Raw genomic sequence first — 72,089 nt, forward strand, 5'->3', positions numbered from 1 at the left:
AAACTTGGAGAACAAGAGCAACTTCATTTTGGAAATGAGGTTAGACCTCTATGAAAATAGTGAGTAAATTCTCATTATGAATACACGTAAGAAACACTGATGCTCCTTTATGGAGGCAGATACCTAATATAACAGCAGCCTGTGCTCAAAACATATGCACATGCTGCTGATCAGGACATAAAAATATATATAGTACAAGAAAGTGGAAAATTTTCCCCAGATCTAATTCAGGCATCTGGGCTATGTGTGGGTCTGATTTTATGAGAAAAGTAGAAGAAAGACATGAACAGACTGCTAAGTTTGGCTTAAAAAAAAAAAAAGAAAGAAAAAACGCATTGAAATACCGGCTTTCTGTTAAACCTTAGCTAGAAAATGGCAAGGAATTGGAGCAACAACAAGATATTCTGGCTTTGGAGTCTTCCTGTATTTAGGGCAACAGCAGTCTGTGTGCCCTCTTACATCAACAGCATCACCTCAAAAAGCATGTTCAGATCTCAGCTTGAACTGAAGCTAAAACAGCTGATACAACCTGGTAGATAACTCAAATAAAAAAGGACTACTTGTTTTATAGATGTTAATGACCTTTTAGATAAGCAACAGATTGCACACCCAAATATTAATGATTAAACAGCAGAACTGTCTCTAAAACAGATGATATAGAGAGACGCAAGGTAGTTTGATTAAAGATCTCTCATTCAGTCTAGGTAATAAAAAACAACCATCATTGCTTATGATGCCAGCAAGAATCGGGTACCTTTGAAGATACATGAAAGGTGAAAACCCTTTAATTGAGCATCATGTAATCTCCACTGTGGCATGACTTACCTGAGTCCTGCACCTGCCAGCTCCTCTTGGCACGTAGACTTTCTCCCCAGACTATCGTGACTGTAGCAATCACACAGCAATGCCTTGGCAACAGGCTCCTGGCAGAGTGCTTTAGCCTGGACATCAGTTGCCCTCTGCTTCTCTGGAGTGAGAGTTTTATTTTCTTTCCCTTCAGTATGGTTTGCAACTCTTACCTGCAGTGGCAGCTCATAAAACAAGGTAGCTAATGCAAGTTGTTTTGCAGAGAAAACAAAGCAATTAGAGAGAATGTATTTGATTTTCTGGTAGCTCTTACCTTATTCTTACTGTCCTCTTTCTACAGCAAGACTGTGATATACAGTGGAAGCTAGTGTCTTCCATTCCTGTCTATCACTTGCTGGTGTTTCTAATGGACACAGTTGAGAATGATCACTGTTCTTCCTGTGATGTGGGTCTTTTTAAGATCTCTTATGAGTGTCTTCTTCACACACATTGGTCTCTAGCTGATCCTTTTACAAGGCATTCTTGGAGACTGCCATTCAGAGACTGGACACCAAATACATCCTGTGTTCCCTGCTGACTGGTGAAAGACAGTAGGCTGTTCAACTCCATAAGCTGATAATAGAGCCCAATATTTAGACTTTCTCCTAGGCACTTTTTGTCTCAAGGCATCTATTTTTCTAACACCTATGATGTCTTTACCTTTCAAGGTCCATTTTAGCATTGGAATTATAAGTAGGTAGTATTTTTAAAAGTCTTGGTTCTGTTCTGGGACTCAGTATCTTTGACTTCCACATGTTGAAATGAGATGAACAGTGGAAGACTTTCCTAGCTTTGCTGTCAATTCCTTCCTTATTATTCATGAGTAGGACATGGACAAGGCAGGCAAGCTGTTCTACTTTCCTGGGTTTGTGTTTTCTAACATGACTTTGATGCTCAGTACTAAGCTTTCAGGAATGTTTGCTTTGATAAGTGATTTTTAATCCTGCCTGGCTTACTATCTTTTTGCTAGGTTATGCATCTTCACAGTTTTTTTCAGGTCTGTGGCTCGGTAACAAAATGTTACTAACACCATTTATGCTTCGAATATATGTGCAATCCACCCATGGTCTGCTGCTACTTCTGCTGCCTACATGTTAGCTATGTATCATAAATGGAAAACAACAACAGAAAGCAAGTGCAGCCCTCAAAGTGAAACTGTCTATTACCTAGCTGAACTCCCAGACAAACCATCCATCCCACCCTACAAGGCCGTGAGGATGGAAAACGAGCTGAGTGTTCTAGTTCCACAAGGTGTTCTCAAAGCCGCTGTTAGGTAACCTCAGAAAATCAATGAAACTGGTGATGAGCAAAGCCTCTCCTTGCATGTATTCTTTCAGGATGCTCTTTTGTGTGATTATTCAGTTTTCTGGGCCCGAGTCCAGAGACTGTTCTCTAGTTTTGCTTCTATTATCTGTGTCATCTTGTATGGCATTTCACTATGATTGACCTCTGCTGTAGCATAGGAAAGAGTTTCCCAGTCTATTTTTTAAAAAAATATTCTAACTCCATGTTCTCCCACATAAAAAGTTGTTTTTCCTCCAGATTTTATTCAACATCTTTTTAAAAATTTATTTTGACAGTGACACTTTTAACGTTTCTGCTTTTAACACTTCTGCTTTAACATTTCACTTTTAGCATTTCTGCTACAAACACGTCATCTGTCATTGCATTGTTGCTGCTACCTATTGGACTATGACTTGCTGTTCTGATACTACTCCTGAGCCAGTGCCAATCTCCTGTTGTTTGAAGTCACGTTTCAGCAGAATCTTGTGTCAAGGTTGGAATGAGTCCTGTCAAAGACTTTTTGCCCACCTGTTTTATCTCTGTTGTATGCATTTCCCTATCTTTGCTTCTGATCAGGCTATTTCCTGTTTAAACTAGCCACACAGGATTTTTGTAACATGGCAAACAAGATCTGTGGTTTCCTACCATGGCATGAGATTCAGCTTCAAGTGCTAGGTCTCTAATATATTGCTGTTCATCTTTCCTTGAACATTATTTTTCACTGACTGCTATGCTTCCATTTTGCACAGTTCACATTTTTCACCATCTTAGAATTAAAGAGTTTTCACTTCTGAGTTCTTCTTTTCTTGATGGTACATCCTTGTTTGGAATTACCCAATTTGTTGTTATGCCTGAACTGAAGCTGCTGCAGATATATCACATTGTCTCATGAGGCAGCAAGGAAAATTTAATGGCTCATTCCCACTGAAAGGGCCCTGCCCAACCTAAACTCCTTCCAATCTTAGCTACACATTCCCACCTCCTCCTCATGCTATGATGCTCATCTGTCTCTCAGTGAAATCATTCAGCTAACTTAATCAGCAGAAAGCCAACAATTCCAAAGAAACTTATCAGCTTCTGTCAGGTTACTGAGCTGAAACAGCTCACAGGGTGACTGGATGAGGGCCAACCTTACTAGCTTAGAGGAGAAGTTAACACTGCCAGAACAGGGCTGTTTGAGGGGCAAGGTCACCTTGCAACACCAGCTAGATCTTATAGAGACTAAGTTGTCATGGGAAATGTCACATGGGCTATTCTCTCAACACCATTTCTCCACCTCCCTGGGCTCCAAGGGCAACTTAAATCACAGAATCACCAAACCATCCAAGATGGACAGGGCCTCAGGAGGTCTCCAGTCCAACAACTCCCACTGAAAACAATGTCAGTGCAGAGCATGGACCCATAGGCCAGGCTGCTCAGGGCTTTACTCAGTTGCGTCTTGAAGACTGCCAAGGATGGAGACAGCCAAAACCACTCTAAGCAACCTGCGCCAGTGGTGAATTATCCTCATAGTGAATTTTTTTTTTCCCTTATAAATCTGTGCATGGCTAAAGTCAGTATATTGCACAGCACTGTTTAATTTTCAGCTCTGCATCACTGATTTTTAAATTGCTCTCATTTTGAAGGCCATCCTTCTCAACTTTTCTGCTTGACATTTCAAAGACCACAGCTGATACCACCAGCAGTGCAGCACATCCTAACCTCAGCTGGTGTTCATGTCAGTATCTATTTCTCCAAGTCTTTTCGCCATCTGATAAGGCCTACATTTTTAAACCAACAAGGTGCTTAGAAACATGTCAAACAACAAGAACAGACCAGTCTCTTTCCCACCAGTTTGGTGGATCTTTCCCACACCAAGTATTTTAACGTGAAGCCTAGATCAACCCTATGACCCCAACTCTGCTTAAGTAACAAAATTGTTGCTAAGCTTTGAGTGATAGCACATAAATTTAAGCCAAGCAAGACATTAAAAAAAATTGAAATGAGGATAGTAGTGAAACCGTTGAGGCAGTAGAAATCACTCAAGGACTGAAGAAAAAATATTAATTGAAAAACCTATAAAACCTTGAGAAAAAAAAAAAAAAACAGAAGACAACTCAGCAAAACTGAGGATCAGCCTATTACAAAGAGCAATGGAGACTGACACTTCTCCATGTGATTGCCATCTGCCTGACTGGCAGAAACTCAGCAGGCACCTGCATCAGAGATGGTAACTGCATTAGTGTTTATGCTAATAGCATGTTAGTCCTCGACATTTACTGCACGTATAACCCAACAAACAGCATAATTGTTGCATACTCATAAATTCTGTTTGTGATCCTGCTTTCAAGCATCCATGCGTAGGAAATGACACACAAATAAAAGTGACCAAAATGCTGAGAGGTTTCTGCTATACCACTACCGCGTCCGTTACTGAGTCACTATATATTCATCTTTGGTGTTAAAGGGATCCATGAAAAGAAATGGGCTCAGTTTTGTTATCTTTAATTTTTGTTTTGAAGGCCACTGTGCATATGCATACTTGTACTCTTTTCTGCATTTATCTGCTATAGCACAGCGCTCTGCAGCGTCCATTTTGGCACATGGGGTGCCATGCATTGCTCAGATCACCTGTTTTGCTGGCACACTTCCTCCTTTTCTAACCTAACTGGCAGAGGACATCTGCCTTCCCAGGATGACTCAGCCTGCAGGCAGGCTGGCTCACCCTGCATTCCCCTGTCCTCTGCAAACAGATGTATGTAAAGGCAGGATATGGGTGGAGATGGAAGCGCAGCCCAATTAAGGAATCAAGAATGCAAGAGAGAATGTGTGAAATTAATACTGGTAGAGTGCAAATGCTGTCTTTCTTCCTAAAATCTTAAACTCTACCCACCTCTTCGGATACCTTGCAGCAGAGCAAAGAACTGGGCTCACATTGCACTCTATGGAAATGATCTTCACATAAAGATAACATATTCAGGCAGCTCATTGTGTCATCCAAAGAAGCTAGTCACTGAAGCTGAGCAGGAAAGAGGAACTAGGAAAATTTTTAAAGAAAAGTTTGCTTTTGAAGTTGAAATAAACTATCATTGTATTGAAGATAAACAAGATTATTGAAACAATGTAAACAGTGATGGGAATGTCAAGGTTTGGGATAAAAAGAGAAGAGCAAAAGAGGCACTTAAGAAGGCCAGTGTTTTCCTATAGAGAAGTCAGCTGTAATCCTAAATACTCATCAAGGAGACTGTCGTCTTGAGTAGGGGGAAGGGAGGAAGGAAGGAAAGGTGAGCCTGTTGGCCTGCACATTTTTCCTGTATGAGCATCTTGTAATGGGAGCAGCAGCCCTCAGTGATGGGCTAGCACCTGGTGATTTGTCCAGTAACAGGACCCCAGGAGCTTGCCAGCACTTGGTGATTCAGCCCAAGCACATTTCTGAAAAATTTCTTCTTCCGCTGGTGGATCTATACAGATGTGTGGTCTCATTTAAACTCAACAAAATCAATGGATATTCTTTTGGCACATGCACCATTGTTTATCAAGGCATAAAAATGTGCAATGCCACTATTACCTCACATCAGCAAAGTTAACTTTAATGCACATTAAAATTTCCTAGAAGTCAAAGGAAACTGTTCCAATTGAAAATTAAGCTTAAGTCTTTGGTGAATCTTAACTTGTATACATGACTTGATGCCTGGTGTTGTATGTTTTCTTGTTTTCAACTGCTAAAAAATTCCATCAGATCTACCTAAGCTACCCAAATTCTCTTGTAACGCAAATGGGACCTTTTTCTTATCATATGTAGAAAAAAGTCTTCTGAACAAAATGCATGAGTTATGAATAGGTGGCTACATACAGCTTTTCAGAATTCATGATAGCTTTTCAGAATCCAAAAAAGACAACTTTTCTGTGCTTATCATTAACCTTAATTAACCTCATTAATTCCCATCATTAATCATTGATGCAAATGAGCAGCTGTCTAGAGGAGAGTGAGTTTCAAATCACTGTTGGAGCTGAGGGAATGGCTGGTGCAGCTCACCTTCTTCTCCAGCCCTAGAGCTGGGCAGGCCATGGGCAGCTCAGACAATGCGCCTTTTGTCCTTACAAACCGGTGGGGGCATGATAAGGAGCTGGGGCTGCTGGCAGGATGTTGTAGGCAGGGTATGGACCCAAGGAAACCAACCTCCAACATGACCACTACTCCCAAATCAACTGATGTATAAACTATTAAATTGACTGCCAGCAGTGTCACCTGATGGGAGCATTTCAAACTTATATGTAAGAAGCAGAAATAATTCAATCACTCACAAGCCAATGAGTCCCACTGGCGTCATATTTAGAGTTTTAGAAGATATTTTGAAGGAAGCAGTAATTCAAAGATAGATAAATGGAAAATGAGATTTAAATAACTTGATAACTTAAAAAACAGCTCATGTTGGAGACTGCTTTCTTTGATAGCTAATGGCGACAAACATGATTTCAGGTTGCTAGAAAAAAATAGTATGTGGTGTGAATCAACCCTTAATGAAAGCATTAAGGGGTGCTTGTATAAATACGGTACACTGGTCATGCTATGAATGCAATACATGCTGTGAATGCAATACACATCATTATTTAGGAATGCATGACATAGATAACCAGCAAAAAATAGGCCAACGAGTAACGCTGACTGTGGTCCCTCTTCCTGCTTAAGTCCTCAAGTCCGTAGAACATACTGTTTAAGTTTTACAGTTACGTTTCACAGCTAAATTGTATTTAGTGTGTGTGATAAGTCACATGACAGTACTTCATAACCTTGGAAAAACATGGGACCAGTTAAACTGAGGATTCTGGGTAGATAACACCAGAGAAATTAGGATATGAGCTCAGAAAGTGAGATGTGTGAGTGAAAGATATGAAAGGGAAGAGCAGAATGTTCCTACTAAAGAAACTCACAAGGGAACTACAACATGAGAAAACAAGATGACACGTGCTCAGATCCCTCAGCAGAATCCTCAGCAGCAAGCATGACGTCAGCACAGGTGCTTGAGTATGTCATCATCACAGCCTTAGTTATTAAGATGGTAGTGAATTACCACTAAATAGCGACAGCTCTAAAGACACTGAGCAGCCGCTCTCTGGTGTGCTGCTCTACCATACATAAGGAGGAGGGTTATCAGATCCTTCACTAAGAAAAGAACAACGTTGTGATTTGCACAGCTCATCCCAAATTCATAGTGGGTGACAGAAAACTGAAAACTAAGTTATTTCAGTCCTGAGAGATTACCAACACAGGAAGACACATTTGCTCTCTTTTCTAGATAGCTGTCCCCAGACTTTCTCCTACAGCCTTCCTGAAAACTCTGAAATGCCGGGAGATCCAATTCTAGCCCATCTGGTTACCTGATACTGTAGGTGATATTCTGGGATTATGAATTTTTTTTTTCCACACTGGTTCTGTCAACTCATGCCCTTCTACTGAGAATATATATATATATTTATATATATATTCTATATATATATATGCTATATAAGTTAAGCTATTGTTCGTATAGATAAAACTGAACAATTGCCCCCAGTGTGGTTCTGTGCACTGAATAGGCTGAATCAATACATGTTTTCTTCCTAAAAGTATATTGATCCCATTAGAAAGAATTAATTAGAGAGGAAACTGATAGAGATACTGAAAGGGCCTGAGTAAAATCAGCAGTCTGTATTTATGTAGACTCTTGGCAACATCTGTGGCAGCCCTGCAGCTCCTTCCTCCCAGTGATGTTGAAGGAGGCACAGCACACAGCCTCTTTTTGCTCAGCTGGCAGGGAGCAGTACCATGGGGCACTCGTTAAAGTCCTAGAGCAGTTTAAGCAGCTTAAACTGCTTTATAAGCTTAAAGTGTCTAAGTCTTCAAATCTGCTTAAAGCTATTTAAGCTGCTTAAGACACTTTAGGCTGCTGGCATGTGCTGTAGGGCTGAATACAGCATCCTGGCCTACAAACCAACTCATTTGTCTTTGGGTTTTTAGGTCTGAGCGATGACACCACTTCACTGAGGCTGCCATAAGCAAGCTCAGCTGAGATGAGATTGGTTCACTTGGGTCTTCTTGTCTCTCCTCACTTCAGGATTTAGCCTGTCCTTGATGCCTGACAGGCTTGTCCCAGGATCTTTGCACTTCTGCAAAATTTTGCTCTTTTACAAGTGATTCAGTGGTGGACCTGAAATTCATTAGGTTGCTATTCATCCATTCGCACAGGAAAATTCACAAGTTCTGGTGTTTGTTTTAAGAGATAACCTTCTTGTGCACTTCAAAATTGTTATTCTGATGTCTGAAAGTTGTATCTATTTTTCAGAGAACAAAAGGGCAAGCAGACATACGCCTAACCAGTGAACACTAAACCCAAATATTTCTGAACGTCTGGAAGGTTGCGTTTGTCCAGACCTTGACCTTATCTTTGGGGATAAAGACTGTCTTCTACTAGACTGAAACAATGAGAACAATGAAAACTGCAAACACTTCTGGCTTTCACAGACACATTTGGATTTTTCTGCAAACCTTAGTTTTACTCAGTTTTCCTCTGGGAGTATGATCTTAAAAGATTTATTTTGAGGTAACAGAAAATGTATCATATTGCAGGATGCTACTTTATTTGCACTGTAATTCTGTTTGGCATTTTCTTGTGTGTACTAGGGTCCTTGGAGGGCTGTGGCTTACATAATGTTCATTGTGTTCCCCTGCCTAAGATATATATGTGGTGTACTGCAAAATTTTGGTTTTTGAATGTTAAACTGTTTAGTTGCAATTCAAGCCTTTCCAAAATGCTCATATTTTTTCTCATTCTCATTTGTCTGATTTTTCAAATTAAAAGAAATTCTAAAATTTTGAATAAAAACAATTACTAAAATCCAGAATTTCTCACAGATGTAGAGGTCCTGACTTGTTAGTTCTACTGAACTCCATATCTGTGCTGTTGTTTTACAGACCCACTGGCATGAAAACAAGATTTTGTCCTTTTCCATTGGCAAAGACAATTTAATCTCTGTTTATTTTGGATATGTTTGTTTAATTCCTCATTTGAGCGCTATCAAAAATTATTAGGTCATAACTGCCCTGGGAAAAGAGCTAGTTTAATAATTAACTTGTGCTTGCAAAGCTCTTCAGTGCATGAAAAAAATACTGTAGATTACACATGAATCATAGAAATATAGAGTTGGATGGGATCTCAAGGGGCTCTGTAGTCTGTTATTTCTCAGAATTTTTAATCAACGCTGTAACTATCCTTCCTGAGATTAGTTAGAACAAATCAACAACAACAAAAAATCTAAGAAAAACATGTTTTATTTTTTCTTTAGAAAAAAAAGTCTGGAGAACAACCTGTGCAGTCCTAATGAACCTATCTGGTACTAAATGTGGAATTTCCAAATGCTTCCTAAGACCAATCTTGTTATGGATTACCTTGTAATAACGTGAACGCTCCATCATAGTTCTAGGGATCTCACCCACCAACTGTGAAATATTCATCTGATCCATCTTCTTGCTATGAAGAAAGACTACAATTATCTCGATAATGGTAGGTGGCAGTCCCTCTGATTTACACTTAAAAACATTAATGACAGGGATTGTACAACCTTCTTGGGTAATATATTTCAGTACTAATCTTTTCTTCCAGTTATAATGTGTTACTACACAACAAATATTATAAAAAAATTTCCTTCATATTCTGCCCGTATATTCAGTGGACACTAAGAACGATATTGTCACCCTCTTTGTAATAATCTTTTATGTACTTGAAAACTGTTGAATCCCACATAACCTTTAATTTTCTATATTAAAACAAATAATCTTTCAATTTTTCTATAGGAATCCAGTTACTCCAAACCATGTCCTTGTTGATTTTCTCTGCTGATTTTCTCTGTTTCCAGTTTATCTACATCCTTGTTAAATTCTGCTGCCTCAGATTAAAATACGGTATTCTAGCTGAGTCCTCACCAGTGCCAAGAAGAGCATGCTAATTATCTCCTGTCTTACATATAGTGTTGCTAGCAGACGATTCAAGAGAATCTAGAATTACGTTTATCTCTTTTCCTCAACGACATCACACTATTGACTCATTCATGGCCCTCATTAATCACTAGATCTTTATCTGCAGTGGCATTTTGTGGCTGTGCTTTTGATTTTGTCCTCCTCAGTGTAGTCCTCTGCGACTGTCTTTGTTCAGTTTTTTAATGTTGGATTTCAGAACCTTTCTGAACATCTTAAAAAAAAAAAAAAGAAAAAAGAATTTTAATTCTGTCTTGAGCATATTTTACAAATCTTTACATAATGTCATCCAGAGGCTTAGATGACGGAATTTGATACATGCTTACGGTCTTTACTGAAACTTTTAACAGAATTCTATATCTCAGAACCAGTGCAAGACTCCTCCAACATCCTCCTAGGGCAAGTACCAACAATTGTGTGCAGGTTCCTCTTAAAGAGTGGACTAATTTAGAGGTGATTATAAATGGGGCAGTTTTCTCCAGTCCATTTATGAGCACACAGGGCAGTACCAAAAGCCTTACTTAGGACAAGATATATCTGGGGTCAAGATACAGTCATTTCTTTCTGCTTTTCCTTATCCATCAAATCGGTTGTCTTGTTCAAGAAGAAAATTAGATTAGTTTGACAAATTCATGTTGGCTGTTTCTTATCACTTTATTATTCTCATGGCATGTACACGTTCATTTTTAGGTAATTCGTCCCACTATTTTTCTAGGTATTGAAAATAGTTAGACTTCTCAGTAATTGCCTAGGTTCTTCATTCCTCATTTTTAAAAGCAGAAATGGTTATAACCCTGCAGTCCATGGCCCACAGCCAACAACTCCCTAGTAGTGCCCAAATCTGAGCCTCCAGTGAGTGTCATATTAAGAAACCTTATTGAACAATTTCCATTAGACTTCCTTTTTTTTTTAAAATCAATTCGTGCCACAATGGAAAAAAAAAGTAAGGAAAAGCAAAGCTTTAAACTGAATGGGTGTTTTCTTTAACACAATTCATAAAATATGCAAATGTTGCTATGTCAGATCTCTCATCATTACCAAAAATCACAGGTGTGATCACAGCCGTATTGCCATATTAGGCTATTTTGTTGCTGCAGGGCCTTGTGACTTAACTGCTCTTCCAGGAACTCTCAGAGATAAGCTGAGAGTTCAGTATGTATTGAATGAATTTCAATAAGCTCTAGAGACTTGCGTATGTCTCATTTATTCAAAAATCCTCTGACCTGTTGTTTTCCTGTTCTGGCATATGTTCATCCTCTTGTGAAAAAAAGAACTGTTGTTAAGTATCTATTACTAATGTTTATGTGCATGTAAAGAATGTAGCAAAATGAACAGTAAAACATTTCACTCTACTCTAGGCATCCATTATTTGTGCCTCTGTCCTCTTCCTCTAAATTCTTGGTATTTATAAAACCTCTTTTTCTTCCATTTTATGCTAGAGGAGAGTTGTAACTCATTTTGTGACTTAGTCTTCTTGGTTTCACCCCTAGATGCTTACACTACTGCTTTATTACTCATCTTGCTTATATGCCCTTGCTTTCACTCTTTGTAGGATTTCCTTTTTGATATTCAGGTCACTAGAGAATTCTCGAGGCAGGCATCCTGGCCTCTTACCACTTATCTTCCTTCCACATCAGGATGGTTTGCTGTTGTGCCTTCAGCACTGCTTCTGTTATTAACAACAGTTCCCCTAAACAGATTTATTTTCCTAATAACCTTTCCACTTGGGACCATTCCTAGCAGCACCCTCAGTGGCTACGTTAAATCATGGATATTATTTTTTAAATGATGTCTTAAAGCTTTAAAGAAAACAACCAAAATTAGTACATATCATCTACACTTTTCACATGAAAAAAAATAGTTTAAAAATAGATAATATGCATTCTAAGCAACTTAATTATACCTCATTTTAAATAACTATTTTGCCAGTGAGAAAAGGGCATGTCAGGATTTCAGCGCAATGATTTACGATTCTGTCACAGTGACAGATGCTCTTTGTGTTTCTCTGACATCGTGATCTGGAATCACTCTGCTTATATTCCATGCTTGCTGGTAAAAAGAAGTGCACTACATAAACACTGTTATTTGTCCCCAAGGCACTGCCCTGTGTTAGCTCAGAAGACCAGTATGCTTCTGAGGTGAGTTCTGCAGTAGAAGTCACTTTACTGGTGATACTACACCACAGAAACAGCACTGCAGAGCCAGTTGGGCCCCTGACTGGATGCTCACCAAGCTGATACGCTCAGATCCAGAGAAGGTCTGGCACGCTGCTGCGCTCCTCTGAATCTTGGCAGACTTCAGCCACCATCTCCACCTTCCACTTCTCGGTTCATCCTGTGGGCTGAGAATCCCAATCCTACGCACCCTTTGCCGGCAATGGGGATTCATTAGCCACACATTTTGGCTGCTGAGATGCAGAATTTAAGCCTAGTGGGACAGAAAATAATTGAAGCAGTAATATAGAGAGGAACTGACTCATGGAGGAAGAGAGACGTAGAACCGTACGAGTAAGGAGCTTCTTTTGCAAATCACCACCTCAGCCCCTTTCTATGTCTGATCCAGGAGCACGGGATACTGCTGTATCACCTCTCCTTCTTTTATACCACCTAATTTCCCTGCCCACTAGAGGACAACCAGACAGAGCAGACTTCATCTTTTGTTAATTTGCAGCTTGCAGGAGGAGACTACAGCACCTAACAAGGCAGTTTGCACAGTTCACTGCTGGTTTACTAGGGGAAGCTTCCCACTAAAAGGGATATCACTCCGATTCAATAGCCCTCTATCTCTCACCCTTTCTTGGTACAAGAATTGTTCTCAGCACCCATGCTTCTGCCGAAAGGACAGCTGAGAGAAGCTGAAGGTTCAAGACATTTCTTCAGTAAAGTGGTGGAGTGACACAGATATGTGATATCTATATACTTCATGAAGTTTTGCTGATGCAATGATATTACACTAAGAGTTTCTACCAGCACAGCTGTATCAGCCAGGCTTTGCACTTCTTCACAGCCTCAGCACAACCACATTGGTGATAACTTGTGGAATAATCATAGCTGAGGTTCAGAGGTGCCTCAAAATGCATCTTATCTTGGTGTGCCAGGGAGCTTCCTAACAAAACTTCTGTTCCTATCAATATCTTACGATGAGGGCATTATTCCGCAGTCTATAGCTTTGCTACAGTTATATTTACCAGTTAGTCATGTTCACCTCTAAGTTCTCAGAAAAAAAGTTCAGAATGGCATCATACCACAAAAGGAAGAAGCTAGAGCAGAAGATCTGCTGGATATGTTATAAAGCCATATCCTTACAAGGAAAAAAAAAAAATGACCAGATACTAATTCACTTTAAATGCTTTGAGAAGATGTAGTAGACTACAGATCTTGTAGATTAAATTAACTCTCCCCAGAGTATGTTAGGCTAGTATAATTTAAGCTTTAGAGACCACACCTTGAATATTTTATAAATGCCATTGTTTTCTGTCACTCTTCGTCCTTTTTTTCTTACACACAGGTCTAAATCCTTGGTTTTCAATCACATAGCTGTTGGGGTTTGGGTTTTTTTTTTCTTTTTAAATGTACTTTGCAGTCATTTTTCCAGGGCGTAGTTCTCTCTTTTTTTCCAGCTGTCATAGCCAGCAGAGGAATGGACTTCTGGGATCCCGTCTAGCTTGAAAGATATATAGTCGTGTACTCTATTGACCCATTACAAAGTAATAAGTGAAATAAATGTGGTAGCCTTATCTCTTTCCCTGCTGGATAAGACTCCAAATCACAAACACTATTCTATAATTGAGAAGCTTCAGAAGCTTTTCAGAAAGGTTCAGCTATGGAACGGTATAGGGCAACAGACTTTAAAATGGAAATATAAAGTCTTGCATGTTCATTCCTCCCCTGTGCTCTGCTTTACTCAGCCTTGTTGACAGCCAAATGATTTTATGAGCTATAGATTCAGCCATTATACAGTGATGAGATATTGCAACAAAGAATACTTATCCAGTTAACTCTCCAGACTGGAGCCGTTTTTATTTGTAGATTTTGAAAAGTGCTGAAAACTGAGTCAGGCTCAGATTCAAACAGAGAGAACAGTTTTGCAATCAGGGAGCAAAAGATATTAACACATCTTTCTCATCTCTAGTTTCTATGAATGAGCTATCAAATCAGTGTAATTATCAACAAGCAATCCAAATTCTGAATTTGAAGATTAACTTCCTGATTATTAGCAAGGGAGGCTGATGTTGCTGCATTCTGGGGTTTCCTGAGTACTGCATCACAGGTTGCACTAAACCAAGTCTGTTCTGTTTATTTCTACAATATGACTGGTAGTTAAGATGCCATATAAATAGAAGGACATCTTCTACTGCAGATGATGTTAGAAGCTTTCATGGTGGAGTTTCATGACAGAAGTCTCAGCTGCATGGATAAGGACTGACAGAACCAAACACAACTGTGTGCACTCAGGATTCAGGCTGGCCTGGGAGCTAGAGATGCATAAGAGAGGCTCTTCATCACTGCTGATACACCCTAGCTTTCACCAAAGTAGTCACATAGCTTCCAGACCATGGCTGGCGTACAGAATGGAGTGCAGAGGAAGGTCAGAGAAGCTTGCTTCTGCTCATAACTGCCCATGAGACCACGGCTTGAGATATTCAACCACTAGATAAACTTTACAAGACTGGAACACAAAAGAAAATAACTTCTATGAAAGCTACAAAAGTGCCTGTTTACAAAATGGTGAACCCATGTCTATCAGTTCTGCAGAGCCTGATACATCAGTAAAGTTGAAGGCTTAGACTCTATTCTTTGGGATTTAGGAAATCAAAAAAAGTTAGCCTTCAGGCAATAGACATCCAAATAATTCAGTACTGTGGCGCATCTATAGAAATCAAATTTCACAGACAGTTACGATTTCTTCCCTTCCTCAGACCTGCAGATCTTTGAAATTATTTGGTCTTTCAAAAATAAAAAAGCAAGTGACATTGTTCAAAGATTTATATCTGCAAAATCAATTTATCTGTCAGCTACTACACAGACTTATTTGGGTCTGAAATATTTACAACATGGCAGAAAAGCTAAGTATGAGTGGAGTTTGTTGTGTTATCACAAAACTGTCCTCCTTCAAAAAATGTTCTTTTTCCTTTTCGCTATTCTGCAGAAAGCCAGAAATGTAATAACTAGAAGCAGTATCACATTGTTTCTTCTTAAACAAATACCTTTAATTAAGGGAAAAAAATCATAATCTGATAAAATTTCTTAAGCATAGTCGTGAGCAGATGCTTTTCACATATTTTCAAGTCACAATCATGCTGCCTACCTTAGCAATTGCCAGGGTAGATTTAGGCTAGACATTAGGAAGTACTACTTTTCTGAAAGAGTGGTCAGGTGCTGGAATGGGCTGCCCAGGGAGGTGGTGGAGTCACCGTCCCTGGAGGTGTTCGAGAAACGTTTAGATGTTGTGCTGAGAGACATGGTTTAGTGGGGTTATTGGTGGTAGGTGGATGGTTGGACTGGATGATCTTATAGGTCTTTTCCAACCTAGCTAATTCTATGATTCTATGATTCTAATTTGGTTCACAACAACAGGGTACCTCTCCATCCCTCTCCTTAGAAGAGGGTAAGATGGCACATCAACGTCTTGGGAAACTTTTCTTTTTCATTTTTCTCATTAGAGGCATTGCAAAAATAAATTACTGTTTGATCACCCCACTCTGTATCTCCTCATGTCTAGTGCAAAAGAGTGTCCAGGACACCACTGCTTTCCTGGAACATCAGTAATCAGAGAGAGAGTGGAAGGTAAGGGGCATGCATGTAGCCACCACAGAAACGGGTCTCTACTTGTCAACCCAGACGGAAGGGCTCACCTGTACCCTCCTGGAGTTCATGCAAGGCTCAGAAAGCACCCATAACTGGAGGTCATTAGGAGTGATGGCATCAAGTCTGTTTGGTTTGCAAAGCTCATCACCTGATAGCAAGGTGACCAAAAGCTCATCCTAAGTCCAGTCTATGTGCAGAAAAAGCAAAGTTAAACCTTGAAGGAGCACACTTTCTGTTAAACTATGTCTTTATGATCAAACAACATAGGGCGTGTGGTTTTTCCCACAGAGAGCAAACACCATGAACTTTCCCTTTTTGGAAGTGAGGTAACCATATCCCCACCATGTTTGAGGCTGGAACTGTGGAAAATGCCACATCATGAGTCTCTTTGCTGAATTCTGCTGAGAAATCTATAAATCTCATTTACAGATTGATCAAAGCCTTACAATGAAAGTACTTGCATGTGCAATAGGCTGGAAAAAGAAAGAGAATATGAAATTTGTTAGCCACCCCTCAATGTAGGAATCAAGAAAACCAAAGGCTTGGAAAGTTTCAAAAGTGTCAGATACAACACTATTGGAATAGAAGAGGTCTGGGGGATGAAATCTCCATCATCTCTTTGCCCATGGAGGACTTGCCCTACCCAAAGAGAAAAGTGGCCAAGCAGTAAGAGTCAGAGGCTGCAGGCCATAAAGGATGGCAGCTGCTCATTTGGGCTTAGCTATGGGCTCTGAAATGTCATGTGAAGATGGTGCATGTAGGGCACCAACTTGCAGAAAAGAGCCCTGTCCTTCAGCATCTGAAGGTCTTGCATCTGCCCTGGTTATCCTACCTGCCAGTCAACATAATCCCACATGCTAAATTTATTTGAAGAATCCTATCCTAAATTTAGGAACTGCTGCAACATTTGATCCTCAGTAGTTCATTATGGAAGGAATCAGATCAGATGCTCAAATCAGATCTCAAGGCAAGTTCTCTTAGAAAAACAGAACTTAAAATGTTATCATTACAAGACTGGATCAGACCCATGACTGATCTGGTCCACTATTTCTGAGAGTTCGAATATCCACGAGCACGGCTTGTGACTCAACTGCTGCTTGGAAAACTGGCGGTGGGTGAATACATGTTTGGAAATCAGTCAGGCAGCGATGATTGTTTAGCACACATCTGTAAACTTGTTAGCTCTGACACAACTAAAAATATTAACAACATTATGTCAAATCATTCTTTCAGCTACAACAGCCCAAATCTGTTACTTCTCTGATGCCCTGCTGTTTTCCTTTTTAATTGTGTTTAACCTACCAACAGTTTACTGTTAACAAAATCTGAGAAAATGGCTAAATTAAAGCTTTTCAATTTTTTGCCTTTTGAACTCAGATGATGCTAACTTAAGAAGACAGCACACAGCAGCTTACCAACCATCTTTGATCACTTCTACATTTGTTTGTTGCTTCTTTCTCTGGAGAAATGGATGTGAACATTCACTGGAAAGGTTACACCCTACTCCAGCCCTGCTCCAGGTGAACCTTCCAGTTCAACTGCTACAAACACAAACAACACCCACAGAAGATGCGTAACTGAGGCAAAATGACAGTTTTTGTTTCCCTGCAGATTGATATTTTTCAGCTAGATCTGCATCTGAGACATTTGAAAGGGAAAAAGAGGTTTTTGTTTATCATTTGTGTCATTTAAGAATATTAATATGTCCTTCCTCTGTCATTCTCTCACCTTTCTCATTTTGTGATTATGAATGAGTGGAAGTATAAACACTTCACCCTGAGATAATTAGTGCCATATCCCAGCCTGATTCCTTTTCAGGGCTCTTCATTTCCCTGTTACCACAGCCAGCCTCTGCAGATCGTGTGCCCCTCATCAAAACGTAATTTTCTCTTCCTACCACCCTACACCTACAGCACATTCGCCCTCCGATCAGGGTATTCCACGTTGCCTCAGCAATCTCTTCCGTATGCACTACCCATATCTACAGTGAAGTCCGCCATGCTCTCTATATCCTTTTCTTTCCCACCTTTTGTTGAAGCCTGCATTTATTTTCAAAGACTTCTCTACTCAGTCTTTTATGTGCTGTGCTTTAAGCCCTTTCATTCCCCTGAGCATTCCCAGCGGTCCATTCTTGCCCTGAGAGGGAGGTGGATCTTCCTTGAAGTTATTATTCAGGGAAAGGAGACAGGCCCCATTATTTGAGAGGCTCTGTTTGATTTCACAAGTCATTTAAATGAATGGTACATATGTGCAACTAGCCAGTGCTTGTTAAAATGGTTAATTTGATCCTTTCTTTTCAGAGATGGTGGGAGAACCTCAAATCACAAAATGAGTAACCATGTAAAACAGCAAGAATTACGTTTTGTCCTGCTTTCTTTGTAATAATATTCAATAATAACACAAATCCTACAGAAATACTTATAGGGTGTTACTATATCTACCAAGAGTTCATTATGTCTTACTTTATCAGAATGAAAGGCAGAGAAATGAGTGATTAGATTATGACATTAAAGCAGTGCCATTTTTATTTAAGCAATTGCATTACTTGCAGAGCAGTCTGCCAGAAAAATGACCGGTTCAGTGACAGATCTCTTTTTCTGTCACAAAGCCCCTTTTAAAATAATTAGCAATGGGACAAAGTAAAATACAAAATATAGGAAAAATGGGAAAATATTCAGATGTTCTAAGTTAACCTTTCTAAAGCACCTGCTCAAATGACAAAATCACTACAATAATTCATCTAACGTTGTTAGATAGGGGATGCTGAGCGCTTGCATAGGTGTTGGTTAGGACAGGAAGGACAGTGACAAAGCTCTGCAAACAAAATCTCCCCATGATTTGCCTCACCTCTGGTACCGACTGAAGCAACACATAAGTCTTACTCTTTACAGAGGAATTTTTTTTTTCTTAAAAACAGAAGTGTCTACTGTCAACTATCAAAATGTAAGCAGCAACTTCCTGATTACAGGTCAAATAAAAGACACTGGTAAAATTGCTGCATTGGCCTCAAGGGAACAAAAAGCTGAGTTTCTGTTGCCAAATATTTGGGAATGATTTCCAGTGGTTTTATTGGGAATTACACCTGTGATCATTTAATGGAGAGAAAAATATGGCCATGAAAATAGCACATAAGCCTGTGGCAACTGCTGAAGTATGACTGAAAATCACACCACTAAATTTTACCAGGCAAGTGCACTGGTGACAAGCATCCTATGTTTGCAGATTTCTCTTAGATATATACATATTTATTAGGGCTTTAGTCTTAATGTTTTGATTTCTTACGAGTTTGGCATCCGTTAGGCTCCAGCCTTGGTTCCAAGCTTGTTTGCCTTCATTCAAACAGGGAAAATCGGCTGCAATTCTCCATGGCCAAGGATTGCTCTCCAACACATCTCCAGAAGCATTACACCCAGAGTAGTGCCAAATCATTTACCATCACTTTTTGTAGTCCTGTCCAAGGAATGCTTCAGGTACAGCTTCTGTACAGAAGTTGTAAAGTTGCTAAAAAGTCTTCTAGAAGCCACATGCAGAAAAACAGAATCATTAAGGTTGGAAAAGACCACTAAGATCATCTAGTCCAAGCACCAGCCCATCCCCACCATGCCCACTGACCACGTCCCTCAGTGCCACATCCACACAGTTTTTGAACACCTCCAGGGACGGTGACTCCACCACCTCCCTGGGCAGCCTGTGCCAGTGAAGCACTGCTCTTTCTGAGAAGAAATGTTTCCTAAAATCCAAACTGAACCTCCCCTGACACTACATAAAGCCATTACCTCTCATTCTATCAAAGGTACAGTATTAGTTTAAGGATGAAATGAACATTTTTCTGAAGTCATGTTGCAGTTGGCCAGAGACCTGGAGTGCCGTAAGGCTCCCTGTTTACTAGCATAAACTTGATGCCCGTGAGGGACTGATCCTTCTTAGCCGTTTGTTCTTTGATGGCGTACTCTCTATGTCTGTAATATTTTATTTATATATATACATAAATATAAACACACACATATATCTTTCTAGCAGAGGTTAGGAAGCAACATTAAGTTGGCTGTTACTAGGCCTCACTGTGTTTATGTGCCATACTGCCTGTTTGCTATCACCTTGCAGACCAGACAGCAATGACCCTTTTGTTTCAAGCTAAGCCTTGAGCTTGTCAGAGCTACGGCAATGGCTCCATTGCACATGTGCTTGTTCCTTGGTTGAAATTCCCTAGCTTTGACTGAGGAGTGCTGGAGATAGTGTATGAAGTCAGAGCTCAGTCTTACTGAAGTCTACAGGAAACAGTGATTGCCACAAAGCAAGAGTCCATCATATTTTAAGCACCTTCCACGCACCAAGCAATACCAGTATCTTATATGCATGCAGAGATATGCTTGCATGGCTTGTATTATTTATGCTCTTAGACTTCATCAGTTTCTCATATTAAAATATAATGATTTCATATTCACTCTGTGGCAGCATATGCTGATCATCCTGGAAAGTATTAATCATTTTTCCACAGTTTCAATTCTAAGGAGTCATTGTTCTGCCATTTCTATCTTCACAGTGGATGAAGACTTACCCACTGGTGTCCTTGCAACATGACAGACTGTTACCCAGTCCTTACTAGGGGCATAAAACTTGTTTAAAGAATTAAGTTAATACAAAAAATAAGAACTCAGTAGCAGGAAATAGCATTACAGACTTCCGAAAACCAGAAGTATAATTAGTACTGTGGCATAATGATGAAAGAAGGCAATAAAATTATTTTACTTCATTTTGTATTTCTTGGAGCAATGCAAATTAGTTTGTCAGCAGGGAAGGGTTGGTTTCTTTAAATTTCATCTGTATGCTGCCTTAATGTTGTTTTCTTTTTAAAAGATTTTGTAGAACACAGTAAATACTGTACAGCTGAATTTTGAATTTGCATGATGCATGAGCGATTCTCCTTTTTCAGGCTGGGAATCTCATCTGCAACACAATTAGGAGAACTCACAGTGGCTGGAGAATCAGTAGTTCTCTGGTCCCAGGAAGAACAGAGGGGTACGAGCATTTGATCTGTGATCTCCACAGAGCCATGGAGGCTCAAGATAGCAGAGATATTTGCATCTCTGTGGCACTCCTATTCAAAACAAAGAGATATCTTGTTGGCAGCAACATGAAAAATTCGGAGTGGCCAAAACAACCAACATGTTTAATTACATACATTTTGTGATGCAAAAGCAAGAGGCGGAAGACACCTCTCTTTATGTCCAACTGATACCCATGACAAAACTTCTACAGCACTACTTGCTACTTCTCCTGTATATTAAAATATATATATTAAATATGATTATATGAAGTACTGACTAGAGAGTTAACTGTGGTACTGTTTTTTTTTTCTTCCAATCCTTACATTTTTTGTCTCAGACAGAACATGCTGAGCAAAATTCAGCCAGTGTGTGCTAAACTGTAAACCTCTGAAATCCATCAGAACTGCATTTGCTCTGCAACCATTTTACTGTTGGACATTTATTTCCTATTAACTATGTACATTTACAGTACAAAACTGAAATATATTTGGTTTGTATTTCTAGGCAGTAACTAAATGCATCTTAGCACTGTAGAATCACTGAGATTGGAAAAGATCACGAAGATCATCTAGTCCAAGCACCAGCCCATTCCCACCATGCCCACTGACCATGTCCCTCAGTGCCACGTCCACACGGTTTTTGAACACCTCCAGAGACGGTGACTCCACCACCTCCCTGGGCAGCCCATTCCAGTGCAGCACCACTCTTTCTGAGAAGAAATTGTTTCTAAAATCCAACTTGTACCTGTCTTGGTGCAGCTTAGAGCCATTCCCTCTTGTCCTATCACTGTGGTCTGGGAGAAGAGGCCAACCCCCAGCTCACTACAACCTCATTTCAGATTACTGTAGAGAGAGGTAAGGTCTCTCTCTACAGTAATCTGAAATCAGTAAGAGCCTCCTCTTCTCCAGACTAAAAAACCCCAGTTGTCTCAGCTACTCCCCATAAGATTTGTGCTCCAGACCCCTCACAGCTTTGTTGCCCTTCTCTGGTCATGCTCCAGGGCTTCAATTTGTAGTGAGGGGCCCAAAATTGAGAACATCACTTGAAGTGTGGCCTCACCTCACCAGTCCTGAATGCAGGGGAATGATTCCCATCTCGATTCTCTGCTATTTATTTACTGTTACTGTCTTCAGCAGTGTTCTGGATTTCAGACTTCTCAAGAAAGAGAACTGTCACTCTGAGTTTCCATATATAGTAAGTTAGTTTGCTGCTATTTCATTAAAACCTAATTTAAATTGAACTAAACACTTCTCTGAACTAATTAGTCTGACATGGAAAATTGCAGACTGCTAAATCACTCATGGTCTCATTTTATATTAGTAAATGGAAGCAGATGTATTGGTATGTTACAGATTCACCTCTATGATGTGAAAACAGAAAAAAAGAGAAGGAAAGGCAAGACCGGACAGGAGCATAAGTTTAAGAGAATCAAGGTTGTCAAAAAAAAGTAGTAAGTTCTTTTATTAGAAATGTGGACAGGAATTATAGGCCCAGGAGACATGATCTGGTGATGAAACTGAAAGCAACTCAAGAAGCCATTTAGTTTGCTCCAGGCAGCATGGGAGAAGGAGCTCACTGCCAGCTGTGGTGAGACAAGTGGGAGATATATAATATTTAAATCATTTCTATTGAATTACATGAAAAGCCTACATTAAAAGTGTTAGAGTTGCAAATTTAAGAACTCAGAAGGTGGGAAATGCCTGATTTTAAGTTTCCCAGACGACTAAAACTTGTAACTCCTGTAGGCACTGTACAATCTTTAATTACAGGATCACATATACCTTTTTACACAAGACCTTTGGCCTTTGTCTGTGCATGGAGGGCATACAATAATGAGCAACTATTCATTACTTTGTTTTATCCTCATTGTTAAGTGTGTGGCCTCATGCCTTATTTACTACATGGTATTCAACCTTTGCCCTGAATACACAATTAGTAATATCCTCATAGGATCTCCCATGTAATTTATTGCTATAGCACTTAGTGCTTCACAAATGTTAATTAATGTCTCCAAACTCTTTGCATAGACAGGTCATTTTTCTTAGTTTTATGGTTGGGAACAGTATGAGATGACAAAGTCTTTGGGTGAAGTTTTTTCAGGAAACTTGCATCTCTATCTCTCCTTGAAGAAAGGACTGTTCACCATTTTCCCTTTCCGTCCTCATGTCCCTTCCATATATTCTGCAGGAATACCATGCCAGCTCTTTGACAAGCCACTGAATCTCCAGTCTTGATTGTTTTGGGCCAAATATCAATCATGCTAGGCTGCCTGCAGTATGAAGTCCGATATTTCACTGGGCAGCAGGGGGAGACAGCCAACAACAACCTATCCAAACCCACTGCTTGAAAGAGAGAAGACCACATTGTGACAAACATCAGGGAGGTGGTCCTTTGAATTGAACCAGCAGCACCGTGGGAGATGGTGCTCCCACAGCTCCTCGAGCTTCCCATTTTACTCCACACAACAATAGCAATCCCAGCACTTCAAGCCCGTCGTGCCTCAGCTTTGCCTGCATGGAACATGACTGTCACATGTAGCCATTCTAGTATTCCTGCCTTTCTAGTGAAATAAGCCTCTCATGCTTATTTTGCATGTGCCTACAACCATGGCATTGAACTGGGTTCTTTCTCCTTGCTGCTAAGAATGAAGCCTCCACTCTGTGCCAAGGAAAATGTGTCCCTCCAGCAGAGACTGTTTACTATGGTTTTACTGGATTCATCAACCTAGTATAGTACCCAGACTGATATATTCACTGGGATATTGTCCCTGGCCTGGGGAGATGCAAATAATCCATCTGATTTCCCCATACTTCTAGAAAGATGAGCAGCAGTACAGGGAAAGGAGTTTGAACTCTCCTTTGTCTCTCTTTTAACATTCATGGCCACCCCAGTGCCTGTAGACACTAGCTCATAAAAGTTATAAAGCTGTCGTGGATATTACAGAGGTGTGAACCTCTAAAGTTGTTTTGATGGACTCCTCGCTACAAATACTCTAAAAGAGACAGGCGTACTGAGGTCCTGTGAATTCACATGAGCTATCTTTAATTTTACAAGTTTATATTGGCTTTATTCCCTGTAAAGAAGTTACAAACATGAGTTATTTCCATAGCCAATAGGAAATTATTCATGTAGGAAATTGCATCAGCCACATTCCTATGTCCTCTACCTTCTCAGCCCCATTAGATCGCAACCTAGGAAGATCATAGAATCACAGAGAATCCCAGGTTGGAAGAGATCCACAAGGATCATAGATCCATGGCTCATCTCTCAAATCTGATCAAGGATCAACCCTTGGCTCCACACAGGACCACCCAAAATTCAAACATTACTGTAATGGAAACAGTCAAAATATTTAATCTTCCATTGGAAAGTAGGGACATTTTTTATGCTTAATCAACATGGAGGTAGAATTTTTGATCAAGTACTGTTTCTACTAAAGCACGAATGTCTTGGTCACTGATGTTATCTGATTAATCAAGTAATATTGTTTTTCATGGAATGGACAGAGGGAAGTTGACAAAAGGAGAACTTTCCAGCTTGCGTTTAGGTAATGTGTGACCATATTGGGATAAAGGGAGAAAGGATGCTCCACTCAAAAGGACCACCAGAGACCACTAAAGACCCCCAAAGGAAGGAGGACATGCCCTTAAACACTTGAAGAGGCCAAGATGGATGATTCTGCAATGCAGATGAGGATAAATACATATGAGATGGGTAGAGTATGTGAGAATTTAATGTATAAACATGGTGACGAAATTTGCTTTGGTTTGGTCCTTTTTTGGAAACTTCCACCGAGCACCAAGGCCTGAATAAAAAGCAGCATCTCTCCTGAGTGTGTGGGAATTGGCTCATTGCACACTGAGTAACAAATCCACTTCATGGACAACACTATATCTGAGAGCGTTGTCCAAACTCCCCTTCAACTCTGGCAGCTTGGGGCCGGGACCACTGCCCTGGGAAGCCTGTTCCATGCCCACTTCCCTCTGGTGAAGAACCTTTACCTCCTGTCCAAACTGACGCTTCCTTGATGCAGCTCCATGCCATTCTTTAGTGTCCTAGATCAACAGAAGATGCCCAGAAGTGGAAGCGTTATACTTACTTCCTTCTTGTTTGTGAAAAACTGCAGTAAAAATGTCAGCTTTGATATGGATGGCGTTGAGTGGGAATGTCTGGGTGTGAAAGAAGAGGAAGAAGCAGAAGAAGAAGGGTTTTAATGGCACTTAAGTTAGTAGGATCTAAAGTTCCCAACACAACTATCTGTAGTCTCTCTAAATACCCAGATTGGCACAACAAAGGGCAACCTAAATAGGACAGCCTACACCCAGAAAGAGAGACAAAAGAACAGTGAGTTAATCAGCTATTTTTGCCTGACTCTCAAAGGTAGGACAGCTGCGGAGACAAAGGACTCTCAGTCACTGACAATTGGCACAAAAGGTGCAAAAAGATCCCCCACAGTTAAAAACCAACATGGTTATCAACATTGAGAACAATCCAGGAGGCACTGTGAGAACAAAATAACAAGGCTCCCTCATTCTCTATGTCACCACAAACGGTCCTGAACAGACCATGCACAGGTACATCTTCAAGCATCTTAGTATGAATGAGTGAGCAAAATCGATTAGAGAATGACCATGACTGAGTGAAAATACAAAAAAAAAAAAAAAAATCACCTTTCCCTCCTACACTGCCTCTTGTCAAGGTTTGCTCTGTTAGTCAAACTTTGCTGAACAGTTCTAGGTGTTGGACTCTGCTCCTGCTGTCAGTTAAATAAGAATTAATCTCTGCACAAGTCTTACATACAAGACATATGGGTATCGCTAGATGTAGCAAACATGTCTACATGCTTTTCTCTACAACAGAAGTCCATCTTGAAACTGATAAAAGTGATAAAGTAAGGGAATTCTTAATCACATTTTTACTACTAAGCTTGCCCTTGAAGACAGGAACATCTTGGAAATATGTGAACTAAACATGAATTTAATCAGTATGACTAGAGTAGTCATGGGAAAGGGAGATTAGCCCCATATTTAACTGAACTATCCTCATTATAATACTAAAAATCTTGAAGACTCCATCCCATCTGGAGATCCTCCCCAGTGAGCATGCACAATATCAAAAAGTATTATTTAATAACATGCAAACTATGTAACCAATCGTAGAGCCAGAGGCTGTATCAGTCAGTGGTCAAGTCATATGCATGTGTATTAAACGCATCACAGAAAATCCCTAGCACCTAAATTTGTGCAACTTTGCAATAAATCAATATTTCATCTCCGTGTTTGAGATTGACTCATTGCATACCATGGGAATGGAATATTGTTTCTGCATAAGAACAAGACAAGAATTTATTTTATGGTCACCTAGAGTCACAGGGATTAGGTAAATTAAGTAATTTATAGAAATAAAGCCTGCACAATAATTAGCGATGTACATGTATAGCTAGCAACAATTTATGTTTAGCCAGTATGAATATATATGTAATATTTTGTTGAATGCTCATATACACTGCAAGAATATCCTGTGCAAGAGATTGACCAAACCAGAGGACAAATCATGACATGTCCAAGGAAGTGCCTGAACCACAACACCCACTCTTCCCCCCCAACAACCAGTGTTCCTTTTTTAACAAAGAACCATCCTTTGGACAGAATGGAAGAGGCCTTGGAGAGAATCACCACATTAGTATGATAAGAAGAGTACTGAGACATCTTGGAAGCAACAGGATGGCGACCCGCTGGCGACAAGATAGACTATGTGTCTGACAAGTGTCAGAATGTAATTAACAAATGTAAATCTTCGGTAAGATTGTGAACCTGGAGTACCCAGCCAATGGGGAAACAGAGGAGGGGGTAGGCATGGGGGAGACAAAGTACTAAAGCTGTAATACTGTGTCCACAGGCACGCTCCTGTTGCCAGGACGCTCCCCACTGCAATCACAAATTAAAACTTCTTCACCAGAGATCCTATCTCCTAAAAATTATCTCACACGTTTTTGACTATACCAGGCAAGGAACTCATCTTTTGGACAACACTCCCACCAGATGGGTAAAGCTTCTCCTGCCAGGCCCCTGCATGGCCTTGGCCTTGACTTGCAGGTCAGCTGTGCTGGCCAAGAAGCGGCACGTGTTCCCAGGTGTGATTTCCTGGTGGAAATCAGTTCTGAGCCCCAGGTTACCTGATGAGGGGCAGCACATGGCATAGGGCTTTAAGGGGGTGCATGACTCTGGCTTTCACCCAGGGACAGAATGTATTCTGCCCCCTGGAGGCCAGCATTGGAGCATTGCATTGGGAATACTACGATTGCTGAAAAGGATCTCACCTGTCCACCACCCCACTGGCACAGCCCTCTCTAACCACAGAGAAGCTGTGTCAGTCACCTCTTCTGTCTACAGAAAGTTGCTATCTGTCTATACTGCCACACGCCCTTCTTTTGCAATAGAAGGTTGTTTTAGGCTACCAAGCACTCCTACCCCACTCAACTTCACAGAGTAGGGAGGAGATCTTAAATACCATAGCTAACACAGCCTTTACAACTGAGTCAGTCCTCCCATGCCTATTAACAGCTTTGCAAACTCCCACAGCATATACATAGAGTACACATCTTTAAATGTTTTACGAGCTTGTGATAGTCGCCCATTCATCATTCATGGTAGAGCACTAAAATATTTTGCAAGCAATTGTACCTAATTCTGGAAACTTAATTAATATCAATTATGTCGTAAGTATATAAGAAAGTTGTAATTCTTGTGACTTCAGCACAGCTAGCATCTGAATTTTCAAAGCACTTGAAACAAGCATGAATCCTTATAGAATTCTCTTTGCAGAGGAAGCTGCTGCATAGAAATTCAATCTATTACATTTCTGTGCAGCACTGAGAGGATAAAGTTGGGTTACAGTCTCATGCCACCACAACAGGAAGCTCTGCTTATATGTACATGAGTAGTATATCCCACGGTTCTATTTTCTTGTATACAGTACACTGCTTTCCTTACAGGTGAGCCTTCAGTTTGGACTAGGTCTATATAGAATCATAGAATGACTTGGGTTGGAAGGGACTTTAAGGACCATCTAGCACCAACCGCCTGCTGTGGATAGCGCTGCCACCCACCAGATCAGGCTGCCCAGGGCTCCATCCAACCTGGCCTTGGACACCTTGAGGAATGGGACATCCACAGCTTCTCTGGGCAGCCTTTGCCAGTGCCTCACCAACTTCTGGGTAAAGAATTTATTCTTAATGTCTAATCTAAATCTACCCACTTTTAGTTTAAAGCCATAATCTGTTATCCTATCACTACACTCCCTGGTAAAGAGTCCCTCTCTGGATTTTTTATAAGCCCTCTTTTGGTATTAGAAGGCTGCAGTGAGGTCACTCTGAAGCCTCCTCTTCTCTAAGCTAAAAAAGTCCAACTCCCTCAGCCTGCCCTCATAGGAGAGGTACTCCAGCCCATTGACCATCTTTGTGGTCCTCCTCTGGACCCATTCAAACAGCTCCATGTCCACCTTGTGCTGGAGGCCTCAGACCTGGTCACAGTACTCCAGGTAGGGCCTTACAAGGACAGAGCAGAGGCAAACAATCCCCTCCACACCCTGCTGCTACCACTTTGCTGGTATAGCCAGGATGCAGTTGGACTTCCAGGCTGCAAGTACATGTTGCCAGCTCATGTTGAGTTTTCCATTCACCAACACCTTCAAGTCCTTCTCCTCAGGGCTGCTCTCAATCCACTCTCCACCCAGCCTGTAACTGTCCCTGCAATTGCCCTGACACAGGTGCAGGATCTTGCACTTGGCTTCACTGAACTTAATAATGTTATAATGGGCCCAGCTCTCACACGGGCTTCTCAACTTCTGGATGGCACATCAACCACATCACACCATACAGCTTACTGTCATTTTTAAATGAAGTTACTGTGAACAGACCACACTGAGACACAGCACCACATGTTTAGACACAGCAGCATTTTTCTTATTTGCAGGCAAAATACACTGCTTCAGTATCATCCCTCTGTACTCAGCACCGGTGAAGTTGCTCTTCAAGTACTCTGCTCAGTTTTGGGCCCCTCTCTACAAGAACGACACTGAGGCCCTGGAGAGCATCCAGAGAAGGGTAACGGAGCTGTGAGGGGTCTGGAGCACAAGTCTTATGGGGAGCGGCTGAGGGAGCTGGGGTTGTTCAGTCTGGAGAAGAGGAGGCTCAGGGGAGACCTCATCCCTCTCTACAGTGATCTGAAAGGAGATTGTAGTGAGCTGGGGGTTGGCCTCTTCTCCCGCGTAACTAGTGACAGGACAAGAGGGAATGGCTGCAAGTTGCACCTGAGGAGATTCAGGTTGGACATTAGGAAATGTTTCTTCTCTTAAAGAGTGGTCAGGCACTGGAATGGGCTGCCCAGGGAGGTGGTAGAGTCACCATCCCTGGAGGCATTCAAGAAACATTTAGATATTGTACTGAGGGACATGGTTTAGTGGGGAAATATAGGTGGTAAGTGGATGGTTGGACTGGATGATCTTGGAGGCCTTTTCCAACCTTTATGATTCTATGAGGCTACCTGCAAAAAAAAAAAAAAAAACCACTTGGTTACCTAGTCAACATACACATAGAATTAAGTTGCTTTCTACTTCTAAAAACTCATCTTTTACTGTAAAACCATTCCTTCCATCATTCCAAGAAAAGGGAGAAAGTAAATAACAGTAAAGTAAAAATAAAGGGCTGGTTTGTTTTCTCTGCATCACTTCAGCAGTGCAAAGGGACTCCAATGGGAATGATAATCCTGGCCAAAGCCATTACACAGCACAGCTGTAAAATTAGTAGAACAATCTGAGGCAACAGCTACACATGTCCAGCACGCCTTAAATAGTTATTTTTCAGCCTAATCAAATCCCTGATCTGGTTCGCTGCACAAACAACCATCCCGGTAAAAAAAAAAAAAAGAAAGAAAAAAAAAAAAAGAGTAGTGGGAAAAGAACTACAGGGTAAAACACTTCTTGAATCCTCATCACCAGCAAGTGAAGGTGCTTGGACCCACAGCCTTACACGTGAATTCCTGTGGAGTTCATCTCCAAGTAGCAGTCTGTGGTGTCCTTCATAATGGTTGTTAAGACGGAATAGGTTAGGAACTAAGCAGTCCGGGGCCTGTGGTAATACATTCAGGAGAAAGTCAGATCTTATGAAATGGTTGACAAAACGTAAACATTAGGTGACAGCTGCTCAAATAATCTGTCTACACAAATCTAGCATCAATTTAACTACCTGTGAAATGGAAAAAATAATACTAAAACAGCTTTCCAGCACTATAGAGCCACAGTCGTCACCTAATCTCTGCACGCACACAGTAAATGCATACAAAATTCAAAAACTTTGTGCTACTCAGAACACTTGGAGCTACTTTTTCCAACTCTGAAAGTGATTATAGGAACAATGACTTCAAAAAGGACTTTGGTCTAATGAAGGTATTGCAAGATGGTGGCCATCATTTTCCCAGAGAGAATTTTGGTCTCACTGATGGAAAAGAAATTGTCCCCTTTTCTCACACAGCCAGATGAAACCCAGTTTATTTTTTAATCAGTTTGGGACTCATCAGCTTGAGGATTCCAGGCAAAGTGTAATATCAAAAGTCTTCTAAAGTTCAGGTTATTCCAACATGGCTTAGTCTTTTTCCACACGTCAGCAGATGAAAAGTTGAATTAATCTACTTTATTTTGCAAAAGTAAATAACTAAAAAAAACCTACACAGTGAAGAGCTGATAGATAGGAAAGTTTTCCCACAGCTAGCCAGGTTGGTGAGCCTAGAAAGCCATATTTACTGTCTGATTATATCAGTGAGGCCACAAAGATTCAGATTCCAAATAAGCTGATATGAAAATAGATTGGACTAGCTATTTTGTTTTCTCCCAGACCACTATATTTTGCCTTTGAAGTCTGGAATTTTAATAATTTCTGCTTCGAGTTTCACTACGGGATTTCAGATGTGAGGTAAGCAAACTGTTCTACTGAGTATTTGTAGAGATGTCAAAACTTCATACAGCATAGCTCTGGTGCTTGTAGAGAATTTTAACTCAATTTTGCCACTTCTCATTTTATACCATTTGACCCAGTGAACCATCTCAATGAACTTCTCTATCAGCCTTTCGACAGCTTCCATTATGATTACAATAATTATTATTACAACGCTCTAAGAGTGCTTTTTTAAAAAGTTACTCAGTTCCTCATTTGTGATTTATTTACAAGTGTGGTCTCATATCAAGAGTTTGCAGTTTGTAAAACACTGGAGGGAAACGCCTTGAGTTTGAACCAGTTGAGTGAATTTCCTGAAAAGATAAAGAAGAGAGGAAATAGAACCAGATCTGTTTCACTGGTACTCTGTCATGGAACTTCTACACTAAAATGGCCCCTAGGAGCTACCAGAGAGTCAGTGTGCTATGCCATGTGGATGCTTTCCTTTTCAACACTGTGCCAATACACCTTCTTGTTTATGAGATGCCTTGAGACACATCTTGCCTGCAGATCAAGAGAGTAGGCTCTGCATCATCAGAGAAGAAAAAGACATCATCAGAGAAGAAAAACTCCTCAGAGCTCCTTGTATTCCCATATAGCACAGGCAGAATTACACAGAAACCCTGGGCAAACACACCAGTGCCAATAGCCACAACTGTGAATCTCTGACTTGAAAATTAGCAGTCTGTTGTGTACCGTGTTTGCCTTGGAGTAGAAAAAGAGTGTTGTCATGCTTAGTTAAGGCATTCAAGAAACTGGCAGCTAATGTGTGGCACAGGGCATCGGCTCTCCTTTCCCATCCAAGGTATGGACTCATGGCACGGAGGCAGTCACACAGAAGATGTCGGGGATGGCAACCATGCTGCAAACACACTGCTCAGTCACATGTAAATGCAGCTGGAGAAATGTGACAAGACAAAACCAGGCAAGTCTGTCACATGACTGGCAATAACAAATAAACTGTTATAATACCCCATCCCAGGTTTCCTTCTTAAGTACAACAAAAGCAAATAATCACTGGAAGGATAAGGCAGATGTGAACAAACAAAGACGGAGAGCAGTAGCTTTATTTATAGCAATGAACTTTTCCCTAGATGAATAAGAAGCAAACTGAAATTTTGGGGAGCACCTTATATACCCCTGGGAGGAATTTCCAAGTAAGTGGCAAGTCGTCTTGTGCATCTGTTCACACTGATTCCATTCCTTACTAGAGAAGATCAGCCCCAGTTTGTGCTCACTGAGCAGAGTCTTGCACCACTGCAGAATTTCAGAGCAATTTGTCTAACAACTGCCTGTTACACTCAGATCTCATTACTGGCAGGCTTGCAACCCTCAGAGGAAGAAGTTTCTGAAATGTGCAGTAGAAGAGCTTTCCACAACCCCCAGGCAGCGGAAAGCCTCTGCCACAGACATATCTAGGTTCCCCTTCTATGCAGTGGGCCTCCAGCACCTTGGGGGACAGAATCAGTGACCAGCGACAGTTTGTGACATTGTTTCTCCTCATTTCAGACCTAATTTGCATGAAGTCCTGGTCAAAATGTCCCAGATTCTAAAATTTCCCACTGCTCAAAACAGATTCTAATGTCATGTAATCCTCAGCAACTCCTGTTTAAACCTTGCCCAGAGGTCTGCTCAAATACCCAAAAAACTGCACAACTCCAACACCCACTATTTCCTCCTCTCTCCACATGGGATGCCTATGCCACACAGTGCAACATTTTCAGCATATGCAGGTCAGCAAATGCAGGCCCACATGTAGATTGAGATGTGGGTGGTGCTACTGCAGATGCAAAGGAAGGCATCTAAAGCAGCTAGGGCTACTGACTCCCAGAGACACCAGCTTTCTCCACGCACTAAGTGTTTTCCTGGGCCTGCACAGACTGAGCTATAATAGCTAGTCTTGAGCTCTTTCTTTGGCTGCTCATTTGTCAAATGTAAGGTCTACAGAAGCAGCCAAGTAGAACTATTCATTTTTATAAAGAAAACAAGAGTTTTTTGATGACCTAAGATCCCAGGAGGCAATTAGTAGCCCATTTCACTCTTTCTTGCCCTCTTGCAACATCATCCCAACTGTTCTGAATCAAAAGTTCAAGGATTCTTTAGGAATTCTAGATTTAAAATATGGATTTTAAAACAGGTTATTTAGTAAGAGGGTCTGTAAGAGGTGGTTCTGGCAGTCCATCTGGGGGGAACAAGCTGAGTTTTGCAGGAGACACTGCCAGGAAACACTGACAGATTTATCCTGGATGTACACACAGAGGGAAGGAAATTGCCTGAAAACAAAACATGAAAAGCTATAAAGGATGTAGCTACACCCAAAAGGCGTCAGAGATGAGGCAACTTTTAGGTTTGTTAAGCTACAGGGGGAGATTTCTTGCAACAGAGAGTCTACTTGGCCAAGTGACTGAATTCAGAGACGCCTAGCAGGATAACCCCAGCCAGGCACATGGGAAAAGCCCTCCTGAATCATGTTGTCTTCTGCCAGGACCACAGGATGACTTGTACCCCTGCTCCTGACCCCTGGCAATATGGTTAGCATAACCAGTAATAAGGCGGATATCCATAATACGTAAGTGGACTGCCAGTGTACATCCCTGCTCCCTTCTCTCTCCTCTCTGGCACCAGGGCATACGGACACTCATTGTCAGGGTGATAAAGGACACTCGAATCATAGAATCACTAAGGTTGGAAAGACCACCAATGTCATCTTGTCCAACCACCAATCCATGCCTGTGACCACTCTAGACCACGACACTTAGTGTCACATCCACATAGTTCTTGAACACCTCCAGGTATGGTGACTAAACCACCTCCCTTCGCAGCCTGTTCCAATGCTTCACCACTCCTTCTGAGAAGAAATGTCTCCTAATATCCAACCCGAACCTCCCCTGGCACAACTTGAGGCCATTACCACTAGTTATCTGGGAGAAGAACCTGACTCCCATCTTGCTACAACCTCCCTTCTGGTCATTGTAGAGGGAGATAAGGTTTCCCGTGAGCCTACTCTTCTCCAAACTGAACAACCCCAGTTCCCTCAGCTGCTGCCCATAACGTTTGTGCTCCAGACCCCTCACAGCTTTGTTGCCCTTCTCTGGACACGCTCCAGGGCCTCAATATCTTTCTTGTAGTGAGAGGCCCAAAACCAAACACAGTAGTAGAAGTGCAGACTCACCAGAGCTGAGTACAGGGGGATGATCGCCTCCCTGTTCCAGCTGACTACACTATTTCTGACACAAACCAGAATGCCGTTGGCCTTCTTGGCCACCTGGGCAACACTGTTGGCTCATGTTCAGCTGGCTGTCAGCTAACATGCCCAGATCATTTTCCTCCATGTTGTTTTCCAGCCACTCTGCCCCAAACATGCAGCAATGCAGGGGGCTGTTGTGACCAAAATGCAGGACCCAGCACTTGGTCTTGTAAAGCTCATCCCACTGGCCTCAGCCCATCAATCCAGACTATACAGTTCCATCTGCAGGGCTTTCCTACCCTAAGGCAGATCAAAACTTTCCCCCATCTCGATGTCATTTGCAAACTTTCTGAGGGTGCACTCAATGCCCTCATCCAGGTCATCAACAGAGGTACTAAACAGGACAGGCCCAACACTGACTCCTGGGAAACACCACTCATGACTGGTCACCAGCTGGATTTAACTCCATTCACCACCACGCACTGGACCTGGCCCTCCAGCCAGTTCTTTACCCAGCAGAGAGTGTACCTGTCCAAGCCATAGGCTGCCAGCTTCTCCAGGAGGATACTGTGGGAAACAGAGTCAAAGGCTTTAGTAAAGTCTAGGTAGATTACATCCACAGCCTTTCCCTCATTTACCAAGCGGGTTACCTGGTCACAGAAGATCAAGTTGGTCAAGCAGGACCTGCCTTTCATGAACCCATGCTGGCTAGGCTTGATCCCCTGGTTGGCTTGCACATGCTGCATGGTGTTACCAAGGCCTGCATGCTGATTCACTAAGAGAGTATGAGAACTGAGACATAGGGTGGCTAAGTCAATCAGCATTATCAATATCCAGGTGCTGGGCTACCAGGAGAGGGTGACACTCACCTTGGAATAGGGAAGCGTAACAGCATAGAGAGAACAGTCTATAAAAAAAGGCAGCAGCCAGCCTTGATGGTGCTTAGATGAGAACTGCTTATGGATGGCAAAACCCATGATTCACTGGTGGCCAGGAACATATCCACCGCTGCCTTCTCCCTTTGAGGGCTGAGTGAATGACTTATCTTTTACTTAATGTCTGAGTCAAGGCTACAATTGTATTCTGAGGTGATTGACAAGAAATTGACCCAATCTGCAAAGGGTCCAACCAGGTGATTGAAAAGCTTGTGCAATGCAGAATGAGACACCCAAGAAGGAGTCCAACTCTCAGGCATGTCCAAAACCCTGGCCCCAACAGCCCCATCACCTCCACACACCATCAGAGGAGCCACTATACCACCCAGGCCTTGATCCCTAGCACAGCTGGAGTTGAGGGCTTCCAAGCCTTATATATAAGATAGTGTAAGATTGAGGTAGCACAGAAAGTCAGAGCATACAATGGGAAAAAAATAAACCCTTGGGTTTCTCTGGGAAGCACTGGTCTCAGGTGAAACAGATTTCTTCATGAACGTGCCAGTGATGGTTCATCTGTTTTCTCTCAGTAAGAAACAGGCCTCAGTTGCAAGGTCCTGGTAAAGATCCTTGGTCCAGGGTGTAAGAAAATATTTCTGAACCTTTGTCTCAAAGCTTGCTGTTGGACAACTTCAACAAATGGACAAGTCCAGGCAAGTCTTGGACAAGTGCAAGACACTCTTGGACAAGTCCAAGAAATTTTGTCCGAGGACTTGCAGGGCAGGGGCAACGAGAGATAGATAAGCAGATGCTAAATGGCCAGTGAGCTGCCTTTTGTGGGCAAATCTCCATCCAGAGGACCTGCACGCCCACAGGTGTTGCACATGACTCTGACCTAAGTGCCCAGGAATGCCGTGCTGGCAAAAGAAGATGATTAAAATAAAGGCACCTACAGCCAAGGAATGGAGTGTGCCTGATATCGGACACCTCATGGCGTGATACTTGTCTGCTGCCTGTTTCTCCTGGACCCACTGTCAGTTGCCTTCTGTTTACCTGCTTGCTGCCTAAGGCCAGCCATTCTGCCACTGCCTCCCCCTGCACCCTTACTCCTGCATTGGCCTTGAACCTTCAAAATGGCACGGAACAGCACACTGCTGGATCCTATGTGGTGACTATCCCCACTTTATATAATTCTTGCTCTTTTCCTATCTTTCACCCACTTTCCCTTACCCATTGTCCTAATTCGTAACAATCGCCCGCCTTCCCCTTCCCTATCACACTTTAATTGATAATAAACTGGTTGGATGACATTTGACCTCTCTTGCGTCTCAGTCTCACTCCGGGTATATCAAAGAATCTCCCCTGTTGCTCTGACAATCGTAGCAAGACACAGGGGAAGGTTCCAATCCCAGCAGCAGTGAGTTTGTGCGTGGGTTCTAATCTTAGTGTGCAATACCCAGCAGGACCAGTGGGGACAACCTGCATGTTAGGAGGAAAGTGTTTGCAGCAAACTAGGAACAAGTGTGTAGAGTAACCTTGCTGTTGAGTGACCCATCTGGCCCTCACCAGTGAGCATTTACATGACTCCTAAACATTTAAAAGTAGAAATAATAAGAATCTTTTTCTTTCATCATTCCTAAGTGGTAGTTGGAATGGTTGATTAGTTTTCTTGTTAAAGGGTTATTGACATGCCATTTTGGAGCTTTCAGACAATCAGATCTTGATTAACTTTAGTCTTGTAAATAAAATTCTTGCAAGGATTATTTTCAAGCTCACTTAACGCTATATAGAAGTACAGCATTATTTTCATATTTCAACTTCCCCTGACCCATCTAGAAGCATGTTTTCATGCACATGGCACATAAAATGAAAAGCTTTTATGGGAACATTTAAAATGCGCTTTTGCAGACAAAGCAGGCATAGAAAACCTCACCCTAGATGGTCACTTCTTCAAGATTAGAAGATTATAAGCCTTGGAAAGAGCATTCAACCTGTCAAAATAATTTCATTTTAATCAGTGTTTACCAAATACTTAAAATGCACAAGTAATGGATGGATGGAAAGATATCAACTGTGCAGAACTCAGGGAAGAACCCCAGATTCTGTCTTTGGAGAGTTTATTGGAAATTCTTTTTGAGAATTCTTATTTCTGTAATAAAACTAGAAAACAGTCACCTTCCAAATGCACTGGATGCCCTACAGCGGCCTATGCCCACAAGTACATGTACTTTGGGAAGAGCCCAGATTACCAGGCTTCTGGGCCAAGGAACAAACAAACAGCAACAGAAATGTTTATGGGCAGAGATGGACTCTTGCCCAGAGGACTGCGGGCTCCCCTGGCAGAGCCAAGCATCCTCAAGTCATGATGTGTTTCAAGAGCATGCAACATGCCAATCTAAACATAAATCCTTGATTCATCTCTCCTTGATCAAATTCACTCTCATGCTTTCTCTGCGTGTTCCTGAGTGAAAAGGAAAGGTTTTCTGGGGAAAAAAAAAAGAGCACATTTTCCAAAATTAACTCAAAGCAAGTGTATGAGGAAAGTGTAAAGTGTATTGGCAGAACCACCCACTCTACAAAGGCAATTTGCCTCACTCCTCATTAGCCTGTAACTTTATTACAGAGTAAGCAGAGGAGGGCCAAAGTACAGCAGACGAAGAATCTGAACAATGACAAAGAGCAAACAACATGAACTTTTTAAGTTCTGAGGGACCAACACTGAAATGTTCTTTATCAGAGAAGAATAAAAGAAGAAAAAAAAAAGTGTAAAGATGATAGGACAATATTTGATTGATAGGACAAGAAGAAAATTGAAGAATCAGATCAATGGGAAGAGGAAAAGATCTGGGGGATGTTTGTCCACAGTCAAGTCTACCAGAAAAAAAAAATGGAAACAATAAGAAAATTCTGGTTCAATTCAGGTAAATTCTTGGCTGAAAGTTGAGGACAGGAAAGATTTTTGAAAATGGCAAATCCTTCCATTCCAAAAGTTCACAAATAACATTTTGCAACTTATCTTTTGAGGGAGTCATTCAACTGGGGGAAAAAAAAAAGGAAGGAGAATTTAAATAATCCAAACCAAAACCATTCCACTCAGATACAGTGAGACATTTTGGTTCATTCAAGGTTTTGGCACAGTAGATTTTTTTTTTGTTTCATTTTGCCAAAGAAAACTTGAGCATATTCTAACCCAAAGAAAGATTTTTTTATTTTCCTCTTTTTTTTTTTTTTTTGGCCTCTAAACAAACAAAAACCAAACAAACAACAGAACAGTATTTGCCTGGATCTGTTGGGGTCATTACATGACATTATGCCAAGGTAACATCATTTTATCATAGCAAAATGAAGATGCTGAAGCATCCGTTTAATCCAAAGCAGCTGTGAGCTGGTTTTATGCTTGCTGACTGCTGAAAGAAATGTAAGAATGACACAATGAATTTCACAACACGATCTAGAGACCAAAGACAGGAGAGGTTTTCTCTCCTTCTGCCCTTTGCTTTTTCCTATGATCTTGGCCACGCAGACCAATGGTCTACAGCAACTCGGACAGATGACAGGAGTTCTCCAAAACTGTTTTGAATAATTGACTTCACTGACAAACAGCGTCTGTATTTTGCTAGCACCAGATATTGTCTTGGCCTTCACAGGTTATTTATTGGAGCAGCACAGCAACATACCTCATTTCAACAGACATAAGTCATTTTTGCTGTAAAGTTTGCTGAAGTCCTTTCAGAACTGTCTACCCTCACTTTTAACGCTAAATGTCCTTGGGGGGCCTGATGGGATGGCTCATAAGACAGGCACAGCCTCCTGCTGCTCCCATTTGCACAGCTCCTATGGCCATTCCTGCCACCACTGAGGCCACCACTGGGACCAGCGAGCTGCTTCCAGCATCAGGAAGAGCAGCATGAGGGGAAGAATGTTTCAGCCTCTTTCATGTATTTGGAAAGCTTATATTTTAGGGCTCATTACTCAGGAAGAAAAATCCCATATTATCTTCACCAGAAAACAGATGCACACATAGCACAGAAAGAAAAATGAATGGGAGCTAGCAGGAAAGATATTAATGAAATGAGTCCTTATAACACTCATCTTCCAGCAACAACCTGTCCCTGCCGTGGCAATGAGCCGTGTCCAGGCCCTTGTGGGGCCAAGAGCTCTCAGTCCTGCTGAAGAGCTGCTTTGTGTCTCCTTTGGGATTCATGTTACAACTCTATCAGAGAACGGCTCCACCTTATATAGGAATAAATGCATAAAGCAAGCACCAAAAAAGTGCCCAGTCCAACCTACTTCATTGGAACTTCAGTAAACCACAGTGTGAGCTATAGCCAAAACAGAAATGGTTTTCCCAACACGATGGTAAACAACAGAAGTGAAGGAGCGATAACAGAAATGATGAATTTAGGGTGGGAAGCATTGCATTTTGATGCTCATGTGAGAACTGAGCAAAATTATTTTTATACTAGCACAAAAAAGGTAACTAAAGTAATAAGGTATGATATTTTCAGTGGTTAGTAACCTATGAGACAACGCTTGTGACATCCAAGCACTTTGACAATGATGCTAAGACTTTCTTAAGACCACCTGGCAAGTAATAAAGTGATGTACCACGACCCCAACAACTTGCCTACTATCTGTGTTTGGTTTGAAGACCCCATTTTGAAGAGCTTCAGTAATGAGTGCCATTTAAACTGCTGCTTACAGAATTCCTGAAAACAGGCATAATGGCAATTTATATTCCTATTCATGTAGTCTTATTCAATGTTCATTGAGCCCAGAAACAACCCTGGTATTCATGACAGGAAGAAGATGGGAGCCTTTGCTTTAACAGCCTCCTCGGTCCCCTAGGATGCATTTGCTGTGCGGACACAGCGTTCTCTGAATCCACCAGCTCTTCAGTGAGGTTAGCAGGCAGACTAGCCTGCATCCCACAAGGGCAGGAGACATGAAGTTTTGGGCTTAATTGAGGCAGGCAAGAATCATAGAATCATGAAGGTTGGAAAAGACTTCCAAGATCATCCAGTCCAACCATCAGCCCATCCCCTCCATGCCCACTGACCCTCAGTGCCACACCTACACGTTTCTGGGATGGTGACTCCAGGGATGGTGACTCCACCATCTCCCTGGGCAGCCTCTTCCAAGACATCATCACTCCTCCTGAGAAGAAATTTTTTCTAATATTCATCCTGAATCTTCCCTGGCGCAATTTGAAGCCATTACCTCTCACTCTATCAAAAAGAGAAGATCAACAAAGATGAGCATGCATTGCTGGAGCTACAGAGTGACATGTTCTTCAAAGCAAGCAGGATCAGCCTACTGGGTGCCGAGCAGGTATTGACCAAGTTAGTATCTGCAGTACTGAGATTAGATGTTAGTATCTGTGCATTGAGAAAAGAATCTTCAGTTCAGTAGCCCTGCTTTTATTTTTTTTTAAAGTTTCAGATTTCAAACATGACAAAAATCTCTACTATAAATTATACATTAGCTTCCCGTGCAAAGCTTTTTAGGTGACAGAGAAGCAGATGGTTTTCAAGTCGTGTGTACATATGTTTCTCAGTGCAAGAGGTACATGTGGAAGCTTCTAGGCAGAATACAAAATCTTTTCAAAGGGGAAAAGGAAAGTGCCATGCCACTCTTTCAGTGACAATTAAAAAAAAAAAAAAAAAAACAAATACTGAAAAAGCTACTGGAGGATTTACTAAAATGGAGCTTGGCAAATTGAGTGGAGCTATGAAAAGAAGAGCATTAATTCCAGAAGGTTCTGTATTTAACAGCTTTCTACCTTAACACGAGATGGGGATTATTATTCTGTCACTCTTTCTGGAAGGGCATTAAGATTCAGACGCTGAGCGCAGCAATTGAGTGCAAAGGCTCGTGGTACTCCAAGCAGCTCCTTCTGCACCTGTTTGCAATCGATTGCCTCATTATCATTTTGCACAGCGGGAGAGAACACGGCTAAATTCTCCTTCAGAGAAAACTGAACATTCACCAGGCTTATTAATGTCCCTTTCATCTGCAGCACTGCACGGCCCTAACGGGGACCATTACTGCCCTGTGCTGGATGGTGAGAAATGCACCAGAGAAGCCTCCAAGCTGCCAAGACAGTGAGCGCATGTGATGCGACAGGGAAATGAGAAGCCATGCCCATGCCATGTGTTTTTTCCCTCTCTTTTCTCCAATCTAATAGAAAGCAAGGTGGAGTAAGGAAGGGAGGAAAGCAGGAAAGTCATCGCATTTTTCATGTTTTCATCTCTGTCTTCCTGGAAATAAAGTTATTATAACCAGAGCACAGTATGACAAAAACCACTGTAGAGGTATCAGTTTCACTGGTAGTAACATTCCCCCTGACAATATTTGCAGCCTCTTATCTCTGTTTGGTTTCTGCACACAGCTGAAAGCAAAATGTATTTGCACATAGGGAAAGCCTGGCAAATAGATATATTCACTCCAAAGAGCTACACATAAGAATCACACGTGTAGAGATTGGTAACCAGCACGCAGAAACAAGTGAGCAACCACATGCCCTGGAACAGCAAATACCAAGTCAAGTGGTGTCAGCACTGGAATACGTTTGCATAAATTATTCACAGATTAATTCTGAATATTTAATATGCAATAAGGTAATATGAATGCACACATGCATTTTTCCATTTTTTAGAGGTTTTTGTTAGTTTTTCTCCTTTTTACATTTGTTCTGCTGCTTAATTCCCTCTTTCTCCCACAGCCTTTGCCGATAAATGCACAGCAAAGTGCTTCTCTCCAACAGAGCCCTCATAAGTCAGTCTAACCAATTCTGAACTGTAAGAGCAGCGGTTGATACGAGAAGGACAGTTAAATGAGGATTCCTTTGTTACAATGGCCAGTCTGTTACTAACTAATTCTGTCTTTAAGGAAAATGAATACTGAGAATTAACTTGCTTTACTGCCAGCCAGTGTGCTGTGCTGGCTTTTAGTTGCCTAGATCCTACACTGACCAGTCCATAGCAATCTGCCACTTCCCCAAGAACTGCTCAAGTGTATAAAGTAAGAAAAGATGTCAAAGGACATTAGGCATCCCTAAGAACATCTCAAAGGTTCAAAAAGAGGCATCCTGACACCATGTGTATTTCCTGTGATTGATTCAGCATTATATAAATGGTATCCTGCAACAAGTTCAGTCCTTCGACAGACTGAAAGGATGCAAGAAAAGTAAGTATTCCTTGCTTAAAGTTCACCAAAGACAGGCAGGAGGAATATGTCAGTTTATCATGACTACAGCTCTACTCTGAAAAGTATGTTAATTTAAGGCAGTGGCTCGTAGGGGTATGAGGCATGTATCGACCAATTTCACTTTATTTATATTCAATAGTAAAAAAAAAAACAAAAACAAAAAACTGTAGATAAAAATCTTTCACCACTTTTCCTCTGTTGATTCTCCAGCAGCTAGAAAAGAGTGAAAGTTTTGTGCAGGGTTGTATATTCTCCTACTAATGGTGTTCCCTGTGGTATGTACACACAATGAAACAAAGAGAAAGCAATGCTAGCTTGCGCTTGAAGGAAGAAACAGAAAATTAATGTCTGACAGGTAGGAGAGAGCAACCACAAAAGGGGAAGATGGTAAACATCAGAGGTCAAATGAAAAGAGTAAAACAACCAACAACTTCTAAGAGGTTTCAGAGGCAGAAACCCTCTGCTTTTCTTTCTGTAAAGCCCTACGCAGAAAGTCATAGTTTATGGCCACACACAATCCTTATTTACAATGCTGAACTCCAACCAAATATGTTCTTAGAACAAATGTCTCAGGTTACATCTGCATGGCAAAATACAAGGCCACACAGAGACCCTGAATGAACCTGCTCAAAGAACTAAGGCAACTAAAGCCCCACTGAGAAGTGTATTAACGCGTCAGTTTATCCTGGCTAGACTGCTTCTAGTCCTGAGAGGACAATTGAACATAAATCTCTCAAGCTCTAGAGAAAAATATCACTGTGGGGCTGTCCCTCCTAATCCCTCTTAGCTTGTGTGCCATCTGCGTGGTGCAGTCATTTTCCATCTAGACAAACTCATCATTGCTTTGACTGATGCTGAAGGTTTCTTTTGCGTGACCACCTCGCAGACTTAGTGATGCAGGCTTTATTTCAATTATTCTGGGAAGAGGAATATAAATAACAATAAAACTCCTTACAGAGTAAGTGGATATACAGAAGCCAATAATAAAATTTGCCATATTACAAGAATTTCATCTTTACAGCCAAAAACATCCTTTCAAACAAGAAAGAAAGGTCAAATTAGCATCAGGAACCATGTAGTCCTATCTGCAGTGAATTTATGACTTCTATACCTATTAGGTATGACAACTTCACAATTGTTGGTGCATTTATCAAGTACATGAATCATTCCAGCTCCATTTTTCAGGTACAAACTCAAATGCCCCTCAGAGGAAGTCCAGATACTTAGCATCTAACCTTAACAAATTTCCATGGAAAACAAATAGGTGTTATACCTTGAAGAATCTGACACTAAATTATTTCCCTGAGGTCTCATAAGTAATCAACTGCAGAACAGAAATCCGAATCCAATTTGCCAAGTTCAAGGCTGGTGACTGAAACTTTGGACAGGTTTCCTGTCTTGTGTGTTAAAGCAGCAGTCTTGAAAAGGAGCCACGTGGTGCCCATCAGCCAATCTCTTGACCTTGTCATGGCACAAAAGACCAGTGGAATCATAGAATGGCCTGGGTTGAAAAGGATCATACTGATCATCTATTTTCAACCCCCCTGCTGTGTGCAGGGCTGCCAACCACTAGACCAGGCTGCCCAGAGCCACATCCAGCCTGGCCTTGAATACCTCCAGGGGCAGGGCATCCATAACCTCCCTGGGCAACCTGTTCCAGTGCATCACCACCCTCTGTGTGAAAAACTTCTTCCTAATATCTATCCTAAATCTCCCCTGTCTTAGTTTAAAACCATTCCCCCTTGTCCTATCACTATCCACCAATGCGAACAGTTGTACCCCCTCCTGTTTATACGCTCCCTTCAAGTTTTGGAAGGCCACAATGAGGTCTCCCTGGAGCCTTCTCTTCTCCAAGCTAAACAAGCTCAGTTCCCTCAACCTTTCTTCACAGGAGAGGTGCTCCAGCCCTCTGATCATCTCAGTGGCCCTCCTGTGGACTTGTTCCAAGAGCTCCACGTCTTTCCTGAGCTGGGGGCTCCAGGCCTGAACACAGTACTCCAGATGGGGCCTCACAAGAGCTAAGTAGAGGGGGACAATCACCTCCCTCTCCCTGCTGGCCACTCTTCTAATCTCTTGGAGCAGGCTATGAGAAGAGGTCTTGCTGTTGCTGAGTCAATACCTACTGTATGATCTTATTTCTCTGTTTATGCAAGTATTTATTGCTAACAACAGTACCATGAACACAGGTTTTTTTTTTGTTTCAAATCTCTCCCATCATATAACTGAGCAAATTCAGTGCTAGCATAGCTTTGCCAGGAGCCATGGTAACAACTCCATGACCTCTGTGTATCTCAAGCACAGGCATTTGCTGGTTTTACCAGCAGTCCCACAAGCTTTGCAGTGCTGCTGCTAGGAGCAGCCACTGAGGACCTCCACGGAAAAGGTAACTGTGCAAGAGCAGCTATCTTGAGCAGACAAGACCTACAAGTTCTGAGGCAGATCTATCTTGGGATCTCTGGTGTTTCCTTGCTCACAATAATTGTATGCTTTGCTTTCCACAGACCTCAGAAGATGCTTCTTCCTCATAAGTGAGTCACTGGTAGAAAAACATTTCAAGGTGAACACTGAGGTGCTTTCTGTGCCTCCTGCCCCACTTCTGGACTGTGGAGGCTTTACTCAGGAGAGGGCTGTAAAGCACTGGGTCTGGAAGGGTTTCTATAATCCCTGGGATTTATATGTCCAAATCCTATCAGGATTAGTCTGCCTTCCTCATCTCTAAAGCAATGTGTGAGACTTTGTGTCTGTGAACTCTAGGAATGAGTTCTTTAAATTATTGAAGCCTGTTTACTCAATGTGAACAAGAAATCTATTCCTCAGTGCATTTAGAGGGTTATCAAATAAATTCCACAAACAATCCTTAATCTTTCATTTCCTGCTTCTCATCACAACAGGAGCTTTATTTAAATCTAATTAGCTTGTTTATTTTTAATTGAATTATTCTCTTATGAAAGGTTATAAAATCTGAATTATTATTTGACAGTGAGTTCAGAAATGACTTAAATGAGGGCTAAATCCCAAGACTAGAGAAATCAAGCTCTCCAATGAGTTTTGGATCTCTCCCCACTCAAAATACCTCATGTATAAATAATTTAACACTAGAAATACTACTGTTTCCTTATACATTCATTGCATTACTATCACCTGTTGCTTCTCCAAAAAAGATTTGAAAGACATTTTATTTGGAAACAATTTTATCAATGTCTTGCACCCTATATACTTTCCCCATCACTTTGTTTCAATTACTACTAGCATTATTATTACTAATAAATCACAATTAGTTGCTATGGAGATAACTAAATCTGCAAATAAAAGATTATGACTGAAATTCCCTAGGCAAAAAAGCAGTAAGGAACAGATTAACCTCAAACTAACAATAAGTTTATTTCCAAGTAAATAATGTAATCATTAGAAAGAAAAGAATAAAAAAATACCACTAAAACACACCATATCCAGAATTTCGTGATGTCCTCCAGGAAATACCATGGCTTTTAGAGTTCTTCACTTCTAAATCTGAGTATTTATTAAACTACGTTACAGCAATTGCAAGGGCCAGGCACTAAGTTGTTATTACACCAACATATTTACCACTGACAGTAATGCCAGTTGAAGACAAACATTCAGTGCGCTGTGTGAATGCACAACTTCATGTATGCACTTACTTGAAATATAACTACAGAGTCAGAGGCAAACATATGCTTTAACACTGACAGAGGTATAAGTTGTAGAGTGTGAAAAAAGGCTTTAGCCTTGAGCTATGACCATGACTGTACCAGGCTGTATTCTTCAATACAAGAGTATTGAAGAAGGGCTACTAACAGAGTTTCTTAATGATCTAGGCAGAAAATGGTTTCACCTACCTCAAAAAACAAAAGTATTTCTGAAAGTTAGGTGGCAGATGGGAGGTAATCCCTTGGGAAAAAGATTGAAATCAACATTTTAATTAAATTGCTTTCTAAATGGAACCACAGAGAATAAATTAGATGTAAAAGTTATACCCAGAAAGAATCCCAAGCAACAAATCCCAAGTTCATTTAAGTATGGGTGGATAAAAGAACAGTTTTCTTCTTAGCTCTGTCTCTAAATGTATTGTAATTGCGTTGCCAGCATTTAAGCTATGTAAATAAATTCTCATTTACATTTACTTTTATCTTTGCTACTGTCAAGTGTGATTTCCAGAGCACTAGAAAGCAACAAGGTTTGGTAGCTGGCACAGGGAACTTCAAGCCTGTGTCATCTCGAGTCTTCAGAAGTAAAATGCTGTGCTCTTCTGGAAGGCAGATGGGTCAGGGCCAGTACAGGCCACTCCTAGTCCTCTCTGTTAACTTCTTCCTCTTTCCCAACTCGTGTACTTAGTACTAATGGCTTAAAGTACAGACTCTCCCTCCTTCACAATGTTGACTACATGTGGTTGTCGTCAGAATCCCATGTAATAGCACTTAAAGTGTGATTCCAGTTCTGCTAGTGAGATGATATTCTCAGCACCTCATGAAAACTGAGAAGGAATTTTGAAATAATAAAGTCAACAGCTGAGGTGCAACAGAGAATTCTGCTCAGCAAATCTGAGATTTTGAAGTTCAAAGTAACAGCAATCACCTTTACAAGCAAAGACTTGAAGAAATATCTGTGGAAACAGAGTCTTTTTCTTTCTCTATAGTCTGGCTGATGAACTGTTCTGACTGTCCAGCTCATGTATGTATTGCAGAAATATCACAGCCCTGATTTTTCCAGAAATGTTCAATATCCACAACTTCAGCTAAGCTCAGTGGCACCTGGATTTGCCTAGCTCCTCTGATAAGCTAAATTTCTATTTCTTCTTTTCCTTGAGAAGGTTTCACAGCTCAAAATGAATTAAACAAATATAAAGACATATTTACAGCAGTTTTACTATAAGAAATTCTGAACAAGGCTAAGTACAATGTTTTGGCTGATTGCAAAATGATTCTTTAAACATAAGTGTCTTTTTTTCTGACCTTCTACTCTGAAATGGAAACATTTTTTGAATCATGGAATTTCCCAGGGAAAAAAAGGAACCTCTGATTCCGGCCCAACTCTGTTCCCTGCAGCCTCAGCATGAAACCTAGGGAATCCAATCGTTGGTACACTCCTCCTTTGCATCTCATGGTCACGCCAGGTGGTTCTAGCTGTGTTTTGTGCTACTGAAAAAAAAAGAGGCTGAGCTGCTTCTATCACTGAGCACAAAGACTGATAGTTTAGCACATTCAGCTGCATTAGAAATTTATGATTGCCTTGATATAACACCTCTGCTCATGGGCCATTAAGCTTCCTCCTTTGTATCTAGAGCAGATAAGCAATTTTGTATGACAAAAGAAATATTAGATTAAAAAGTCAATTTGAAAGCTTCCCAAACATGTATTGTCTTGGGGGAAAAAGTCCAACTCCCTTACATTTTGGTTTGTTAAAAGACATGCAAATGTTTTCATGCTACTGTGACAGCTATTTCTGATTACCTGAATTTCCATGATGTCTTGAGAGAGCTGTTGTTCAGATAGCTGAAGAGTATTCCCAAACACTAGCTGAGCTCTCTGATTAAACTGACTTCCACAATGAACCCATTGCTTAGGACAAAAGCAATGTTAAAATACTGGAAGCCCTCCAAAGATGAAACTCATTCACCCTTCCACCACCAAGAATAGCTTAGAAAAATATTCTCTTTACTAAGATTCACTTCCATCAACTCTTTTCAAACCAAACAGGTTTGGTGGATCTTGGATAACATCTGTTTAGAGCCTCCAGCACCATAAGCAGACTCCGACTAACACTACTAAACAGTTGCAAAATCTCATTTCAAGACTGAGCTTTCTTCATTATATGTGCAAGCCATCTTTCCCATGGAGTTAGCTGGAAAACCCCTGAAAAATCTTTTCCAAAATTTTTACAGGTCTACGCGGAACACAGTCAACCACAGTACTGAACATGAAAAGCTTTGCTATGCCTAACAGGAGCAAGTAGCAACCCTGATTTTCACCCAGTTAATTTGAAGATAAGACCCTGAGGTATGAAGCTAAGGAAGAAATTTCTACATTGGAGTGAAACTCTGTGTAAACATTTCTTTTCTACTTTAAGTATGCAAGAGCATCATCTGATGGTACAATCCCACCTGAATTTAACTGCCTGAAAACTAGATTCTGAATCTCAGCTCATCATCTAGTCTACACCCTGATGTCTGCAGAATGACAAGCATGTCTGGGAGTGATTCAGTCCACCTATCTGTATGCCTAGAATAAGTGCCTTAATTTTTAGCAGCTAAAGATAGGTCAAGTGACTCTGGACTAATGGAAAATTACCACCAAGCTCATTCAAGGCAACTGTTTAATGTTTGCGTGGGCATTAGTCTGTTTCTTTCTACCCTCTCACAAGTACGCAAGTGTCAGGGCCCTGAAGGCAACAAAAGACTTTAATGGCCCTGTCCATTCGGTACATCTTTCTCTGTAATTCTCTTCCCTCTTTAGCCTCTTCCCTTTGGGGTTTGGCTGGCTGTGCTCAAGGTCAGCTCTGGTGTATACAGCAGTATTTTGGCTGTGAGTCCTTGAAGCTAAGATGATAAACCACACACTGTATTGCATTAGTAAGAGTGCAGCCAACAGCTCAAGCAAAGCAATCCTCCTCTGGTTTGGCACTTGTGAGACAACCTGTGTATTTGATACATTTGAGACTCAGCAACTAATTGAGAGTCCTCAGCAAACTGACATTCTGTCTAGGGAAGGTTGTTTTTCTTAGATAAGCAGGACATCTGGAGCCTAAAAGAAGAGTCTCAACATTCCACAAGCTGTGAGGAAGTACACTGTACTGTGCCAGGGTTGATAGTATAGGCACCATAACAAGGTTGATGTGATAATTAGAAACATAGTCAGCAGCCAATTTCCGTAAATATTTTTTTTTAACCAAATAAAGGAACAGTCCTCCCTAGCTTGTGACCTTTAGGCCAGATAGCACCTCCCAGTGGAACCCAGTGACCACCAAAGCTGCTTGCAAGAACCCCATAATAACACAGCACATGCATAATATTAGATTTTATGTGTATAGCAATCATGTGACTAGGTAGGCACTTCACAGAAAACGTATGAATATTCTCATATTGAATATATATAATGTGTGTGCTTTAGCTCCTGCATGTGCATGGAAGGAGAGATCCCCATGCTCCTGGTGCTGCAATAATGTCAAACTTCTAACCTGTCATTGGGGTTGGCGAGTTTTATTCCTAGATTTCAGTGATATATTCGGTTATGGTATCTCTGGTTAAAGAAAGTCATTGACAAACTGGAACAAGTCCAATGAAGAGCCACCAGCATAGGAGTACTGGCAAGCTGGATCACACAAATCCAAGGAGAGGCTGAGGAAACAGGCTTGTTCAGCCATAAGAACTGGAAAATGCTCAGGGGATACCTAACAGTGTCTTCAACAACCTAATAGAAGAGTGTAGACAAGGAAACCTGCTCGGATGTACACAGTGAAAGCATAAGAGGCAAAATTACGCAACAGAGAACGGGTAAGTTGCAAGGGAAAATCCAGAGAGATATTAAGATAAGATTTTTGACATCAATTGTGGTCAATTATTGGAAAAAATGTTCTGAGAAGCCACAAAATCTGCATCTTTGAGCTCAGAATTCAATGGGACAAGGCCATAACAATTTGACCACGCTGACCGTGCCATGAGCAGGAGGTGGGGCTGAAAGATAGACCAGTGTTCCCTCCACTCTGCACAAACTTCTGCACACTTCAGACTTGACTCAGCTCACTCTAAGCTGATTCCACTCTTCCTCCAGCTTCAGTGTGAGCTTTCTGTCCATTCCCATGAATGCTTGAAATATAAGGATGAACTTCATGGTGACAATGGGACAAAACAGTATGAAACACACAGAAAAGTTTCGGAAATGAAGAAATATTATTTCAACATTTCCCAAACAGAATCAAAAGGTTTTATTTCAGTTAGCCTGATTCTAGATGTAGTGAACTTCCAGTTTTTAAAATCTTCGGTATCACATACATTCAAAAATTAAAACTTGTATTTTCAAACTTGTATCACTTCTGTTCTTCAAAAGGCCCTTCACAGAACACCAAAATACAAAACTGGAAAAAACTCAAAGGCATAAAAAACAACTAGTGACCGGTAAACACAGGACCAAAACAAGATGGAAAACTAAAAACCAGTTTTCTATCCCGAAATGTCTCTCAGCAAAGACAGTAAGGAAGGAGGGGAAAGCTTATACTCTCCCTTGCATTCAAAGGGGCATAAAGGAGAATTACTGAACAAGGTGGGGTGGGAAGAGAAGACAGATATAGAAGTGAATGGGCTGGACAGCATTCAAGGCAGGAATGGTTTTGAATGTTAATGTTCTTGCTGCAATTTCAAACTAAGTTGATTTAATGTGATGACAAACAGTAATAAAACCTAACACTGCATCGTGCTCCTACCATAATATCATGACACTGCATGCTGCAATTCAAAGATAATTAAATTACTTCATCATAAAATCTTTGTCACGATGTCTGACCTTAAAGTATGTCAAGAAGATAAGGAAGTTTGTCACCATTGTAGGGTTGGAGATTTGTAGCAGTTTCTCCCTCAGAACACCTTAGTAAAAAATTGTCCTGTTACCAAAGTACATTTCCTAGTTTAGCAACGTTAAATCTGTTGCTTTGTAGTCTTTACTGCAGTGCTCCTTTCACTAATTGAGGAAGAATATTTATATAGTCTCTGACAGTTGCTTAGGTTATTAAATTTGTTCCCTATAGAATTTGAATCCTGCCACAACAAGGGGCACAGATTTACATTATAAAGGTTTTTGTTCCAGTTATTCTCGTTTTACAGGGAAACTCTACATCCCACTCCTTTCTTCAGAAGCATGAGGCTGTACTACAGCATCTGAATAACTCTGAGTCTTTGTTCACACTCCTCACACCTAAGCAGGTCCACACTTTCAGTTCCTAATGTTTACAGAGCTTCAGTAAGGCTCACAGCTAAGTATCTTCAGTCTCCAGAAACGTACTTTCCTAAGCAAGCTTGATTAAAATTTGGATGTTTCATGAAAGATTCCATGCAAGCGCTAAAGAAATTCCTTTTTAAACTCACGGATAAGTTGCTTGTTTCCTAGGATTATATGAAAGAGAGAAAGCATATGGTTCCTGAATCAGGATCAAGAGGCAGGACTGGTTGACCTCCACTTTGTATCTATTAATTTGTCTTCTTTCTTTTACATGATTTTCCAGCTCAGTTGGGTTGATGACTTTGATATATTTTCTTCAGAATAAAAATATTGTTTTCAAGGAAAAAGCTCCTGATGTTAATTCTTTTACTGCTGTCTGAGAACACTGAAGATGAATCTCTCAGATATCAATTTATCATTCTCAAAACTGTTGAAGACAGATAGTGTACCTCAGATTGCTAACACAGGCTGAAATCTGTGCTGTCATCTTGTAGCTTTAATGAGTTAGCCATGCCAGACTAAAAATCTAACCGATGATATTTCTAAATCTGCTTTCAAACACAGAGTATCCACCCTCTCTTAAAGCTCCCAAAGCTTCACCTCCTTTTTATCAACTCAGTTGAAGGAACACAATTAATGTTGCAACAGAATGCCATCAGTGTTGTAAAGCTCTATTTAAGACCATACAGGAAGGAGAAGTTGATTATTTTAAGACTTAGTAGATTTCATTCACTGAATATCATACCTACAAAGACCAAGACTCATGTGCTCAAGTGTATTTGAGCACCAGGCTCCAAGAGATACGGCCAAGATTACTTGCCACTGCACGGAGGACAAAGTATTTTCTTATCAAACCTCATTGCCTCTTCAGGGTTTTCTCAGTTTGGTTTTGGATACACATACATTTACTTCAGGAATTGGCAGCAATTAAGATTCTCTGTTTCTTCATTCTGTCTTACTTCTATGAGTGATTAGGATTTACTCACCCCTCCTTTTTGCCAAGGCAATACTTTGTTCACCTAACTTGGCTCTATGGTCACATAACATCCCATAACATTGATGATATTCACATGAGATGTGAAACTTTAATCTAACCACTTGTTGGTTTAAAACAATCATAGAAACAAACCAAAGTGCTCAAAGGTACTTTATATGTACCCAAAAATATACACTGAAGAGTTCACGGGAATTTTCATTTTGAATATGCACACACAGTCATATAGTAATGGCGTCTAAACTCAATTCACACATTAATTTTTACCTTTCTATGAAATATATCCTCAGATGTTTATGGAGACAGTTTTAGCTAGTGCTAATTTCTCTTGAAATGAGTGAATTCTTATTAAGTATTTTTCCTGTGTCCGTCAGGGACCCAGGGTGTTCAGATTCGTTGTGTTACTGTCAATATTTTTAGTAGTTTTCCAAAGCTATTTTTTCTCTTTTACCCATTAGTTCATTAATTATAGTCTGAATTTCTCCATGTTTAACTCACCAAGTTTCCCTGCTATCTTCTCCTGTTCATTTATTGTATTCTTATGATGCTTTTCTTTCCATTTTGAGCCCTCTCAGTGTTTTTTTTTTGTTTTGTTTTGTTTTTTTAAGGTGCTGACCTCAATGGTGTTATGTATATTATAAACCTAAGCAAATACAGGACCAAGCTCGTTGCTCTTAAGTTATTTAGTTCATACATTCCATTTCAGAATAACAGAATTATAGGGGTTGGAAGGGACCTCTGGAGATCATTTAGTCCAACCGCTTGCTAAAGCACGTTGCCTACAGTAGGTTCCACAGGAAAGCATCCAGAAGGGTCTTGTATATTTTCAGAGAAAGAGAGTCCACCACCTCTCTGGGCAGGCTGTTCCAGGGCTCTGTCATCCTTGAAGTCCTTCTTCATGTTCAGATGGAACCTTCTGTGTTCCAACTTGTGTCCATTGCTCCTTGTTCTGTCTCTGGGCACCATTGAAAAGAGCCTGGCCCCATCCACTTGACTCCCACCCATTATGTATTCATAAACGTTGTTAAAATCCCCCCTCAGCCTTCTCATCTCCAGAGTGAACAGTACCAGGGATCTCAGTCTCTCCTCATAAGGGAGATGCTCCAAGCCCCTCATCTACTTTATGGCCCTCCTCTGGAATCTCTCTGGAAGTTCCCTGTCCTTCTTGAACTGGGAAGCTCAGAACTGGACCCAGATGTGTGCTCAGGAGGGCAGAGGAGAGGGGGAGGTTCACCTCCTTTAACCTGCTTCACCCCAGGATACCATTGGCCTTCTGGGCCAGAAGAGCACAGAGCCAACCTGTTGCCCATCAGGACACCCAGGTCCTTCTTTGCAGATCTCCTTTCCAGCAGGTCAGCTCCTAACCTGTACTGATGTGTGCGGTTGTTCCACTCCAGGTGTAGGACTCTGCATTTGCCCCCATGTTCCTCTTAGCCCAGCTCTCCACCCTGTCCAGGTACTCTTAGGGATGCACAAATCTTGAGCTTTGAAGAAGTGGTGCTTGAGCTCCCCAGTTCAAAAAAAGACAGGGATCTCCTAGAAGGATTCCAGCAGAGGGCCGCAAAGATGATCAAGGGCCTGGAGCATCTCCCGTAGGAGGAAAGGTAGAGTAACCTGGGTCTGTTCAGCCTGGGGAAAAGAAGACTGAGAGGGGATCTGATTAATGTCTGTAAATATCTAAAGGGAGATGGGAGGTCAGTGGATGAGCCTAGGCTCTTCTCGGTGGTGTATAGTGATAGGACAAGGAGTAACAGCCTAAAGTTTGAACATAGGAAGTTCTGTACTAACATGCAGAAGAACTACATTATGGTAAGGGTGACGAAGCACCGGAACAGGTTGCCCAGAGAGGTTGTGGAGTATCCTTCTATGGAGATATTCAAGACCCATCTGAATGCCTACCTGTGTGACCTATTGTAGGGTACCTGCTTTAGCAGGGGGGTTGGACTCGATGATCTTTTGTGGTCCCTTTCAACCCCTGCGATTCTGTGAACAACCACCAACTCTCTTGGCCCCCCCACCTTCCAGTGATCTAACCCCTGGGATACTTCCAAGTAGGTCCTTGAAGAGGTCAGAGTTATCTCTCCTGAAGTTCAGGGTTGCAATCCTACTTATTGCCTTGTTTCTTTCATGTAAGACCCTGAACTCCACTACCTTATGGTCGCTGCATCCAATGTTTCCCCAAGCCTTCACATTCCCAATGAGTCCTTCCTTGTTTGTAAGATCAAGGTCCAGCAGCATGATTCTCACTGGGTCCTCCACCACCTGCATCAGAAAGTTATACTTCACACACTGCATGGGCCACGTGTGCCTTGCAGTGATGCTTTTCCAACAAATATCAGGTTGGTCTCCCATGAGAACCAGTGCCTGTGATTGTGAGGCTTTTTTCAGCTGTCTGTAAAAGCCTCATCAACTTCCTCCTCCTGATCAGGCAGCCTGTAGTAAACACCCACAACTGTGTCACCCATATTAGCCTGTCCCTTAATTCTCACCCATAAGCTCTCCACATATTCATCTCTAGGCAGAACTCATTGTCTTCCCGTTGTTCTCTCATATGAAGAGCAACTTTTCTGCCTTGCCAGTCTGTCTTTCCTGAAAAGTACATAGCCATCCATGAGAGCGTTCCAATCATGTAAGCTGTCTCTATCATGTTACCATGAGCACAATGAGATCATAGTCCTGTGACTGCACACAGACCTCTAATTCCTCCTGCTTATTCCCCGTGCTGCATGTTTTGTCATACAGGCACTTCAGAGACAAAATGCAATCAGAGGACATGGGTTTCCCTAGAGGGATCCAAGAGGAGCACCCATACCTATACACACCCTTGATATGGCTAGGCTCCAGGATCATGTCATGGGAAGTAGCTAAGAAACACTTGTCACTGTTCTGGTTGGCCTGGCTTATTTTCCAGTCAGCTGCAATCGCATGAGCATTGCCATTCTGGACCCCATCCCCAGAATCCTTCAATTTAAAGCCTGTGTCAGTAGGTTGGCCAGCTTGCAGCCAAAGGTTGCCCTGCCTCTTCTGGATTCCATCCCTCCCTAATGGGTTACAACCTTCATAGAAAGTCCCACTGTCATTAAAACCAAAACTCTCACACAAGAACCAACCACATAGCCAGGAGCTGATACGCACTATATGCCTATTTCTGGTTTCCCTCTTTCCTTCAACTGGCAAAACTGAGGAGAAGATAATTTGGGCTCCAGTGTTCTTCATTTGCGCTCCCAGTCTTTTTTGATTCTGCCCATGTTCCAGCTTCCATTCTCTTATGTCCACATGAAAGAGTAGTAGTGGACAGTAGTCTGTGCTCTTGACAAGCTGTGGCACTCTCTTGGCAACATCCCAGATCTTGGTTCCTGGAAGACAGCAAACCTCTCAAGACCCCCATTACCTGTGAAAATATTTCCTTAATCTTAACTTGATTTATTTTGGTTTTTAAATAAATGACTATTGAATGTTGCTGAAAGAGCATCTCCTTTCTGGGGACAAATCCCATAGAACCAGTTTTCAGTTACACGCTTGAACACATCTCCTTCAGAAAAAAAAAAAATACAGAAAAAGTCTGAGTATGTGCATTTATTTTCTGTTGATCTTTTGTGATAGATTTATTCCCTTTGTTATACTGTATGCAAAGCATCCTTTATACTGTATGTCATCCAACTATCATCATCCCTACTATGATTTGTCACTCGAGCTAACAATCCTTCCCTCACGTTCAGTCTTTTTCTTAAATTGCCTTAAAATCACACACACAATTTTTTAAAACCTTTCCTACAATGGGCTGCCCTTTCTCATCTATTTATGCAAAAAGACACATAAACTGAACTTCCATAAATTCATCTGTTAAATGAGTTGCAAGTAAAAGCATCCAAAATCTCTTTTACTCCATTTGAGCTCATCTTGTCATAGGCAATAATGAAGACCAGCAGCAGACATCAGAAATGACTACATGCATATAACAATGCCAAATTTATTTTCCTCTCAACTAGGTATCTTTCAGAAAAAGAGCTCTTGATCAAGTGAGATCTCTTCAAAATGTTTTGCTGTTTTTACTTTGTCTTCATTAATAGATTTTCCCCAGAATATCCATCCCAATTACATGAAATACAAGTCTACAAAAAAACAACCAAATCAAAGCTAGACACCAGGGCAGTGAGAGAGGTTGTGACTGACCAGTTCACATCAACAAAACCTTCCCTTCTCTTTATTGTCCCTGGTTCCTTTGAGGACTACCAAGAGGTTGTTTCTACCTTTCTCTATATCTGCTCCAAGAAAAAAGGAAAGGGGAAAACCCACAACACTGAAAAGAAGACAGTCTTTAACAAACTTAAACATGTGCTGAAGTATATTAAGCCCATGCGTGACTTATTCTGTCTACAGACAAGAATTACTGGATAAAATACAAGGTTCTGTTGGCAGTAACACTTGTTCCTCTTGCCTTAGTATCTACAAAACTTTCCCCTTGATCTTTCTTGTCAGCGTTCATTATACTGCACATGAGCATCACAACCTGCTCTTCAGGATCTTTGGATACAACCGCTGGCTAGTTCTAGCCCTTTTAGTTTGGTAACTTTGTACGCAGAATGCTGAGACTTGCCTCTCCACACAATCTTACTACCACCTTTTCACTAGCTTGGGAGAACAGATGTTAAAAGTCTCCACAGCGTCTGGACTAAGACATACATATCTCACATGAGCTAACACAGACAACGTCAGTGACCCTCAAGAACAGCCAGAGTCAAGATCATAGCAGTCACAGCTGACCTCTTTGTGCTCACGGCGCAACTTATGGCCTTGTGGAAAGAAATTATTTCTTTCCATTTTTCTTTTCTTTCTTTATTGACAGCTTTCTTCAGTGACCTTTATGTAAAAAAAAAAAAAAAAAAAGAAAGAAATTTAAAAAAATTGAGCACAAATTAAGACATCCATTTCTTGACTTTGCCAAGACGTGTCTCTGCATGACAGGAAGCTCTCTATTGATGGTCACCAAAAGCAGATGCTTTGAGCGTGTTTCGCAGTGGAAAACAAGAGCAACAGTGAAGTTACTCTACAGCATAGACAGATGTTAGAAATTAACACAATAATTAGGGGTCTAAAGAGCAAGAACTGCCTTATTCTTCAGAGTCACATTCTGTAGGAGAAAACACAGGGAAGCAAAGTGCCAGTGAAAGGGAGAAACAGGTTAACCGCTATCTCAGCTAACATCTCTTCCTTTGTGCGTAGTATCAGATTTATTTCTGGTCTCCATCATAACATCTGTCTTACCAGAATTACAGAATGAATGTCAGTGTAGCTGGGTGGAGAATGGTTGTCTCACCATCTTTGCATTCTGCTGCATGAAGATATGCTGCACTGCCTCTTATAAGTAGAAAGCTAAATACATCTTCATCAAAATACTCCATGTATCTGGTGTATTTTCATAGTGGAAATAATTGTAGAATCCACTTTTCTTTGTGGCTAGATGTTGTAAAGGCAAGCACTGTTGCAATCAGTATAACATGCATTTCTAATTTGTTACTTAAAGAAAGTAAATTTCCCCTGCAATGTTGCTGCGGATTGCAGATACTCATCTTTCAGATCTAAGAGTTAAAAGTGTCTGTGGTAACCTACACCATCAAATGCTTTTTCTGTATCAAATTTGAGTGCTCTTGCAGCTTTTTGTGATTTTCTGTCTATTCCATACCACTTGTCTTGGGCCATCAGAAACTGAACTGTGGCGGAAATAGCTTAGATAAAGTGAAAGGTTTTCAGGTGTACTTAGCTAACCAGGAATGCCAACTGAAGTCTTACCTAGCCTGTTAAGAAAGCGTTTTCCTGGGCTTTTTGACTCAAAGCCTAGATAACCAAAGTAATCGCTAACCATAACACAGAACAGCCTTCCTCAGTCTTTAAAAAGGGACAGAAATGTATTGCTAATAATCATTAGGTTAAATTAAAGCAATTTATTATGCTGTATTAATCTTTTTTGAGTTATCATCCGCTCCAGTCTTTTTATATTGCAATTTTGAACATTATTTATTCCCCAGGAAGACACCCAGTCTGCTCAAACATTTTAATAGTAGCCATGAGAGGAAAAAAAGGCAGAAAATAGGCAAGAAAAGATCAGGAAAAAAGTCCTTCTTCACACAGCACTTTGGACATTATCACAATTAGTACATGATAACATCCTGTGATGTGACAAAAATTAAGGCAGAGAGACTTATTGCATGGTTTGGAAGACCTGCTTTTCTCAAATGGTGACTGAACTGAAATGCCACAGCATCATTTTGGATTGCATACTTGCTAGCATTTCCCTGATGTAAACAAAGTCAGTTACTTCAGGATATGGTACAGACTAAATAAAAACTTGAAGCATAAGCAATAGCTACAAATCCACGGAGAGAGGAAGGAACAAATCAACACCTTTCTGAACAATGATGTAAGAAGCACAACTCACATAACTCCAGAAAATCCCTGTGCCAGTCCAGTGGCACTGGAGGAAACAAGTTAAAGAATACTCTCCATGTACAAGTTCAGATATATAATCTGAGCAGAGTACTGATCTCAGCCGAAATCTCAGTAGGGGCAAAATGTCACAGATCAATATCATCAGAAACTTGGCAGTATATGCCAAGAAAAACACTTTGTATGCCATTATTTTAAAAGAACAGAGCAACAATGACCCTGACAAAAGGCAAGAGAGAAGTTTCTAAGACGTTCTAGTTATACTATGTGAGAAGTAGAACACATCTTTTGTTGAAAGAAAAATAACTGCATGTAAAAAAAAACAAAGGACTCATAAAATGCTGGCTGAGTGAAAGATACAGCATACAGAGGGACGGTATAAAGTGCTGCAGTGAAAGAGGTGGACAGCAAAATTTTGGTTTTGTCAATAAAAAGAATCATAGAATCATTAAGGTTGGAAAGATCCCTAGGATCATCCAGTCCAACCGTCAGCCCATCACCACCAAAACCACTAACCATGTCCCTCAGTGCCACATCCATGCAGTTCTTGAAAGACTGTAGCTCTACTAGCTATCTGACCCATTCTCAGATGATGGGAGTATTTTCTTGTAGGTTGCTTCTCCCTGAAGGGAGAAAAAAAAGTCTTCAAGCAAAGCATCTAGTCTGTTTTTAGTTGCTATCCATACTGAATTTCTTTACTTACCTAATAACCCTTCAGCTACATTTACCAATTATATGGTTAAGCATAAGGTACAACACTTCAGTCACAAACACTAAAATAACAGAAAGTGAACATTCATTGTTTGATATCTAAACACTTAAATAGACAAAAGCAGCTTTTCCACATACATGCATGTTATTTTTCAGTATGCTTTTTTTCCCCTCCATTATCCACAGACAACTGTTTATGACTGCAAAATCAAGACTACGTTAGGTAACAAAGTTTGCAGTACCACCAGCAAAACCCTCTGCACCAAAGACCAAGGTAAGGAAACTGAACTTGGGCACACAGAGCTCTGGCAGCTTCTTCTTTATTGGACAACATGATTCAGGAGTCCCTAGCAGTAGATTAACCAATAATATATTTTGCAATATATTCAAAAAAGTTAAAAAATAAATCCATGGAAGATTTACTGATGTTGACAAAGTAACAGGTTGCTTTGGAATTGATTTGTGCAGTACTGCAATTGGTTCAAGGTTTTGGTCTGCAATGCTACTAGAATTTCTGCAGGTAAAGAATAATCAGAAGCTGTAAAAATTCAGCAAAGGAAATTAAATTATCAACAAATCTTTCCCAAGCTGGACAGACAAGGAAGCTTTTATCATATATTTCAGAAATTGAGATTCCACCTTGGATTCCCCTAGAAGTACAACTGAAGGCAATGAATGCCTGTTCAAAATATCCCTTCAAAATAGCTAGAGGTGACTCAGCTATTATCTTCCACGTAAAATGTTTTTAAACCAGTATGAATTTTTGCAAAATACCAAGCAGGAATTTATAGCTGAACCTGAAGCATAGGCCAAATGTGCTAGGGACAACAAGGTAGAGTTGGAAAGCAAAGCCAAAGGGAACTTGGAGAACTGGCAAATGATTCAGTCATCTCCAACCAAAGCAGCCCTGAAAATCACGAAATACAACTATGTCCACTACTGGCAGATCAACGAATATGTAAAAACAAATAACTGACCTCTATGTACAGACCTGTGGTAGAATGGAAACCTCTACTAAAGATCAGTGATAAAAAAGTTGATGATTGTGTAAGGAAGTGGAAGAAGAGAAAAAGAAGAATTGAGATACTGCTTTAGATACAGATCTACTGTTCTGCATGTTGCACAGCATACTATAAAAGCAAACAAGGAATTATCACTTTTTTATAACAAAACTCCAGTAGCACGCCTTATGTTTTTTGGCTGGTAAGTATCCTCCCTCATATACACTATGTTCTACTGCATAGTAGCAAAATACTTTAGCTTCTGTTGTACCGTAATACCAGGCTTGCTTCTAGTGCAGCTAGTGTTGGGAGTTGCTTCTGTTCCCTTCTAACAATGCATACAATACTGTTAGCGCTTCCCATTTAAACTGATTGTTCTTCTTATGATCAATAAACAGCAAAATTTAAGGTGTAATACAAAAAAAAAATGCCAACTGGAAAATGTTGTCACTGTGATTGATTAATCTGCATAAGGCAGTACTCTGCAAGAGTTCTTAAACCTAAACTGAGTCTGCATACTTAGATGTCTCAGAACGCTAAAACAGAATTTGCCTCTTCAGGTGGTGCCATCTGCTAAAGTTTCTGACCTTGGCTCACTGACTAGAATATATTGCCTTTTGGAACGTGCTTTGATAGACATACTCACCCTTACCAGTCTGCTGAGAAGTAAGAAGAAAACAGCTGTGTAAACCAAGAAAATTTAATCCTTCTATTATCTACAAAAATACATTTGCTGAAAGAGGGTTTTCTTAAAAAAAAAAAAAATCCATTTTGAATGAGCTGTAAGCATTGCATGGAGGAGCACTGTATGTACATGCCAATGTCAGCAAGGTCAGTCTGCCAACACAAGTGGCAGTAAGGAGGTGGGATGACCTTTTAATTCATGGCCTGGGCCCCATCACATGGAGGTGAAGGAAGAGGAGTCACACGTGGCCACAACACAAAAGCACTCCAGCACTCCTTCTCAATTAGCTGTGCAAGCATAAACCATCATCACTGTTAACCCAGCATCTAGTCTAAAGCAGGGTGCTGTAAAATCTGAGGAAAGATCTGGGAGAACAACCTTGAATGGCCCCAGGGAAGCAATCTTTGCTTTAACTGACACTGGAGATGTAAAATATGAATGGTGCTCCAAACCACTTGGGTTCTTCAGAGTCTCATGATCCTCTGTGTGGCCTTTTGGGGAAAAACAACCAGGATAACTCAAGCCTCCATGGTATTTTATTGGGTGAAGATGGTAAATGAAGGCTGAAATATCTGAGCTGAGGGGGGAGAAGAAAACTGACAAGATGATTTATTGAGCTTTTGTCAAAAATAAAAATCTCTCACTCTTTAAGATTTTATAAATTTTAACCTCCCACCAAGGGTGCATAACCTGGGTTAGGTGAAATTAAGTTTAGGTTGTCAGAATAAAAACAGAATATGGCAGTGAAGGAGAGAAGGGCTGCAGTGCAAATAACTGCAGAGGCAGGACAGGATGTGGAAAGGACAGAAAACTGAAGGTGGCAAGTGCTGAGGAAATGGGATAGGAACATGCATACATTCTTTCCTGCACAACACCTTCATGAGACAGTAAAATACTAAAAATAGATGAGTGACAATCTCTCTCATTCATATTTAGAAATTAATGCTCCCTGTATAACCAACCCACGAGCACGTGAAGTGGAAAACTGCACTGGAGATAAGAGCCTGCTGCCTTAAAATGGCAAATAGAGGTATTCCTGCCCCTCTTCTGAAGTGCAGAAGACTCTGACCCCACGCAAAGCAACCTCAAAGCAGAGAGCTGCACAGTCGTGCCCCTTCAGACCTGCCACACCAGTCACTGATAACCAGGGGAGTGGTAGATAACCCACTTTTGCAGAGATGTTTCCAATATGGAGCAAAAAATAAAGTAGCAAGGAATAAATTAATCAATGGGTTGATGTCTATTAAATGCACACCAATTAATTTTTGAGTTCTGGGTGTTTATCAAATGCTAAATAGATCTGGTAGAAACTTGGTATCTATACACCCTGTTGTAAGTATACTTGCCTTTGTCACCTCCCTTCACATCCATACTCTGAGCAGACTTACAGACAAACGTGGCTGATGGCAATTTAATACCTGCTACCTCATTCCACCAACCACCTGAAACAGCTGTGCTCTGGAGTACAAAGATAACCCTGCAATTGGCACACTACAAGCTAACATCAAAAGTGATTTCTGGAAAAGAATTTTCACTGTGTAGCACAAGAAACTGGATCTTTGTGGAACAGTCCACATCTCACTTTGATCTGTCCAAGCTTTTTTTAACCTAGCAAGCCTGGGCACTGGAAGCAATATAAGCACAAGAGCTGGGAACAGTGTCTCTGACATCCCATGCACTGACCTGTCTCATCTGGTGGGTTTGGCAACTTGCTTTCTACACCAACAAGTGCCCAACTTCTCTGCCTTCAGCGTCACGTTCAGTGACATCATCACAGTGAAACTGGGGTAGAGAACTGTGCTTTAGGATAAGCAAAGAAAAGATGCTGAACTGGTCATCTGAGGGCTGCTGGAAACTATTTTACACAAGGAAGAATGATAAGCCACATTAATATGCTCCAACATTTCAAAAGCACAACTTAATTGAAAATGCTTTCCCTCAGGGTAAAAAAGCTCAAGATTGGATTTACTTGACCAGACATTATGGTGACTGTTATGGTGATTAAAAAGTCTGAGATAAATTGTGTCTGGAACACATGTTGACATTCACTCCCTTAATAAAAAAATTAAAAAATAAAAAAAACCCACGTCATTAACAGACAATAACTCAGAGTGATGGATAACAATTATAGTTAGAATTAATTGTGGTCTACATTGTAGGAAAAAGAAGGAATTTTTCATCCCACAACTAATATTTTTCATTTTGAATGGCTGTGGTTTCATGCTGCTGGTAGGATTCAGAGAGTGAATTACAGAGATTTTCTTATGAATGCTCTATGTAGAGGCAAGCAAGTCACTGAAAGCCTCAAGCCAGTATATTATACCTTCATAAATCTATAACTTGCACCATTTTACAGAACACAAATATTCTTAAGTGTCCCAAAAAGTGATTCAGTCCAAGTGTAGCTGAAATATATATGCCTAGAATGAAACTAAATTCATTTTCCCTGTGACTTACCCAGGGAATTTGAGTACGAGCCCCTTCATCAAACAGCAAAAGAATTCACCCAGCCCTCAGCAACAGGAGGATTTCTGTATGTGCTTAGGTCAACAGAAGAAAGAGCATCAGCCCTGTTATCAATGCTATAACAAACAGCTGTGATGACTGCACCACCAGAGCTAAGCCCCCCCCGTTATGCACAGTAGGTTAAGGCTGTAGGCTCCTTTTCAGTAGCAGCACCAATTCCAGCTGCTCCTAGCATCCTTATTTCCCCTGCACACACCACCTTTTGGCAGCGCTGGTTCTTCTCCCCACCAGTCCCTACACTGGTCCAGTTGCCAGAGTGGACAAGGCAGGACTAGGTGGACAGTTGGACCAGATGGTCTTAGAGGTCTTTTCCGACCTTAATGATTCTATGATTTTAAGGCACAGAGCTCATGTGGCAGCTCACACTGGCATTGCCCCTGAGCTCAACATGAGATAGGCCATGCTCAGGCTTTGGTCACAGCCATTTGAATAGCTAAACAATGTTCTCTCAGTGACAGTAGAAGTATATAACTAACATAAGAAGAGAGCACAATTACTTAAATTTTTGCAAGTACTATATTCAATTCTTATGGAAACTTATGAATGAGATTCTGCTTTTGTACAAGAAGAGAAAAGCGCATACGAGCAAGCATGTTAGATACTGAGTGAAAAAATCAGAGATGTGGGGAGATTTTACTGTGCTTCTTTTAAATATTTCAGCAGTTTCATGAAGTCCAATTAACGTTGAACAAAACTATAGTGACCTTCAATGCAAACAGCCCTAGGCCTCCTAGGCCTTGGAGTAGACACCAGAAGTCTGATTGGAAAATAGCCTCCCATCCTCCTCTTGCCAAACCTGTGATGAGCCACAAAGGGAAGTTTGGAAGGGAAGTTTGGAGGGAAATCATACACTCTTGAAACATCATGGCTCACACAGTCGGACTCTTTTTAGCTGAAGTCTCTGCACGATTTTCAAGTACAACCCAGTCTCTCGCAAGTCCTGGCTGTAAGCAAGCTGCATCCTGCACTAGCTTTTGGGTGTGCTCATTCCTCAACGTCCGTGAGAGCACCCCACCACCACAGACCCACCACATACCCTTCTCCCTCACAATCCCAATGCAAGTGCTACCACGCCCATCCTACACAGCTCAGAATACTCAGACACAACAGCACCACCAGAAGTGATGGGACAATTATGAAGCAGGTTTGTGGCTTTTATCAGCAAGGCCTCTTTCGCCAGATCTCTGCAGAGTTGACTGATTTTTCCTCCCACAGAAAACGTTTCTATATCTTGCATACCCACAGAAACAGCACTCCATGCACAAAGAGCATTTAGGTTCTCCAGTCACACCCTGAGAAAGACAGCAGCAGCTGCCATGCTGCTGTTCCCATGGGGCTGGTCTGAGCCTGTTCCAAACCAGTACCATGCCAGCACGTAGCTCAAGGCCATATGTGAACTCAGCAAAGAGAGGGCTTAGCAGCTCCAATGCACACCACATCCAACAGCCTACAAGGATTCCACCGCAGAGCTGGCTCCCTCCTGGACAGCTCACAAAGAAGGCTGAACAAGCCCAGGTTTGCAGAAGACTGTGTGGACATACCCTGAGCTTATAAAGCCATTACCCTAAGCATACCACCTTTACTCAAATGAATTACGTAGGCCATGCAGCTTAGCTCAGGCCAGCCAAGAGCTTATGGCAATTCTTTTTTTATTTGTTACTGTTTTCTATTAAATTAAAAAAAAAAAAGTTTTTTTGGGGAGGGTTTTTTTTTTCCCTGAGTGTAAATAGGAATGCTTGGAATGAAAGACAATTAACTTTCATGTGGTTTATGACCGTCTTGGGATCAAAGACTCATATTAATGCCACCTAGTAACATTTTCCATCAAACTAGGAAGCAAAAATGAAGCCTGGAATTTGAGTTAGTCTCCTGATTAAGAAAGGTTTTTGAAACTAAAACACAGAATACATTTTCGAAGTCTGAAATTTCAGTGCTGAAAAAGATTAAGTGAGTTTTATTTCAAGTGAATTAAGATTCTCTAATATGGTATTTTTCAGGGATGATCTATTTAATATTCAAAGAAATCTATTTAGGCACAAAGGATGAAAGCTTTCTTATCAACAGAAGAAGCAGTAAATACACATTAATCTACAAATAAACAAACAAACAAACAAACTAGCACATTTGACCCCTACAACCAAATGCAAGTGTTCTCATTCTATTGAAAACAAACAAACAAAAAAAACAACCTAGATTTCACAGCAAAGTATGAGCTAAGAGCACTATAGCACTGAAACAGACATATTGGCCATTGAAACCAAAAATATGAAAAAATACACAGGTTATGATAAACAGAATTAAGAACAAGAACAATATGAGTCACGGGTCAGAGCAGTCAGCTGTGCCTTAAAAAATTTTCAAATTTGGAGTATAAAAATAGTTACTGACCTACATACCAAGAAACAGCATGTAACAACAACCAGATCATCATCCTCCAGGGAACTGGATTGGGAACCAGCCTCTTACCACCTGAGGACTATGTGCAGGGCCACAGCACAAAGGGGATGAAGTAGGTCCTCAATGTGGAACATGAACCCACAGGGCTAAACATGGCAAAACTAGTAATGGTTCTATTGACAGCAAACCAGACACAACTGGATGAAAAGCTTCTACACCAGGAACCATTTAGGAGTAGGTACTGAAGACCACCACCCAGTAGCAGAATTCAGATGGAAATAGCCCCAGTCTGAGCTGAATTGGGTCCTGGTGTGGGGTGGAGTTACCAGGTGAGGTTATTGAGGGCTATTAAGGCCCATTAGTGTCCATAGGCGCAGCTAGCACTTCCGCAGGTTTTTCTTGAAACTACAGAAGACCTTGAGCACACAGTCATGTCTTGCAGTGCATGAGAAACCATGCAGAAGTAACAGAGTGCACAACGGATAAGGAAAACACACTAAGGGTCTAGGCCTATGAACTTTTTTAGTCTTCCCTGGTGCCCAAACATATGCATAAAGCCGCTTGGCAAAGTCTAAGTATAGAATAGGACAACTCTTATGAAAACCTGGAATGATGCAGTTCAAAGACTCAGGCAATGAAAAACTGGTACCTTGTGTACAGAATTTCTATTTTCTTTTCATATTTTTTAAGGTTGTAATATTTCTTTTTTTCACATACAGTGTTTCCTAGCACTACCACCAAGAGGTCTCTAAACTATTTCCCTTTTCCAGGTACAGCAACAGCTTTTGAAAAATGATGATTCCAGAGGTCCCTTCTGACCTTAGTTATTCTATGATTCAAAGTAATGTGGAGTACTCAGCTCACAGCACTTTTAACTAACCAATTTTCAAAGACGGATGCAGAGAAAAATCAATGACTCCTTAGGACTGTTGAGTTGGAGGCATGCAAAAGAATTATCTACTTCTGAATGTGCCAGAACAGGATTTTTCACCTGTATCGTAGAGTCATGGAACTTGTTTCCTTTGGTCAGAACCAGCAAACCCCATTATGGACCCTAAATATCTATGCTTTAATGTTCAACAAATACAGTTCTGACTAATTTGATGACCTGTAAGTGCACTGTGAACTTAGGTCAAATTAGTGACCAACCTATTTTTTTCTGAAGAGACCATTAAATTCAATAGGCATATGGTTAGTGTATACATTCATACAACAGTAATTTCCCTAAGAAGTTTGCATCACAGAAGCTAGTAATTATGTTATGCAACATTTTCAAAACTTGTTCTGCACATTCATGATTAACCACACCACTATGTGCATGTGTCTATAATTTTGCTCTGAGCTGTGGCTCTTCATGGGAACCACTGTTCTTGCATCAGCATTCATTGCCAACAGCAAAGTGAGAGGAATCTGAGTCATGAGCAGAATCTTGCACAGGGGCTGTTCTCAGTGCCCTGCTTTTCACCTCGGATTTCCACAGTCTGAGAGTCTACCAGCTGGAAGGGGACAATCCCAAAAAAGAAGCCAATTAAGATGAAAGCAGCAGTTAGAGAGTCTTCCAAATATGTGGCCCCAAACGCTGTGCTTAACTTCATCCAGGACACCTTCCCACTGACAATTTCCATGTGCACTGCTGCTGCTGCATCATGACAGCCAATTACTCCAATTCATCAATGCCAGCAAGAAGCCTCTTGTGTTTAACCTTTACGTATGACCTTTAAACAGCTATGGTAGGGCACAGAACTTCAACAGTCAGTGGGAGCTGGATGCCTAAATTGATTACAGAATTGGATATCCTAGGTTGGATGGAGCCCTGGGCAACCTGGTCTAGTACCAGATCTGGAGGTTGGTGGCCCTGCCTGTGCAGGGGGGCTGGAACTTGATAATTCTTGGAGTCCCTTCCAACCCAAGCCACTCTATGATTCTATGATAAATGTGGAGCAGTTTGACAGATGGGGTTATAAAGGAATGATAACTGCTTTTATCATCCGGACTTGTATTTGCAAGTGTAAATGGTGCCATCTTCATCTGAAAATTTTAGGAAATTCACCCCAGGTCCTCCGTAACGTGAGCCCTGACTTGTCCATGGCTACATACAAATGGCACAGTGGTGTTACTGCCATATCTGCAGCTTGGCAGGAGATACTCCATTGAGCAGAGTTTGACTCCATGCCTTTAAAGAGCTTGAGAGCAAAACTCAAAGGAAAATATCGATCATAACCAGTGGCATGGCAGGAAAATAAATAACCAAACCATGCAATAAAGCAGCCATCATCCTGCCTTGTCAAGGGGATATATATTCTGTTCTCACATTTGTTTTAAAGCGTTAGGAGGCAAATGTAGAAACCGCAGTGCACCAGTCTGGCAAGTAGGAGTCCATCTGAAAGGTGCTCACTAACCTCGTGAGTAGGAAGCTGCATTCCCAGGGGATGATATAAAATCATAGAACCATAGAATCCTTTGAGTTGGAAGGGCCCTTAAAGTCCATCTAGTCCGACTCCCCTGCTACAAACAGGGATACCCACAGCTAGATCTGGTGCTCAGAGCCCTGTCCAGCCTGACCTTGAGTGTCTCCAGGGTTGAGGCATTCACCGCCTCTCTGGGCAACCTGTTCACCAGCGCAGAGCAGAGGGGCAGAAGCACCTCCCTCACCCTGCTGGCCATGCTGCTTTTGATGCAGCCCAGGACATGGCTGGTTTTCTGGGCTGTGAGGGCACATTGCTGGCTCATGTTCAGCTCACCATCCTCCGGTACCCTCTGTGAAAGACTATACAATATGCTTTTAGTCTCAAAGCTTGCCTGAGTGCTTGCAGGCAGCCCCTGCTGGACAGGCCTCACCTCTACTACGCATGGTTGCCAGGGGCAACAAAGAATGTCCTACAGATTAGCAACTGGAAGAATGGGTTTTGTGCAGCCAAGTCACTCTTGGGGGATGGGCTCAGAGGGGTCTAGTTACCCAAAAGAAGATAAGCCTGCCGAAAAGTGCCACATGTGCCATTACCATAGGAAACCAGCAAAGGAAAAAAAAAAAAGACTGTTTAAAAGAACTCCTAAAACAAAGGAATTCCTGGATACTCTCAGCACCGACCTGAAGACTATGGGCTCATGGGATGCTGTGAATCCACTGTGGGACTATCTCTGCTTTCTATAATGAACCCTTACTTTTGTATCCTATCTTTCTACTATTGCTTTCTTCTCTATTCCTCTCCGCCAAGTTTAACTGGCTAGAATTTGTAATAAACTGGTTGAGCAACTTTTACCTCCTTTAAAGTCTTAATCTTGTTAGGTATATGTATATCATGAATCTCTCTCTGCCTCCAACAAAGATACGCCTAGGTCCTTTCTGGCAGGGCTGTGCTCTATCCTTAAATCCCCCAGCTTGTACTGATAGTGGGGGATGCCATGACCCAGGTGCAAGACCTTGCACTTAGACTTATTGACCCTCATGAGGTTCTCCTGAGCTCACTGCTCAAGCCTGTCTAGGTCTCACTGGATGACATCCCATCCCTTGGGTATGTCAACCACACCACACAGCTTGGATTCATCTGCAAACTTGCTGAGGGTGCACTCGACCTCACTGTTGATGTAATTGATGAAGATGTTAAAGAACACTGGTCCCACTGCTGACCCCTGAGGGACACTACTTGTCACCTGTCTTCTCTGCACATTGAGCCATTGACCACCACTCTCTGGGTATGATCTCACAACCAATTTCTCATCCATCAAACAGTCCACCTGTCAAATTCATATCTTTCCAGTTTGGAGAGAAGGATGTTATAGGCTGCCATGTCAAAGGCCTTACTGAAGACCAGAGAGATGACATCAGTGGCTCTTCCCTTGTCCACTGATGAGGTTATGCCATCATAAAGAGCGACAAAGTTGGTCAAGCAGGAAGTACCCTTGGTAAAGCCACGTTGGTTATCCCATATCAGCTTCCTCTCTTCCATATGCCTTAGCATATCTTCCAGTAAGATCTACTCCATGATCTTCCCCAGCACTGAGATGAGGCTGACAAGTCATTAGTTCCCTGGGTCATCCTTTCTACCCTTCTTAAAAATGGGAGCTACATTGCTTTTTTTCTAGTCACAGAGGATTTCACCTGACTGCCATGACTTTTCAAACATCAGATGTGGCTTGGTGACTACATCAGCCAATTCCCTCAGGACTCTGGGATGCATCCCATTAGGACTCATAGACTTGTGGTCATTCAGGTTCCTCAGGCAGTTGCAAACCTGACCTTTGCTTACAGCAGAATGGGCACTGCTCCTCCGGTTCCCACCTTCTGAACCATCCACTTGAGGGCTGTGTGCAGAGCAGTCACTAGTGAAGACTGAGACAAAAAAATTGTTGAATACCTCAGCCTTCTCCTTGCCCACTGTTACTAGCCTGTCTGTGTTTAATAAGGTACATTTATTAATGAGGTACACAGTGAGAAAGGCAAATACTTCCCTCTCACGTGGACTTCCAGTAGCATTCAAGACCGAGATTTTTCCCACAAGCATGGTGCTGTCCCACGTGCTTTGCACAGGTCAAAAGGGCAGAGTTCCCAAAGATTTCTGGAGTCTGCTGTGTGGCATAGTGTTTTGTGATAAATTCCAAGTTACTCAATGAATTATCTCATCGGAGCACTGAATCGAGGGCGCTGGCAGTACTACTTAGTCAACACATATGGTGCTTTGCTGTGATTTCCATTTCAAAGTCTACTATCACTTATTTCTGCTTTTCTCACAGCTGCCCACTCCCAGTGTTTGCAGGCCCAGAATAGCTTGCTGGCATATAAATAGGGTTCTCCCTCTGCCGCACATGGTGGCATTGTAGACTGCACCATTCCCACTTAATTTTAAGATGTTAATGTTGTTAACATTGTTCTGTCTTTTTCCTGTCTTGGCGTTGCTCATTCTAGGGTCTAGGACAAATGACAAAACAAATAGTTACATACTATTTAATCAGCAGGGAAAGCAATATCAAGGAAAAATCACAGATAGATAGTGATAGGACATGTTCACTATCACTATGAGAGAGGACAGTTTTAAAATAAAAGAGGAGATTTAGATTAGATGTCAGGGGGAAATTTTTCTCTGAGAGGGTGGTGAGGCACTGGCATAGGCTGCTCAGAGAAGCTGTGAATGCCCCATCCCTGGCAGTGTTCAAGGCCAGGCTGGATGGGGCCATGGGCAGCCTGATCTAGAGCCTGATTTAGTGGTTAGCAACACATGGCAGATGATCTTTGAAGTCCTTTCCAACCCAAGCCATTCTATGATTCAGTGAAGGGGAAAAAAAAAAACAACAAACCACCACCACCACCACAAACAACAAAAAACTAAGACCTTACTAACTCCAAGAATCCACTGCGTGATTCTTGTGAGATTCAAAATGAGTACTTAGCAAACCAGCCCCACATATAGAAGAGAAATAAATCTTGCTTCAGAGAAACCCTAGGCTTTGGGTAACAGTTCTCCAAAGACTAACTGATGGTACATCATTAGCACATCCTGCCTGCACGGCCACTTTGGACACTGTTACATTTTCCAGCCAAGAGCAATATTCAGCCCTGAATTCTCATCCAGTTTCACTCAAGTAATTGTAGCCAGGCCCTAGTGTCCCCAGTTATTTCATTTTTCTGACCTACCTTAAAGGGTTGCACAGCTTCACTTGTCACGCAAATGGGCAACACTGCTATCTGCAGAGCGACTGCAATGAGCGATGGTCCCCTTCACACCTCATGCTGGTGTTAGAGCAGCTGAGGGTAGTGGTGCTCCAAAAAGCTTAAGAGGAAAGATGAAAGTAGAGCATGGTGTAAAAAAAGTGCTGTTATTCTGTGAACAGATTCTAATAGAACATGGGAAGGAGGTACTGACAGGTTCCTGTTTTTTTCCCTAGCTTGATACATACTTTCTATTCACAGTACGTGGTTCGAGGAAGCTTGAAAACTCTATTTTGCTCTCAAAGAGATCTTCCTTTTTCCATTTGGCAGATTCCTTCCCGTGATGAACAAAGATGAAATAAAAAGAGGGATGAATAAATCAACAGATCTTTTTCTCTCATCTGCGCCTTGACTTTTACAAGCACTGGTGCATTACTCTACCAGACATATTTACATTCTGTATTTCTACACCATCTTATATGATGTGGTATAGATGTCACTGCAATAAAAG

The sequence above is a fragment of the Numida meleagris genome, chromosome 1 (genome assembly GCF_002078875.1).
Source record: "Numida meleagris isolate 19003 breed g44 Domestic line chromosome 1, NumMel1.0, whole genome shotgun sequence".
In the NCBI taxonomy this organism is placed as follows: Eukaryota; Metazoa; Chordata; class Aves; order Galliformes; family Numididae; genus Numida; species Numida meleagris.